The sequence below is a fragment of the Balaenoptera acutorostrata genome, chromosome X (genome assembly GCF_949987535.1).
Source record: "Balaenoptera acutorostrata chromosome X, mBalAcu1.1, whole genome shotgun sequence".
In the NCBI taxonomy this organism is placed as follows: Eukaryota; Metazoa; Chordata; class Mammalia; order Artiodactyla; family Balaenopteridae; genus Balaenoptera; species Balaenoptera acutorostrata.
In genome coordinates, this window is record NC_080085.1 from 105,295,481 (window position 1) to 105,367,569 (window position 72,089).

A 72,089-nucleotide genomic window follows, 5' to 3' on the forward strand; every position below is an offset into this window, starting at 1 on the left:
GTTCGAGCCCTGGTCCGGGAAGATGCCATATGCCACAGAGCAACTAAGCCCATGTGCCACAATGACTGAAGCCCGCACGCCCTAGATCCCGTGCTCCACAACAAGAGGAGCCACCACATTGAGAAGGCTGCACCGCAACAAAGAGTAACCCCTGCTCGCCACAACTAGAGAAAGCCCATGCGCAGCAACAAAGACCCAACGCAGCCAAAAGTAAAATAAATAAATAAATTTATATAAATAAGTAATTTAATTAATTTAAAAAAATCTTCCTTTTGACATTTTACAGTCAATTTATTTTGTGCCAGGTCAATTCTCACATATTTAGCACATCTTAATATGGATACGTAATTTATGTAATTTTTTAAATTTAACATTTACATTTTGTGGCACAAACCAACTTAGATATTACTATGTGATGTATGAAGACCAGGACTTTGTGTCTTTTTGTAACTTTGGACCAATTTAAAAGGAAGAAAAACCCACATTGCTTTGTAAAACATCTTTTACATCAAGAATCGACTAATTGGGGCCAGCTAAAACATAAGCTTATGTTCTATATACCCAAATGTTTGCCAACCAACATTAAAGACATTCTCAGCATTAAAATTCATTTTTCAAGGTTAACTCAATGAAACCACAATACTCAAGTTGTGCAACGTAGGACACCATACAATTATGGCCATTATCAGACTAAACCCGATTGGGCACCTAACATATTCCATATACAGAATCTTTCATCTTGTGAGTTCAACTCATATCTTAGAAACATTAATAAAACTTTACAATGCTGCCAGATGAGGTACAGTTATTATTGGCCTTCTTTTAATCAAGTAAATAAACAAATCTGTAGCTATTTATAAAGGTAAGTATATGCATAAAGGAAGAGATACAAATAAAGACAGAGGACTATCTAATGTCCATTCCCCTATTTTTGTAGGCATCTCTCTAAAAAGGCAGTGTAACCAGTTTCCCTTTTTTGATCGTGGAGATTCCCCAGGGTGCGTGGTTTGGGGTCTTCTCCAGACATCTCTGAGGAGGGGCTTGTCAGTGAATAGTCACTCCTTGAAGCCTTGTTATCCATGGGTGGGATTTTCCTTAAAAGTAGGAGATACTGCTTTCTCAGAAAGATGTTCCTGCAGCAAGCATTGTTTAAGAATGTGTCCAGAAAAGACAACTGCTGGGTAAAAGCTGGTCCATGTTCTCTACCCACTTTTCGGAAGGACCATCTCTGAAGGAGGGAAATACAGAGGAGTCAAACCTAGCAGTGGTGACGTAGTAAACATTATACCATAATAAGGGTTTTGTTATGCTATCAGTAGTAAGGGACCGCTAGGGGATGACTGAGGAGGCCAAAGCTTAAGCAATGATGATCCAGCTACACAATGTGAATTCACCCTTTGTCCATCCTGGAGTTGCTTTATAAAGCAAGGAAGTTAATAACAAATCCTGAACCTATGGTGTTCAGTAAAATGTAAATAAATGACACAGATCTCATGTTTTTAACAAAATCATTTCTCTTCTATGTAAAGTTAGCAACTGAAGATTTACTGACTTGGGTACATCAACCATTAGAGTACTTATCTCCTTATCTCAGAGATTTTATCTACTGTCATAACCTGTGAACCATCTGGAAAGTAGATTTTTAAGGACCAACAGTTAGGGGCAGGCAGTTTCCCCTGGGGGTTTGGGAGTGGCGGACAGATCAGTCACAGATTACTTCTTCCTTTGGTGCTGTCAAGCACTTGCTTATTAAGGAGTTGCTGGGCCTATTTTTAACCTTCTGTTCACTTTATCAATGCCTCTCACAGCCCTTCCACCCCCACCCTGCTTTAAGGTTTGATCTTCCAATGGCATTCAGCTTTTCTTAAGAGCAGGGCCAATTTACGTTTAAATCAGAGGTTCCCAACTCTAACTGCACAACAGAATTGCCTGGGGAGTTTTTAAAAAAACACCTTTGCCCAGGTCTGCACCTAGTCCAACAGAATTAGAATCTCGGTGAGTAGGGCCTCAATTATCAGTTTTTTTAAGAAGCTCTCTGGGTGAGTCTACATAACTCCAGGGTTGAGGCAACAGCTGTAGGTGAAATAAGTACCACTGTGATCTGAATGAGGCTGATAAGCCTTTGTATTCCTTTTAATGCCTGAAATTTCACAATTATTTATTCACTCCTTTTGATAAAAATAGCCGCCTTCTCTAGAAATCCTTTTTTCAAATGCAAATTAGCCAGGGAGACTTAGTTCCTGACCCTTTTAGGTGAATGCTTCTTGGGAACAAAGGATAATACAAAAGTCCTAAGTGCCTGGAGGTAAACAGAACTATGTGTAGGCACTGCAATGTGGGTAGGGGAGGAAAGTTACCATCAAGGGAGGAAAGATTTCTGAGAGTACATTTTGCTGACCTCACAGTATTGCCTGGGGCCAACCCTGCTTTGAGAGGACTGCATATTGAGCATCAAGTCAAATTTGACAGCTTATCTCAGCTGCCAAAATCATGTTAAAAGAAAATTTAAATTTTTTAAAGAAGCAAAACAAAGAGCAGACATTGGAAATGTAGGTTTGGAGCTATCCATAAATGCCCAACTTTTGAATTATCACTCACCATATGGATGTTTCTATTGCCAAATGATCTGCTTTTCCTGATTCTATTAAATGTTCTTTATTCCCACAGATAGCATTATCTCTCTTGCCAATTCATTTGGTCATTCAACAAAAATGTATTGAGCAAACTACTCTGGGCAAGGCATGGTGCTAGATGTCATAAGGGAATACAGAACTAATACGAAATTCCATTTGCAGTTGATTTTACAGTTTTTCAAAGCACTTTCACACACAATCTTATTTTATCCTCATAACCACACTGTGAAATAGGTCAAGTGTCATCCCCATTTTACAGATGAGAAACATGCTCAGGGCAGGAGGTTAAAATGACTTGCCAAAGTCACAAAGCACAGACTTAAACCAAACCCAGCTTTTCTCTAACTCCAAATACAGTACTTCCCATAGTTTATAATTTAGTAAGGAGACATGCCATAAAAACGTTTCAAGTAATAGACAAGTTAGGAAAAAACGTTCAGAGCCCCACTCACCAGGAGGAAAAAATGAGGAATAATGAAACAACTCCTTTATGGAGATGAGCCAAATCACAGTGCTCAAAAGGAGCCCAAGCTTGGATTTAGTTCAGGCCATCATCAAGCACACAGCACACAGCACCAAGCAATGCACCTTCAAAGAGAGAGTGGCAATTTGGTTATAGAAAATCAGTCCTTTCCCTGGCTGGACCCTCAGCCAGTGGCTGATCCTCACCAAAGGTTGAATCCAGCTCCTCCTAGCCAAATCCAAGCAAACACTGAACAAACCTTGCCCGAGGACCCATCATGATCCAGTCACTGAGTATACAAAGACAATCCTTGCCCTCAAACAGTTCTCAACTGGCCTAGTGGGCGAGGCATACAACTACAGGACAGAGCAGATAAAGGCTGGTAATAGGAACACACAGGAGAGACACCTGCACAGCCTAAGAAGGTAGGGTGTGGTGGGGTGGAGAAAGGGTAGGGGTGGGGAGTTAAGAATAGCTTCCAGAGAAAGTAAATTTAAATCCCAGAGGGTAAGTGGGAATTAGCCAGGAAAGGGGAGTGGGAAGGAGCGGGGGGTGGGGCACAGAAAAGAAAAATGGGGAGCACAGTTAAATCCTGAAGGTGAGAGAGAATAAGGCATATTCAGGAAATTGCAAGGAGACTAGTTCTCGGGAGTAGTTTCAGTCTTAACCAGAAACCCTGGAGTGCTCAGGACAGAAATCAAGGCAGCATCCCAGTCTCAAATCTGGTACAGCAATTCCTAGGCCTCTTAGCACTGGGCCTTACTTCTATACCCTACTTGCTGTTGGAGCTGTGGCTACTGATAATTCTTGCTTTGAGCCACACTGTTTCAGGAATTGGACAAGTTGGGCTCATCATTACATATAGGAGCTCAGAATCACAAAGGGCAGGAGGAGGGGGTGATGAGGCATGGGAAATAAGATAATGAGAAAGAAATGAGATGATACAGATGCACGTATGACTGCAATATTGGACAATGCTACAGGAATTCAGACGAACTAGAGCAGGGTTTGGGAAATGATGGTCAGTGGACCAAACTCAGCCAGCTGCCTATCTTTATAAAAAACGTTTTATTGGAACACTGCCATACTCATTCATCTACATATTTTCTGTGGCTGCTTTTGTGCTAAAACAACAGAGTTCAGAAGCTGCAACAGACCATATGGCCCGCAGAGTGTAAAATATTTCCTACCTAGTCGTTTACAGAAAAAAGAATTGCTGGGTTTCCCTGGTGGCGCAGTGGTTGAGAGTCTGCCTGCCGGTGTGGCGGACGCGGGTTCGAGCCCTGGTCTGGGAGGATCCCGCATGCCGCGGAGCGGCTGGGCCCGTGAGCCACAACGACTGAGCCTGCGCGTCTGGAGCCTGTGCTCGGCAACGGGAGAGGCCGCGATAGTGAGAGGCCCGCGCACCGCGATGAAGAGTGGCCCCCGCTTGCCGCATATGGAGAGGGCCCTCGCGTGGAGGCGGGGACCCGGCGCAGCCGTAAATGAATAGATAAATAAATAAAAATTAAAAAAAAAATTGCTGACCCTTGCTCTCAAATACGCTAAGTGCTAAAAAAAGATACATGGAGAATGTTTAGTGGTGGCACAAAGGACGAAGTGATTCAAAACATGCTAAGGATTTTCTGTTCCTAGTCTGCATCACCTTTGACACAGACTTCAAAGAATGGCAAGAGAATATTCTTCGACAGAATGACTAAATGTGGTATATTCACACAAGAAAATACTACACAGCATTGAAAAATAAATTGCAGTTACATGCATAAATCACAGAAATAATGTTACATGAGAAAAGCAAATCACAGAATACATACATACAATTTGGTAATTTTTTGGTAAAGCTCAAAAATAAGAAAACTCATGGATATATAATGTGATAAAACTTAAAATATAGAAGGGAAATAATAAACACAAAATCCATGATAGGGGACTGCTTTAGGGGAAGCAAAGGGGGAGAATTTAGGTAGATTCAAAAGCATTGGTAGTGTTCTAGTTCTTAAGCTGATGATGGGTTCTTGAATTTTTGTTTTATTATTATGCTCCATAAATTACATGTCACACATATTCTTATGTATATATTAAAATTATATAATAAAAAGTTTTAAAAAGTATAAAGACAGCAAGTCGTGATCAGTTGAATGCTAGAGCATAGCAGTTTGGAGAATGAATACCTGGAAGAGATGGCAAACGACAACTAGGGCTGATTTTTGGAACATTTAAGCATTTCTCCTGGATTCCCTGAAATTACTCAGGAGCTAGAGGAATCGCCATCCAAACTGGTGGAAGAATAGACTTCCCATGGTCCAGAAGATGGGGGCTTGGAATTGTTATTTGTATATTAATTATACAAATATGAACTTAATTTGTAGTATCAGGATGGTGAGATCTGGAAATCTACAGGTTACCTGAAAAAGGGAACAATGTATACAAAGACATGGAAGTATGAGGAAAATCATGGCCCATTTAAGCAAATGCAAGCATGACCATGCTGTGTGACTGATGTGCAATAGGCCTACAGGGCGGATGGCGGGAGACGAAGACAGGCAGGGTTCAGATCATGATAAACTTTGTACGTCATGCTCCAGAGTTTGGATTCGCTCCATTAGGTCATGGGTAACCCACTGAAGGGCTTCAAGCAGTGAAGGGAGTAATACGATCAGCTGTACATTTAGAGATGTCCAGGTCTCAACAACCTTTGACTACAAAATGAGGTGACAGCTCCCCCCAATCCCCAAAGGTAATCTCAGTTAACAGTTTGCTAATTAAAGATCTTTTTCTATATATTTAGCTATATACAGAGTTTTTGCTTTTTTAAAAAAATAGTTCACACTGTGTGAATTGTTCTGTGACTTTTATTTCGCTTAATATTATATCATGGACATATTTCCGTGTCAGTATTCATAGATCTAACTCACCATTTTTACGGGCAGCATAGTACATTTAGCCCTCTGTATCCACCAGTTCTGCATCAGTGGATCCGGAGGGTGGAATGTACTATACCATTTCAGGTAAGGGACTTGAACATCGGGGATTTTGTTATTCCTGCAGGGGGTGGGGGGGAGGTGAGGGCAAGGGGGAGGGGGGAGGGGGGAAGGTGGCGGGAGGGGGAGGGGGGAGGGAGAGGAAGGGGGAGGGTGGTGGGGCGAGGGGGTCCTGGAACCAATCCACGGTGGATACCAAGGGACAACTAACTGTATATGGATGTACATATTCCTGTCATTTTTTAAAAATTCTAATTATCACACTGTCTTGTCCCTTTTTCCCCTTTCCTTACTTTTGCTGGACTGACTGAATTTCCTTTTTTCCTTCTTTTTTAACTATTAGTGGCTGGGAAGTTCTATGAACTATTTATATTCTATTAATGGTTACCTTTTGGTTTTGTTTACTTATACAAATGACACACAAACACATTTTTGTAAAAAAAAATACAAAAACAATATAGAAGAACATAGGATAAAGAGAAGAAGTGTCCCTTCACTGTTAAGTTTGGTGCACAGCCTTCCTCAGCATTTATGTACATATATATTTATATTTATACAAATAAGCTTTACTGTCTTTTTAAAAAATGGTATCATTACTGTACATATAGTTCTACAATTTGCTTTTTAAACCTAATATACATTGGAGATCTTTTCATGATAGTACATGGAGATCTATCTAATTCTTTTTAAAGCCTGTACTATTTGGTAATAAAAACATACCACATTTCATGTAACCATTCCCCTATTTTGGGACGTTTGGTTACTTCCAATTTTTTGCTACTACAAACATGCAGCAATGAACATCCTGTAACATATATCTTTGTGCATGTGTAAAAGTATTTCCGAGAAACCATATGATCATCTCAATAGATGCAGAGAAAGTTTTGACAAAATTCAACACCCATTTATGATAAAAACCCTCCAGAAAGTAGGCATAGCGGGAACTTTCCTCAACATAATAAAGGCCATATATGACAAACCTACAGCCAACATCGTCCTCAATGGTGAAAAACTAAAACCATTTCCACTAAGATCAGGAACAAGACAAGGTTGCCCACTCTCACCGCTATTATTCAACATAGTTTTGGAAGTTTTAGCCACAGCAATCAGAAGAAAAAGAAATAAAAGGAATCCAAATCAGAAAAGAAGTAAAGCTGTCACTGTTTGCAGATGACATGATACTATACATAGAGAATCCTAAAGATGCTACCAGAAAACTACTAGAGCTAATCAATGAATCTGGTAAAGTACCAGGATACAAATTAATGCACAGAAAACTCTTGCATTCCTATACACTAATGATGAAAAATCTGAAAGTGAAATTAAGAAAACACTCCCAATTACCACTGCAACAAAAAGAATAAAATATCTAGGAATAAACCTGCCTAAGGAGACAAAAGACCTGTATGCAGAAAATTATAAGACACTGATGAAAGAAATTAAAGATGATACAAATAGATGGAGAGATATACCATGTTCTTGGATTGGAAGAATCAACATTGTGAAAATGACTCTACTACCCAAAGCAATCTACAGATTCAATGCAATCCCTATCAAACTACCACTGGCATTTTTCACAGAACTAGAACAAAAATTTCACAATTTGTATGGAAACACAAAAGACTCCGAATAGCCAAAGCAATCTTGAGAACGAAAAATGGAGCTGGAGGAATCAGGCTCCCTGACTTCAGACTATATTACAAAGCTACAGTAATCAAGACAGTTTGGTACTGGCACAAAAACAGAAACATAGATAAATGGAACAGGATAGAAAGCCCAGAGATAAACCCCCTCACATATGGTCACCTTATCTTTGATAAAGGAGGCAAGCATATACAGTGGAGAAAAGACAGCCTCTTCAATAAGTGGTGCTGGGAAAACTGGACAGGTACATGTAAAAGTATGAAATTAGAACACTCCCTAACACCATACACAAAAATAAACTCAAAATGGATTAAAGACCTAAATGTAAGGCCAGACACTATCAAACTCTGAGAAGAAAACATAGGCAGAACACTCTATGACATAAATCACAGCAAGATCCTTTTTGACCCACCTCCTAGAGAAATGGAAATAAAAACAAAAATAAACAAATGGGACCTAATGAAACTTAAAAGCTTTTGCATAGCAAAGGAAACCATAAACAAGACGAAAAGACAACCCTCAGAATGGGAGAAAATATTTGCAAATGAAGCAACTGACAAAGGATTAATCTCCAAAATTTACAAGCACCTCATGCAGCTCAATATTAAAAAAAACAAACAACCCAATCCAAAAATGGGCAGAAGACCTAAATAGACATTTCTCCAAAGAAGATATACAGATTGCCAACAGACATATGAAAGAATGCTCAACATCATTAATCATTAGAGAAATGCAAGTCAAAAGTACAATGAGATATCATCTCACACCGGTCAGAATGGCCATCATCAAAAAATCTAGAAACAATAAATGCTGGAGAGGGTGTGGAGAAAAGGGAACACTCTTGCACTGTTGGTGGGAGTGTTAATTGATACAGCCACTATGGAGAACAGTATGGAGGTTCCTTAAAAAACTAAAAATAGAACTACCATACAACCCAGCAATCCCACTACTGGGCATATACCCTGAGAAAACCATAATTCAAAGAGTCATGTACCAAAATGTTCACTGCAGCTCTATTTACAATAGCCAGGACATGAAAGCAACCTAAGTGTCCATCAACAGATGAATGGATAAAGAAGATGTGGCACATATATACAATGGAATATTACTCAGCCATAAAAGGAAACGAAATTGAGTTATTTGTAGTGAGGTGGATGGACCTAGAGTCTGTTATACAGAGTGAAGTAAGTCAGAAAGAGAAAAACAAATACAGTATGCTAACACATATATATGGAATCTAAAAAAAAAAAAAAAAGATTCTGACGAACCTAGGGGCAGGACAGGAAAAAAGACGCAGACATAGAGAATGGACTTGAGGATATGGGGAGGGGGAAGGGTAAGCTGGGACGAAGTGAGAGAGTGGCATGGACATATATACACTACCAAATGTAAAATAGATAGCTAGTGGGAAGCAGCCGCATAGCACAGGGAGATCAGCTCGGTGCTTTGTGACCACCTAGAGGGGTGGGATACGGAGGGTGGGAGGGAGGGAGACGCAAGAAGGAAGAGATATGGGGATATGTGTATATGTATAACTGATTCACTTTGTTATAAAGCAGAAACTAACACACCATTGTAAAGCAATTATACTCCAATAAAGATGTTAAAAAAAAAGAAGGTATATTTAAATTTCGATAGACTGCCATATTACCCTTAAGGAATGTTGCACATACACACCCACCTTCAGAATGACCACTGATTGCCCACACCATTAGCAACACAAAATATTATCAAACTTTAAAAAGTTTTTGTCAAAATACTACATGGGTTCATTCTCACTATAAAACAACCACAACACAGCAAAAGTAGAAGTGCCCACTTGACCACCATCCCCTGATCCCTCTCAGGAAACTGATTTCCACCTTGCTATTAATTTTTTATAATGGTTTCATTCTGCTTGATCTTCTTAGTAATAGCTTAATAATTTCCTCAAGCTTCTTAGACATATTCTTTCTTTCTTTCTTTCTTTCTTTCTTTCTTTCTTTCTTTCTTTCTTTCTTTCTTTCTTTCTTTTTGGCTGCGTTGGGTATTCATTGCTGTGCGCAGGCTTTCTCTAGTTGCGGTGAGTGGGGGCTACTCTTCATTGCAGTGCGCGGGCTTCCCATTGTGGTGGCTTCTCTTGTTGTGGAGCACGGGTTCTAGGCGCGTGGGCTCAGTAGTTGTGGCTTGTGGGCTCTAGAGCACAGGCTCAGTAGTTGTGGCACACGGGCTTAGTTGCTCCGTGGCATGTGGGATCTTCCCAGACTAGGGCTCGAACCCATGTCCACTGCATTGGCAGGCAGATTCTTTTTTTTTTTTTTAACATCTTTATTGGAGTATTTTTGACCATTCTAATTATTCTTTTTTTTTAAAATTAATTATTTTTGGCTGCATTGGGTCTTCAGGCTTCCTCTAGTTGCGGCGAGCAGGGGCTACTCTTCGTTGCGGTGCGCAGGCTTCTTGCTGTGGTGGCTCCTCTTGTTGAGGAGCACAGGCTCTAGGTGTGTGGGCTCAGTAGTTGTGGCACGTGGGCTCACGGGCTCTAGAGTGCAGGTTCAGTAGTTGTGGCGCACAGGCTTAGTTGCTCTGCGGCATGTGGGATCTTCCTGGACCAGGGCTCAAACCCACGTCCCCTGCATTGGTAGGTGGATTCTTAACCACTGCGCCACCAGGGAAGTCCCCGTTCTAGTTATTCTTTTCTAGTTATTCTTAACACACAATCCCAAAATTTAGTGGCTTAACACAAAAATGTAATAATAATAATTATTATATCTCATGCTTATTTGGGTCAAGAATTTAGACAAAGCACATCAAGCTCATTTTGGCTTCATGATGTCTGGGGCCTCAGCTGGGATGACTTGAATGGCTGAGAACTAGAATATTTGGGGGCGGGCTGGACACCTTCTTCTCCAGACAGCCTCTCCGCGTGGCAAGCTTGGGTCTTCTCACAGAAGGACGGACTCAGGGTAGGCAGACACATTACATGGTGCTTCAAGAGTCCAAGAGTAAGTGTTCCAAGAGGCCTAAGTGGAAGCTGCAAGGCTTCTTATGTCCTAGCCTTATACATTCCAGAATATCACTTCTGCTGCATTCTTTTGGTTAAGGAAGTCACTAAGACAAGCCCAGATTCAAGGAGAGAAGAATTAGACTCCAGAGAGAGAGAGGTGCTGAAGAATCAAGAGAGAAAAGGGATAATTGATAAGGCAAGGTTTCTGAGAAAATGGAAAAGAATGGAATTCCAAGGGCAGGTGGAGAAATGGGTCTCAGAAGGAGGGGTAGTTCTTCTATTGTTAGAAGAATGAGAAAAGTTAAATGGAACGGGATGAAGGTAGACAGTTGCAAGTTGTATGTTTGGTACCAGGCAGATGAAGGCAATCCCATCTTCCTTTCCATTTTATGTATAAAGTAGGATGTGATGGTTAGGGGAGGGGTGGCAAAAATTTGAGAAAAGTGGAGAAGGTTTGAAATAGTTCAGAATAACTTAATAAGAGATAAGATTGGGGTTGCTGGCCAGACTTTCAGGCATATTTGAAGTAAAATATTTCTCTAAGAAATCATCAGATCATGTGAATAAGTAAGGATATACAGAAGTTCATAACACTACTCAACAAGGTTGAATATATATATATATATATATATATATATATATATATACATATATATATATAAGATATATGAGATTACCCTGTCCAAACATAGAATGTGTTTTCTTTGCAAATACGCATGGAACATTTGCCAAAATGACTCATTTATTAGCCTGCAAAAATGCAGAAATCATAGGAGTAACAGTCTCTGATCACAGTGCAATAACATTACAAATTAGCAACAGAAAGAGCCCCCAAAATCAACACCCTTAGATAACAGCTTTCTTGAGATAGAATTTATATGCCATAAAATTCACCCCTTTAAAGCATACAATTCAATGATTTTAGTATATTCACAGAGTTGTGCAACCATTGCCACATTCTAATTTTAGAACCTTGTCATCACCCCATAAAGAAATCCTGTCCCTTTCCTCAGCTGCCACTTAGGTGGCTAAGGCCGCGTTGGGGTGAGGCTCTCACATCATCGGGTGACTAGAACCACGCCGGGCAGCCCCTGCCTAGCACTTGCCCGCACCATGGCCTCCGTCTTAGAGCTCGCCTGCATCTACTCCGTCCTCATCCTGCACGACGATGAGGTGACGGTCACGGAGGATAAAATCAATGCCCTCATTAAAGCAGCTGGTGTAAATGTTGAACCTTTCTGACCAGGCTTGTTTGCAAAGGCTTTGGCCAGTGTCAACATTGGGAGCCTCATCTGCAATGTGGGGGCTGGTGGACCTGCACCAGCAGGAGGTCCTGCCTCCTCCACCACTGCTGCCCCAGCTGAGGAAAGTAGAAGCAAAGAAAGAAGAATGTGAAGAATCTGATGATGACATGGGCTTTGGTCTTTTTGACTAAACCTCTTTAGTAACACGTTCAATAAAGAGCGGAGCTCTTTGCTGACAAAAAAAAAAAAAAAAAAGAAATCCTGTGTTCATTAGCTGACACATCCTATTCCCACCTTTCCCCATACCCTGGCAACCACTAATCTACTTCCTGTCTCTATGTATTTGCCTATTCTGGACGTTTCATATAAATGGAACTATACAATATGTGGTCTTTTGTGATTGACTTCTTTTACTTAGCCTAATATTCTCAAGGCTCATCCATGTAGTAGCATGCATCAGAACTTCATTCCTTTTTATGGCTGAATCATATTCCATTGTATGGGTAAGCCATATTTGTTTATTTCACCAGTTGAAGGATATTTGTGTTGTTTCTACTTTTTAGCTATTATGAATAATGCTGCTATGAACATTCATGTACAAGTTTTTGTGTGGGTGTATGTCTTCATTTCTTGGGTAGATACCTAGGAGTGGAATTGCTGGACCATTTGATAACTCCATATTTAACATTATATGGAACTGTCAAACTGTTTTCCAAAGAGGTTGTACTGTTTTATCTTCCCACAGCAGTGTGTGAGGGTTCCAGTGTCTCCACATCCTTGCCAACACATGATATTATTTGTCTTTTTAATCATAGCCATCCTGATAGGGTATTTTTAAAACATTTAACAAACTCTTTTAGGATAGTTTTACATTTACAGAAAATATATAAGAATATTACAGAGAGCTCCTATATATCCTGTACCCATTTTTTCCTATTGTTAGTATTACTATGGTACATTTATCACAACTAATGAACCAATATCGATACACTATTAATAACTAATGTCCATATTTTCTTCAGATTTCCTTAGTTTTAACCTAAATGCCCCTTTTTTCTCCTCCAGGATCCCATCCAGGACACCACATCATCTTTAGTCATATCTCTTTAGGCTCCTCTTGGCTGTGACCATTTCTTAGACCTTCCTTGTTTTTGACTACCCTGACAGTTCTAAGGAGTCCGGTCAGATATGTTGCAGAATATCCTTCAATTTGAGTTTGTCTGATGCATTTTCCATAGTTATACCAAGTCATACCAAGGGTACATGCTATCAACATGATTTATCATTGATGAGGTGAACCTTGATTGCCTGGCTGAGGCAGTGTTTGGCTTGTTTCTCTACTGCAACACTACTCTCTGTCTCTCTTTCCAAACTCCACTGTTTATAAGGAAGTCATTATGCACATCCTACACTTAAGGAGTGGGCAGTTATGCTCCACTGGCTTGAGAGAGTATCTACATAAATTATTTGGAATTCTTCTGTACAAGAGATTTGTGTACTCTCCTTTAATTTATTTATTCAATCATTTATTAATATCAGTATGGATTTGTTGATATTTATTTTATACTTCGAATTATAATCCAATGATAATTTTGTTGCTCAAATTGTTTCAAATTTGGCCATTGGAAGCTCTTTCATTTGGCTCCTATATCCCTTTGACATACCTCTATAATTGCAGGGGGTTTTTGTTTTTATGTTTGTTCAGATTTTTATAATTAAAAAAAATTTTATGGTGCTCCCGACTCATCTTATATTTTCCATGCCCCAGTCCTAGAGTCAGCCATTTCTCCATGGAGCCCTGATTCCTTCTATTGGAGAATGGAGGAAAATTTGGTGCTATCTACTAAATTAAATATCCACTTAACCCTCAACTCTGCAATTCTGTTAGGTATGTAGCTTAAAGAAATAATGGCATTTGTTTTGAAAGAGGTATGTGCAAGCAATTTTTTGTGTGTAAGCATTTAAAATGCAGTATTATATGTATTGATAATTCACTTAAATATTTATTGCATGCTTATTATGAGTTCAGCCTATTCTAGGCCTTGGGGATATAGCAGGGAGTCAGACAAAGTCCCTACCTTCTTCTTTTATTTGTTTTTTTTTAAATAAAATTATTTATTTATTTATTATTTATATTTGGCTGCGTTGGGTCTTCATTCCTGTGCGTGGGCTTTCTCTAGGTGCGGCGAGTGGGGGCTACTCTTCATTGTGGTGCGCAGGCTTCTCACTGCGGTGGCTTCTCATGTTGCGGAGCGTGGGCTCTAGGCGTGCAGGCTTCAGTAGTTGTGGCATGCAGGCTCAATAGTTGTGGCTCACAGGCTCTAGAGCGCAGGCTCAGTAGTTGTGTCCAACAGGCTTAGTTGCTCCGTGGCATGTGGGATCTTCCCGGACCAGGGATCGAACCCGTGTCCCCTCCATTGGCAGGCGGATTCTTAACCACTGCACCACCAGGGAAGCCCCTACCTTCTTGAAGCTTACTATCCACTGGGGGAAACAGACAATCAACAACAAAAAAAATAAATAATTTTAACGTCAGGCAGTCCTGTCACTCAGGGTACTGGCAGAAAAGAGAGGTGCATTCAAACAGAAGGATTGATAAGCATTTAATGAAGGAGTATTTACAAAGTTGTAAACAATGTTAAGTGAAAGGACAAGAAATGATTCAGCAGCCACAGGTGGGAGGGGGATGAGAAGACATTACCATAGCTTGGCCCTGAGTCAAGCTGGAGAGAAGTATGGCAATAGGAGAGAGTCACCGGACAGGAGTGTCACAGCTGCTGGAAAATCACAGCAGGGAGGGAGCTGGGGAATAAATGCTACAACTCCAGTCTCTCCCACCCTCCTGTCTCTTGAGGGTATCTCTCACAGGCAAAACCAAAGGGGAAACCAGAAGGCAAGGAAGCTATTATTTCAGATCATAAAGATCTGCTGCGGGGCACAGAGCAGGGTGGAAAGGGGGAGAGTGGATCCGGAGAGGCAAAGTGAGAATATTCAGCGCAGTAGTGATAAGTGCTATGGGGAAAAGTAAAGGAGAGTAAAAGAGAGAGTGTAAAATGGGGCACTATTTTAGATAGTGTTAGGATGATGTGGCATTTGAATAATGGCATGAGTGAAGTGAAGGAGGGAGTCATGTGGATATCTAAGAGAAGCACATTCTAGGCAGAGGGCAAAAGCGCCAAGGCCTTGAAGTGTTATTCACACAATGAAATATTATACAACAATCAAGATGAATGAACAACAGCAACATGCAAATATACATGGGTGAATCTTAGAAAAGTAAATATGGAGGGGGAAAAATTAGGTTCCCAAAGAGTACATACAGCATATAGCTGTATAAAGTTAAAATACATTATAATAAAAATTATACTTTTAAGAAAGATATATATATATCCATATATGTATGTAGGCACACATATCTATATATGTATGTGTATATATATATCTATATATGTGTGTGTGCATATATATGTACGACATAAAATTGTATTAAATGGAGCACCACAAAATGATGAACACACGATTCAGGATAATGATTCTTTGCCAGGGGGTTGGGGGAGACAGAGGAATGAGATTAGGGCTATATGGTTAGATTTAGTTATTAGGTTCATGGATACTTATTACATTATTTAAAAAACTAACTAAAAATGAACCATACTTGTATTAATAAAGAGAATGTGCCATGAATCAAAGTTTATGATCAATTTAATTCTATTCATCCAAGAACCAATGGAAAAAAATAAGACTCTGAGAAGCAAGGGACCATGCTTGGCATGCTTGTGGAATAGCAGGAAAGCCAATGTGGCTGGAGCAGAGAAAGGGAGAGTAGTAGTAGATGAGGTGGAGGGGTGGATGGGGGCCAGATTGTGTAGAGCCTTCAGGGCAGGATGAGGACCTTGGATCTTATTATAACTGAGATGGGAAGCCACTGGGGGTTTTGCGCAAGGGAGTTACATGATCTGACTTACGTTTTAAAAGGTTCATCCTACCTGCTGTGTAAAAAATAGACTGTAAGGCAGCAGACGTAAGAGTGAAAGTAAGAAGCAGAATAAGTAAGAGACGAGTTTGGTAGTCAAGGTGACAGATGATAGTGAATTTGACTAGAGTCATAGTGTTGGAGGTATGTGAGAAGCGATCAGATTTTGGATATATTTTGAAAGTAAAGGTGATAGTATTTGATGATGGACTAAATGAAGGATGTAAGAGAAAGAGAGGGCTTCAGGGATTTTTGATCCAAGAAAATAGGTGGATTGGACTCCCATTTATTGAGATGAGGAAGATTGCATGTTGGGGAAGGGGCTGAAATCAAGAATTCTATTTTGGACATGTTTCATTTCCAGTGTCTATTATTCAAGTGGAGATGTCAACTATGGATAGTTTGAAGTGTAGAGGAGATATCCAGACTGGAGATTTCAAATTGGAAGTCCATGGTATATAGATGGTATGGAAAGCTATGAAACTGGCTAAGGAGAATCAGGAGAGGGTGGTGTTAAAGAAGTCAAGGGGGCTTCCCTGGTGGCGCAGTGGTTGAGAATCTGCCTGCTAATGCAGGGGACACGGGTTCGAGCCCTGGCCTGGGAAGATCCCACATGCCGCAGAGCGGCTGGGCCCGTGAGCCACAACTGCTGAGCCTGCGCGTCTGGAGCCTGTGCTCCGCAACGAGAGAGGCCCGCGCAACGCGATGAAGAGTGGCCCCCGCTTGCCACAACTGGAGAAAGCCCTCGCACAGAAACGAAGACCCAACACAGCCAAAATCAATCAATCAATCAATCAATCAAACATACGCATCTGATTCAAGATCCTCATTAAAAAAAAAAAAAAAAAAAAAAAAAAAAAAAGAAGTCAAGGTACCAAAGTGTTTCAAGAAGGAGATCATGGTCAACTCAAATACTACTGAGAGTTTGAGTAAAATGAGAACTGAGTATGATTTTTGGTTTTGGCAAGGCGGAGGTCATTATTAACCGAACTGAGTAAAGGGATGGTGGGGGGGGGGAGTGGTAGATGGCATTTTAAAATACTTATTTATTTATTTATTTTGGCTGCGCCGGGACTTAGCTGTGGCACGTTGGCTTTTCGTTGTGGCATGCAGGATCTTTACATGCATGCGGGGATCTAGTTCCCAGACCAGGGATCAAACCCGGGCCCCCTGCATTGGGAGCGTGGAGTCTTACCCACTGGACCACCAGGGAAGTCCCTAGATGGCATTTTTAAAAGGAGAATCTATGGCAATACCTTATTGAGAAGGTAACATTTGAGCAAAGGTCTGAAGGAGGTGAGGGAATTGGTCATGTGGAGATCTGGGGTAGAGCTTTCCAGGTAGAAGGACCAACCAGTGCAAAGATCCTAAGATGCAGTGTGTTGGAAAATAGCAAGGCGGTCAGTGTGACTGGAGAAGAGTAAGAAAAGGGAAGAAAGAGTAGTAGAAAATGAAATTGAAGAGGTAACAGGAACCTAGACAATTAAAGACCTTGTAAGCTATTGTACAGATATCGGTTTTACTCTAGTTGAGATGGAGAGCTGTTGGAGAGGTTTGAGCAGAGAAAAGACTTTACTTTGAATTTCACTTTTAATAGGGAAATCTGGCTTGTGTTGAAAATAGATTGTGGTGTGAGGCAGAGGTAAAAGGCCAGTTTGGGGGCTATTGAAACAATCCAGGCAGTAGATAATGATGGCTTGAACCAGGAAGGTAGCTGTGAAGGTCATGAGAAGTGGTTGAATTTTTGATATATTTTGAAGAATCAATAGGTCTTACCAATGACTTGGGGGTGGAGTGTGAGAGGAAGAGAGGAGTGAAGGAAATGCCTAAGATTTCAGGTCTGAGCACATGAAAGGATGGAGTTGTCAATAACTGACGACTGTGGGTAAAATAGGTTTGGGGACAGATGAGTGTATGAGGGGACAGAATGGAGAGAGTCTAGAAGTACAGTTTTAGACATGTGTTTGAGATGCTGGTAGAAGTGGGTAGATGGGGTGGTGGGAGTCTGTGAAAGGTGTTGGGGGTTGAAGGAGAGAAATAGTCATCTAGGGGAGACTGAATGGCTTATGCTGAGCTGTCCAATACTTAGCCACTAGCCACATGTGACTACTGAGTACTTGAAATGTGGTTAATATGGCTAAGGAACTGGTTTTTCAAAGTCTATCTAATTTAATTATTTAAATGTAAACATAAGTAGCCACATGTGCTAATGGCTACCGTTTTGGTGAGCACAGATTATAGAATATTTCCATCATTGCAGAGAGTTCTATTGGACAGCACTAGTCTAAGAATATATACTATAATTGCCAGGCAGCATTAAGGGCCCACTTGAGATTAGTGATCATGAATTTAAAATGAAGCTGGTTAGCATGGTTGTGTGTTTTTTGTTTTTTTGTTTTTTTTTAAATTTAATTATTTTTGGTTGCATTGGGTCTTCGTTGCTGCACGGTGTGCGGGCTTCTCACTGCGGTGGCTTCTAGTTGTGGCACGTGGGCTCAGTAGTTGTGGCGCACAGGCTTAGTTGCTCCGTGGCATGTGGGATCTTCCCGGACCAGGGCTTGAACCCGTGTCCCCTGCATTGGCAGGCGGATTCTTAACCACTGTGCCACCAGGGAAGCCCTGTGTGTGTTTTTTTAAAAAATTTTTAATTGAAGTATAGTTGATTTAGAATGTTGTGTTACTTTCTGGTGTATAGCAAAGTGACTTTATATATATATATATATATGTATATATATATATATTCCAGATTCTGATACTTCATAGCTTGGTAATCTTGGGCAAGCTACTTTACCTCTTTTTTCCTCAGTTTTCTCATCTATAAAATGGAAATAATAATAGTATCTACTTCATAAAGTCACTCGGAGAATTAAATAAGTTAATACATGAAAACACTCACAACAGTGCCTGACATAGCATAAGTAGTCAGTAGATGCTAGCTATGATTATGGTCATTATACTTCCGTGTTGTTTGAATGTTATACGATGCGGGTGTATTCACGTATTTCTGTTGAAAGAGCTGAGAGGAAGGAGCCAGTAGAGAGGGAGAGGTTGAAGGTATAGGACAGAGGCAATGACAGCTTGAGTAAGGTTACTGAGGACCTGTACATGAAAGGGATCTGGAAGACAGATGGAGGAATTAGACCTAGCTTGGAAGAGGGCTCTCTCTCATTTTAACAGTAGAAGGATGGCTCTGAATATATTCCTAGTTTGGCAGTAGTAGGTAGTAGGAAGTTGGTTTCCCACATGGAGACTTCTATCTTATCTTTAAGAGGTGAGTTATTTGGTAGATTGAAGGGGCTGTTGAGGTGTTGGAGTTTTGAGGAAAATGGGCAAGCTTTGAAAGAATCACTGGGGAGAATGAGAGAGTGACCTGAAAACATGAAAGGATTTCCCCAGGAATATTGAAGGTCCACTTGAGGCTGGTGACTACGAATTCAGGGTGGTACCTGTTTATTTAACTGTGATTTTTCTCTTGAAGTGTTTAACGACTCTAGGGTGGAGAGGAAAGGCTGTGAACCAGGATCTTCAATGAATGAGTAGAGTACAGCAAAGAGGAAGTCGAGGTGTAACCAGATAGTATGAAACTTAGAGGAAGAAGAATCAGGGATTTGTTTTTTTTTACCTGAGGGTGAAGGAGGAATTGTCTAGAAGTTGTAGTGTGGCTGGAAGAGGGCATCACATCACCTCCTGACTCCCTAGTACATGCAGCATCTTGGTGTAAATCACTTTCACTTGAAAGGGCTGTAAGGGAAGCTCCAATCTCATGGGAAAGCCAAGAATATCAGTGGACATTCAGGGATAAGTTGGAGGATGGGTAGGAGAGTTTGTTAATCATGGAATTGTGTTCCAGGGAGGCGTAGCAGAAGCACCTGGAAATTAAGGTAGAAATGAGAGGTCAGGTGGCAGGAGAAGAAGCACAGAGGAATATGGGAATGAGATTAGAAGAGAGGAATAACAACGACAACAATAGTAATTTAATAATAACAAAACTAATAATTTAACAGTGCTTCGCCTGTATTCTCTCATTTAATCCTCATAACAACCTCATAAAGTAGAGCCTTTATTTTTCAGATGAGAAGACAGGCACACGAGTTTAAGTGACTTGCCCAAGGTCACATAATAATAGATTGAACTGGGTGCTTACATATTGGGCGATGACAAAAGAAAATAGGGATGTGAGTGAGGCACAGTGAGTTCGGCTTATCATAAATTTGTTAAGATGGTTACTTCTGACAGTCTTTTGATAAATAGGGGTCTCTCAGCTTTCTCCAAATTTAGCTGTATTTGGGACTAGAGGTGGATGATGCTGTTTGGTTGGTGTTCCTTATATTGCTCTGTATGGAAGGATCCAGGCCGTGGCCAATGCATTTTCTCACCTGTGCTCTGCACAGTGATTGGTGGTGGGGGTAGTGGTGTGATTCTTAGGTATGTCTTGACCTTGTGGGGGATATAAAGTCAGGCTGCAGGTGGCTCTGAAGTATAAGGCTGCGGGGTGGTTTGTGGGAAAAGTGACCTTAATGGAAGACTTCACAGGCTGTAGATTCTGAGAGATGAGAGACCCAGTAGGGGTCTGGCAGTGGCCCAATTCTTTCTTGCAGTGAAAGCACCTCCTCCAGTGTTCAAAGCTATGGCCCACCTCCTAAAGAAACCATTTTTTACTGGACACTCTGAAGGGTTTTGGTGCCATGCTTATTGCTCAAGGAAGCTTATGAAGAAGAAAAGGAGGCCTTACTGTAAACTTCCTTGGGCAGCATTTTAGACTCTTATGTCAAGATGATCCTATAAAATTGTTTCAAAATTCTAAGACAGCAAATACAATCATTAAATGTTTAATGCTTATTATAGCTAGGTTACTTATTTTAGTAAACTGTATGCTAGACTTGGGTTTTCTGTGTCCTGTGCTGCATGTACATTGATGTCTCTTGTAAAATAAATGGCACAGAACATCTATGCATGAATTCTAGTATAGACAGCATATATATCTAAAACATAAAGGTCCTTTATAACTATTGCATGAATAAATGAAGTTCATTATTTCAATTTTGGAAGAGGTTTATTTTGAGGTATTTCTTCTTTTATGACATATTGTTTGTTGTAGCAGTGATTTATTTGAAGATGAGTTCTGTCAGGAGTAAACCCCCAATTATAACCTTGGAAAAATGATCCTGTTTACAACACAAAACCAGAAACACATTACAGTGAAAAGTGGGCCCTGCTTATGTATCTGTGTAGATGGGTTATGAATAAAGGTATTCATGTACACATACAGAACTAAATATCTCCCTAGTTAATACTAATGACCTAACTTGGCATTTGTCATAATTCAGATTCAGTTTCTGTGATTATCAGAGTGTATAAAAGTGGATTAAAATATGTATGCACATGTAGCTATATATCTATTCCATGCATGTGGGATTTGTCATAATTTAGAGTATGTATAAATTTTATTTTTATTTTTTAAAACCTTATTATTATTATTTTTGGCCGCCCCATGTGGCATGCGGGGTCTTAGTTCCCCCACCGGGGATCGTGCTGGCACCCCCTGCAGTGGAAGCGAGGAGTCTTAACCACTGGACCAACAGGGAAGTCCTTATGTATAATTTTTATAGAATTAAAAGTTAGCTGTTATTTCTAGCACTGCAAATACTCAGCATAATACTTTTTAATAAGTCTAAAATTAGTAGGTTCAAGAAATTAGGACGTTCAAGAAACTAGGAAGTCCATCTAGGTATTATTAATTTTGGAGTTCATCAAGTTAAATTTTATTTACTAGTGGAATACGTTGCTATTACTAAGGTGTTATGTTTAGATTGAATACAAAATATTTATTTTCTCCTACCTCCAACCGCTTAATTATAACTGTCTATAGTTGTTATAATATATTTACTGTTACATGGCAGGCTTCCAGGGCGATGTGAGTTGCCAGTAGAGGAAAGTTCTCCTGTTTTGTAAGAAGCCTAACAGTGTAGCACTAACCACAGCTTGGGGTCTGGGCTTCAGTTTTGTATGTTCATAAACAATATTTAAATGTCACAGAGTTGATTGATGCTGGGAATGCGGATTCACGCTAAGGACGTTCTCAAGATATTGATGTAAAAACCAGAATGCCAATTTATTAATTTACAAAGACAATTGTTCATGCGGATATGATTTGAAAATAGCCCTTTCCGGGCAGATCTTCATGGGAAGCTAAATTATAACCAGAAGATTGTTGCTACCATAGAATCAAGGCAAGGTGAGTTAGCAGTACAATTCAAACACATAATACCATTTGCTGTCATTGCCAAGTGCCCATCTCCCCAATATAGAGTATTTGCTCCCTGGAGAGACTGGTGTATTTGTTTTACAGATCAGTGCACACCCATCCCACCGCCTGGGTAGTGCCTGTTTAGGTTTTGCATTTTTCTATGCTTTCTTTGCTGATCAAAACCCTTGATTTGCTCTTTTTTTAAATCACGTAAGTAAAACGTGTTTCTTTAGCTGTTAACTCTTCAATCGGATTAGTCTAGTATCGATCGGCTACAGGCCATTCTATCATTCAAGGAAGGTACCTCTTTATATTTATAGCTCAACTTATAGCCATGGGGGTGAGGCAGGGGACAGCAACCTAGTGAATAATTCTTTGGGGGCACCTCACTGTGGCCAGTGAATATGGTTGCCAGATTAAAATACAGGACGCCCAATTCAATTCAGATAGCACGTACTTTTTTTTTTTTTTTAGTATAAGTATGTCCCAAATATTGGATGAGGTATAGTTATACTAAAAAAAGTATTCATTGTTTTTCTGAAATCCAAATGTCCTGCACAGGGCGTCCTATATTTTTATTTGCTAAATCTGGCAAGCCCACGAGGACATAAACATCATGTCAAGAGGCTTGCTTGGCTTCAAGCTGGTCGGTAAGCACCAATCCATTCGGTTGTCTCAGGGAACAAAAACCATTCCCACTAAAAAATAACTGTAGGTAGCAATGAAACACGGAAGAATTTTGACCCTTTGAGGAACCCGTAGTGACGCAACGGCCTTAAATACTGCCTTGATTGATTGCCCCGCCCCCTCCATCTTCTCTTCCTGCTCTTAGAATGATTGCTCTATCTCTTCTTCCTTCTCAAGTCCCGCCCTTTCAGCTACCCGCTCTGGATAGGGATCGGTAAACCAAAAAGGGCCGGCAAAAGAGCCGACGTGTTTTGAGGAGCGGAAGTAGTCAAATTTCTCTGAGAACCGTAAAGTGCGGCTGGCTGTCTCCCTTTCCGGATAACGACAACAGCTCCGACTGTCAGTGCCGGCCTTCCTCGTGTAAGGGGATCTGCCGGACCCTTGCTAACTCAATTTTTTCCCCCATTCCAGGCCCTTCCCTGTCGTCGCCCCTTTCACCTTGGATCATGTTCAAGAAGTAAGGACATGCTGTGGCCTCCGTCGGCTGCTCACAAAGGTGGTGGGGGTGGGGGTGGGGAAGAGGGCGAGAGCAAAGATTCTCTTTCTCTCTCCCCCGCCCCTGCCATCCTTACTCCCTAAGGTCTTCTATAGTACTATTCTCTCAACTCGCAACTTGCAACACTTCTTTAAGCTTTTCGTCCCTAATCCTCAGTTGGGTTTGGGTCCTCCCAACCTCATTTTCTTTCTCCTTACCTCTCTCTCTGTTTTGCCCCCTTTCCTAGTCCTATCTCCGTTCCTAGGGTTCTACCAATCACATCCTTGCACTGTGATTTAGGGACATATCCTGTTTAGCAGAGAGGAGAGCCCTTCACTCACTGCCTTGTGGTTACTAGTTATGAACTTAATAAGGGAAGGCTTGACTTCCTGGGTCATGGGAGTGAAGGAGTCTGGGTGACAGGAAGCTAGCGGACTGTGATACCTATTGCCTAGCTGCCAGATGAACCTTGTTTTGAAAATAGCGTGATTGCCCCATAGGCTATTCAGTGTGAGGAAGACAAAAATTCTTTGGAACCTACCTAGTGGGTTTGCCTTCCAGATTTGGTAGACGCAAAAAGCAAAGGGGGATCATGGGCAAAGGAAGGTGGGTTTTGTGCATGAAATTTGGAGCAAAAATAAATAGGGATGTTAAATACCGTCGTCATCATCACTTAAAAAAAATCTCAGCAGATTACATAGCCTAGGAGGGGCCGATTTTCAATGTTATATTTGGGTTGGTCTTTTGTATCTCAACGCTTGAGGGTATATTCATTTTGTTTTGTTTTGCTTTTGTTTTTTTACACAGGTTTTGTTATAGGTGGGAATCTGTTTCTTCCTGGGTAGAGTTGAGTAAGATTTTCCAGGAGAGGCATTTGTGTAGCTAATTACAGATTATAATGTGGAATATGCCTCATATCCTTCCCCCCTCGCCCCCCCCCGCCCAGCTAATTGTGACTTTATGACAGTTTATTTTAATATTGTATTAAGACTTTGGTTTTGTCCTGGACACAATAAAAGGGAAATGGTATTTTAAAAAACAATTTATTTCATAATTATTTTAGACGTCTAAATATTTGCTTGGAAATAGATGACTAATTAAAACAATACCTTTGGCTATTCTGATATGTCTTCTTGGAAATGCCTTTTTTTTTTCCTTGCAAAAATCACTTGGCAGATTTGATGAAAAAGAAAATGTGTCCAACTGCATCCAGTTGAAAACCTCAGTTATAAAGGGTATTAAGAACCAATTGTTAGAACAATTTCCAGGTATTGAACCATGGCTTAATCAAATCATGCCTAAGAAAGATCCTGTCAAAATAGTGCGATGGTAAGTCTTTATTTTTTTCTATGTAAAGCTCAGAGAAGCTGAATATTGTATGATTAGATTGCACTCATAATAAATGTAATTATCTTCACATTAACTATTTATCTACTCTAAATGAGTAACTCTAAAACATCAATATTTGTATTTTCAAGTGTTTTTCTATGTTTGTGAAAAATGTGGCTTTGTGTACTGATTGTTTTATTAAAGAGTTAATTAAATGTTTTTATTCAGAGTTGGATTTATTTCAGTTTGTGCTTTAGAGATTTGTTTTATTAATTATCTAAAAAGGAAATTAAAATAATAAAATGTGAAATAAAATTGTAGCAGGTCATATCTTTCTTTTTTCTCTACTGGACTGGTATGAATTAAAAAAAAATGTTTTGTGTTTTTTTTGGCCTGGATCTTTATTGAAATTTTTTTTAAAAAGCTTACTGTATCTCTGTATATGCATGCTTCATATTATACATTATTTAAAGGATGTTTGGCATATTCATTTTTGAAAGAAAATATCTAACTTGGTACTTTGTGACATTTGTCTTACAGCCATGAACATATAGAGATCCTTACAGTAAATGGAGAGTTACTATTTTTTAGACAAAGAGAAGGGCCTTTTTATCCAACCCTAAGATTACTTCACAAATGTAAGTCTTGTTAGAAAATATGTATTTGGGCATATGGAAAGACACAAAAGGAGTTGAAAGTGACTTCTGGTAGTTAACTTATTAGTACTAGGTTATATGGAATATAAAACTAAAAAGATTTCCCCCCTCCCCATCTTGTGGTAAATCTGAAAAATGCAAATTCTCTCATTATGCATTCCAGAAAGCCCAAGAAAGAGCATTCATTCATTCATTACTTAATTCAAAAAGTATTTTTTAAACTTACTCTATGTCAGGCACTGAGTTAGGTACTGAGAATGTGATAGGAAGCAAAGATAGACATGGTCCCTGTCCCTAGGAAGCTAACAGTCTAGTTGGGAGAATAGGCGACAATTAGATAATTACACAAATATATATTTACAAACTGTAATAAGTGCTGTGAGCATTTTCTTTTACATTTGTATCCAGGTTTGCCTCATAGAGGTAATTCTGTATAAGGGAAAGCATGGAGTCCCAGTTATTGTTAGTTGAGTGCCAAGGTCAGGTGTTAAGAAACAAAGTAATGTTTATTATGTACCCACATTTGCATGTTGTTAGATTGATTACATTACAAAAGAAAACCCAAAGGAAGATGCTATCCCAGTGTACAAGAGTTTTTGAACTGCAAAGTAAAATTTCTGCTTTTCAAGCCAGTATGTGTCTGGCATGTGTGCTTATTTATGGTGAAGCACTGTGTCTGAAATGTCAAATGGTAGAGGAAAAAAATGTGTGTGTATAAATAGAAAGAGATAAAGCAAATATAGCAAAGTGCTAATGAACGATTGTTGAAACTAAGTGGATGGTGTCCAGGTGCTCATTGAACTATTCTTCCAGTTTTTCTATATGTTAAGTAAGCATTTTCACAATAAGCTGGAAGAAAAAGATGTTCCTGTTTAATAATATTTTGCTGGGAACCAACCTTTTAGAACATCTTAAAGTTATTCTTGTGCAAGAAGCAGGATGATATGGTGGTTAAAAGTGTGAACTTGGAGTTAGGCAGGTCTGGGCTCAATTCCCAGTGCATGTCACTTTTGTCAAGTCACTTAAGCTTTGTTTCCTTATCTTAAAAAGTGGACACAATTGTATGTTACATCTCCCAGGGTTGTGAGGATTAAATAAGATAGTAACACACGTGTACTGCACCTAACACAATGCCTGGAACATAGTAAGTGCTCAATATATAATAGCCATTATTATGATGTAGTAATTGTTCAGTAAATGTCCATCCACTACTACTACTTGTCATCATCCCCATGATCAGGATCATCATTATCATTATTATTAAAGGGCAGATATTAATGAGGATGGAGATCTAGAAAACAAATTATGGCTTCTGAGTAGTAAACACATTCATTCATTCAGCTTCCTTTTTTTCAGTAAGATGTTTAATTTGGAGCTGTGTTTAAATTAATTTCTAGTCTTGGTAGGAAAAAGACATGTTCTCTGACTAGTGGGAGGGCTAGTGGTAAGACATTAAAGTGAATACATTTTACCAATTACTGTTTTTATTCCTAGAGACCCCTGAGAGGCCTAAAAAGTTTTTCCCATAGATATTGTTTTAAATCCTTCAGGGATCCTTTAGTTGTTAGGTTATGAATTATTAATAGACACACATACACACACACAAATACATTTTTTAAGATTACAAAAGGAGTATGTGTTCATTCTAGAGATTTGTAAAATACGGAAGTAAAATCACTTGTATTCCCATGACCTAGAGGTAACCATGGTTAGTGTATCAGTGTACTTCCATCCCATTATTTCCTGTATTTTGTGTGTGTCTGTGTGTTATGTGTAAATGCATATTTTTTTCCTTTTTAAATTGGGCTCTCTGTTACATAGTTTTTGCTTTTTAATTAATAGACTTTCTTTTTTAGAGCAGTTTTAGATTTACAGAAAAAATGAACAAAGTACAGAGAGTTCCCATATACTTCCTTCCCACCCTTCTTTTCTTATTAATATCCTGCATTGGCGTGCTTCATTTGTTACAATCGATGAACCAATATTGATATTAACGAAAGTCCATAGTTTACATTAGGGTTCATTCTTTGTGTTGTACATTCTGTGGTTTTTGTCAATTGCATATGTCATGTATCCACTGTTACAGTATCTTACAGAATAGTTTCACTACCCCAAAAATTCCCTGTGCTCTACCTATTCATCCTTCCCACCTCCCCCTCTTTTCCAACCCCTAGCAACCACTGGTCTTTCTGGCAGTTTTTATTCTGCTTTTTTCACTTATCATATATTTTGAATATTTCCCAGGGTATTCTCCAAAAACATGGTCCTATTATGTAGGTATTATAGACATACTTTAAGTCATTTATCTCTTACTTTATTGCTGGACATTTAGGTTGATTCCAGTTTATTTCTAATATAAATATTAGTGCTATAATGAATATCTTTCTACCTAAATATATTGTACATCTCTCATTTTTTTCTTAGGATAAAGTCCTAGAAGTAGAATTACTGAGTCAGAGTTTGAACCTTTTCGAGGCTGTTGATACACGTTGCCAAGTAGTCCTAAAGAAAGCTTGTACCCATTTATAAGTCTTCTAGCAGTATATGGGAATGCCAGTTTTCGTACACTCTTGCTAGCACTGGGAAATACTTTTCTTAAAAATATATACCAATTTGATAAGTGAAGGAGGGTGTTTCAGTTTTATTTTGCATGTGTCACAGAGTACTGTAATTTGGGGAAATATTTGTTCATGTCCTTTGCCTTTTTCTGTTGAGTCATTAGTCTTACTAATTTATGTAATGTATTTCTTTTCTTCTAGATCCTTTTATCCTGCCACACCAGCAGGTTGATAAAGGAGCCATCAAATTTGTACTCAGTGGAGCAAATATCATGTGTCCAGGCTTAACTTCTCCTGGAGCTAAACTTTACCCTGCTGCAGTAGATACGATTGTTGTATCCTTCCCAGGCTCTAACTGTTGAAAAATGTGTTCATTGTATTCTTGTTATTACTGAAAGATCTGTCATCCCAGAGAACATTAGATGTACTTTTTTGGAGGTTACTCTTACTGTTATCTCATGCCTTTCTGGCTACATTTGAAGATGTGGGAAGCAACATTATTTCTTGAGACTAAATTATGTCCCATCTTAGAGGTTAAATGAGAACAAGTAACAAAAGAGTCCCAGCTGCATTTCAGGTCAGTTAGGGACCACTGTTATCAGACTCAGGACACAGTATAAAACTCGTAATTATTAATAGAGAGGTTGTATATGATATGATTGGATCACTTATTTGGACATCATCTTGCTACTTTTATGTTTGAATTACCCCAGATACCCTGGAGTAAAAGCACTCAAAAGGGAAAAGAACTTAAGCACCAGGTGGAGTGTTAGAAGTGAGTAGTGGGAACCATTGGCAATCCCAGTGGTTTTATTTTAAAGTTCCAATGAACTTTTATTCTAAAGTTCATTTTTAAGTTGGTTGTTTGGGCCTCAGAACATGTTTTCTCAAAGAGAAACGATAAAGTCCCAGATAGTCCTTAAGAATCTATTCAATTCATGATGTAGCTGAATAATTCTGCATTATTTCCATTTCTACAGTGCTGTTTCAGCTATATTCCAGATTAGTTTTTTGTCACCTAGTCTGGACAGGAGGACATCTTCTCCTTTGTCATAGATAAAGTGGCCATTTGCCTCAGGTTGAGAAAAGGAACCATACTTGGTGGGAATGGGGAAATCACTGGAGCGGAAAGGCCATTGGAGTGGGTTTAAGAGTGTGTCCTGTGCTCAAAAGGAGGGTGTTCTCTCTTGTGGCAGTTATATCTAAGGGGTAGTATAAGTTGTATCAATATATTTATATCTTAGGAACAGCTTGTGTTGATATAGATACTGGTCACATAATAGGGGATCACATATTTGTGGAACATTGAATGAATGAATGACTTGAAAATCAATGGAGAAAAGTATTCTGTGAGGACAGGTTACCCTTTTATGTTTATGATTTTTCTGTTTTTAAAGTTTATAGTTCTGGGGTTTCCCCTAAATGGAAAATTTTCCTAGTACTTAGCCTTTACTTTTAAAATAATTTTTATTTTGAAATAATTATAGACTTTTGGAAAGTTGCAAAACTAGTACAGAGAGGGGCTGTGTACCCTTGAACCTTTACTTTTTAAAATATGTACTGCAGTGTTTAACATTCTAGACGCTTCAAATGATAACCAAGAACATTCTGGTTGTTCTGGATAGATTGCAACTTACGTTGGGCTCTTAAAGATTGATTGGGGATATAATTATTGTTTTAATGTGTTCTTTATATAAAACCACCATTTAGTGATTAAAGCAGTAGAACAATTGATATTTATTTCCATTTTTAATATTTATATGCAAGAAATTTTGTCTCCTTTTTTGCATGACTTCTTTGTCTTCTCCTTCTTTTGTTGGCATTGGGTTATGGTATTATTAACATTTGACTTAAAAACAGAGAATGATTATTAGATTCATTCATTTAGCATGTATTGAGTATTTGCAATCTGCCCATAAATTTTGCTAGGTCACTGCCCTCAAGGAGTTAATGGACTAGGCGAAGATGCAAGTTGGATTCACAGTGGCTTAAGTAGTAATGTGACACCCCCTCTCCAAGGCATTTTGATAGATAAATAGTTTTCTTAGCTGTGTGTTTTCAGGCAATCATGGCAGAAGGAAAACAGCATGCTCTGTGTGTTGGAGTCATGAAGATGTCTGCAGAAGATATGTAAGTCTCCTGTTAGACCTCCTTAGCTTTTAAGATATAGGTAACCTATGCAGGAAGAATCAGAATTACAGGCAAAATTTGCTCTCATTCATACCACATCTTATAAATATTTAAGCACAGAAGCCTCATTTCTGATTTTTCCTAACACTTAGGAAGCCATTGAAACCTATTTTGTCTCTGGGATTGCATTCTTCCTTTAGCATTCTGAAAAGAACCTGTGTGCCAACACAGCTGTATTATATGTATGTGTGTGGTATTTTAGGAACTTTTTTTATTTAGTATGATGTAGATTAGGTGTGGGGAAAGATATTTTGCTGCTAGTTTTTAAAAACAGTGACATAACTTAGTACCACACAGTATTTATCTTATATTTTAACATGGTGGTATAAAATATTAAGGAAATATTAAAGATATATTACCAAAATATAGTCAATATACTTAAAAATGTTGGAACTCATGACCAAAATATTCCTATTAATTTTGTTTCAGGGTTAATTATAACACTTTGATGTTCTCCTGGTTTGGTGACATCATTACTCTGTTTCTGTGGACCCACTAGTTTGATTGCTAGAATCGCTTTAAGACATGAACTGCAGCAGAGTAATGTAGTTTAATGTAGATGATAATGTTAGTGTAATATAAATAAATTCCCTACATGTGGCTCAATAATTGCAAAATAGCAATGCACCCTGAATTATATTTACCATGAGTAAGCCTATAAAAATACTTAACAATATGTTTATGTACTTTATTCCTTCTGCAGTGAGAAAGTCAACAAAGGAATTGGCATTGAAAATATCCATTATTTAAATGATGGGCTGTGGCATATGAAGACATATAAATGAGCCTCAGAAGGAATGCACTTGGGCTAAAAATGGATATTGTGTTGTATCTGTGTTTGTGTCTATGTGTGACAACATGAAGACAATACCTCTGTGGTTATGCTGAATAAATTCAACAGATGCTAAAATTCTGTTAGCTCCAAAAATTATTTTAATTTTTCTTAAACTCAAGTTAAATTTGGGTTACAAACTTGGACATTAAAAGGTATCTGGTAAGTAACCAAACTCAGACAACTTAATGTCCTTTCTCAGGCTGATGATGTAAGATGAAGGGCAAGACTTGGTAAATGAACTTGCTAGTATATGGTTGACCCCCCCCCAGAGAATCTGACTACTTAATGGGGCTGGAAGCTAGACCGGGATTTTTTTTTAAATTTATTTATTATTTATTTATTATTTATTTTTGGCTGTGTTGGGTCTTCGTTTCTGTGCCAGGGCTTTCTCCAGTTGTGGCAAGTGGGGGTCACTCTTCATCGCGGTGCACGGGCCTCTCACTGTCGCAGCCTCTTGTTGCAGAGCACAGGCTCCAGACGCGCAGGCTCAGTAGTTGTGGCTTACGGGCCTAGTTGCTCCGTGGCATGTGGGATCTTCCCAGACCAGGGCTCGAACCCGTGTCCCCTGCATTGGCAGGCAGATTGTCAACCACTGCGCCACCAGGGAAGCCCTAGACTGGGATTTTTATCCCATTACCCCAGGGCACCTAGAAGTGCCCCTTCTCTTTTGTGTGTGTTTTTTGTTTGTTTGCTGTTGCTGTTTTTAAACTTTTCATTATGGAAAATTCTGAGCGTATAGAAAAGTATGGGTAGCATAGTATAATGGACCTTTTCTGTATCCATCACCCAGCTTCAATTCGTGGCCAATATTATTTCATCTCTATCTCACTCATCCCATCCCACTCTCTGATTATTTTGAATCAAATCTCAGATATATCATTTCATCCACAGTTTCTTTAATATGTGTCTTTAAAAGATGTATTTTTTTAAAAAAAACCCATAATATTATCACACCTAAAAAATTTAGCTATTTCTTTTTTAAAAAAAAAATATTTATTTTTTATTTTTGGCTGCGTTGGGTCTTAGTTGTGGCACACGGGATCTTCGTTGTGGCACGTGGGCTTCTCTCTAGTTGCGGCTTGCGTGCTCAGTAGTTGCGGCATGCGGGCTTAGTTGCTCCACGGCATGTGGGATCTTAGTTCCCGACCAGGGATCGAACCCATGTTCTGCATTGGAAGGCAGATTCTTAACCACTGGACCACCAGGGAAGTCCCAGCTATTTCTTAATAAGGTCAAATACCTGAAGTGTGTTCAATTATGTGACAGATGGACCCAATTGTTTCTCTTTTTATTTTTTTAACCATTGGTTTGCTTGAAATTGGTATCCGACAAGGTCCATATATTGCATTTGGTTGTTATTTGTCTGTTTTAATCTCTAAGTTCCCCCTCCGTTTTCCCTTTAAATTAATTATGTAAGAAATCTAGTTGTTTTGTCATATAGCGTTTCTTCCCACATTCTCGATTTTGTTGATTGTATCACTGTAAAGTAATTTAACTTGTTTTTATACTCCCTCTATAGCCTGTAAACAGATCGGCTTGATCAGATTCCGGTTCAATTTATTTAATGCCCTCTCTTGAATCATACTACACAGATGCCCAGAACTTCCAGATTTGAGTCCCCACTGTATTCCCCAAAGAATGTGTATCTCCTATCATAAGTGGCATATGAAGACCATGGACCTACTTCAGTAAGAACAGTAAGCTGTTTTGAGAATTAAACAGCAGTTATGAATTTATACAGTGATAACAGGTCTTTCTTCCTAATAACATTGCTGTTATATTGGGTTGGCCAAAACGTTTGTTTGGAAAAAAGTTTGTTGTTACAGAAAAACCCGAATGAACTTTTTGGCCAACCCAGTACTGTGTTTCAGCCATCTTCATTTGGTTGTTTACAAATATATGACATGTGATTTTATTTTTCAGATGGATACAGACATTTACAAGATTGTGGTGACCTGTGTTACAGTTAGAAGTTGGTGAGAAAGGTGAGGGTGGATAGTAAAAAGAGAGGCACCATTTGGCTGGCTGTTGCAGCTGGGCCTCCCAAGATATAACATGGGTGAAGGGTATAGATCCAGGGTCTGACTCAGATTGAGAAACTATTTTCCAGTAACAAAACCTATAAGACTTGGAGATTCCCACGTTAGGATGTAAATGTATTAATTTATAGTGATAAGTCTGCTTAGGGTAAACAATTAGTAAACAGGAAGTTTCTTGGTGAAGATGGATAAGAGTAAAGGAAGGTTGATAATTTGGGGGAGTATTTCATCTGGGCCGGGGTAAGGCTTGGAGAATTTTTCCTGCTTCATCATTAATTAGAATGCTTATGTCTGCCAAAATCTTTCTTTCCTAGCCTGTAGAGGTGCCCTGATACTTTTCTTCCTATGTCCTTTTTAAGTTCTATGTAGAATATTTTTCTTTGTTATGACAGTTATATTCTACAACTTACTATATTTTTATACTTTATTATTTGTTCCTGGTGGATAAAAGTGTAAATTATCTCATCAGTAGCACAGTTTTAAATGATCTTTCAGGGTAGGTTTCTTCAACAGATAGTCTCATTTTATGCTGACTTACTAGTTTCAAATTCAGATGTTTCCCCATTTGGGGGAGAGGCAGCCTATTCGAGGTCTATAGCTCCTTATATGCTTAAAAAGAAAATAAGTCGTTTATGTCAAAACCAAACTTTGAACCTTTATTTTTGGTACTAAGATAATGTTAATTGACCAAAATTGCCTATGGAGTGTTAGCAATGAAAAACAAAGCACACACATATATTAGAGAAGTTTTAATTGTGTGGTTTCAGAAATAATTTATCCATGTTTCTAACCACTGTTACGGTGGGTGTGGGGAACACTTTTAAAATATTCAACATCATCTGTGCTTGTTTTCCTACTATGTTCAGGTACATTGACTTTGTTGCCTTGGTAATATGGACTAAATATGTATATTTCCTGCTCCCCCTGGGTCTGAGGCCTCAGGTTATAGAGTTAATCCGGGGTGTCACTCCATAGGTTGGAGCCCAGTCTGTTTCTAAACATTAGGTCATGCAAGGAAGCCAATTCAAAGAGGTTGAACTATCAGCCTCTTTATTCACTATGCTTAAAGGCAACTTAGTTTTCCCATATTCCTGAGAGTAGGAATACAGGGAGAGCCTGTTTTTCTCACAGGCAATGTGTCTTCAGTTCATTTTTAGTTAGGGTGTCAAGCTTGACACATTTTGTGTCAAGCCAACCTACAGTCTAGTCATTTTTGTGCATCTGACACACTTTTCCTCAGCCAAGGTCAGTTCAGCTCAATGGACATTTATTGAATATCCACTAGGTTCTAGGCATGTGGCACAAAGATGAATAATAGACAAGTGGCCCTTGCCCTTAAGGAGCTTCCAGTCTAGTGAGTAAATTTACGTTAAAAAAAATCTGGGTAATGGTGACAGCCCAATAGCAATTTATAAAGCCAGTAGGAAGTTACTAATACATTTCCAATTTCAGTCATCAAAATTTGCAAATTATACATGAACCAGATATAAAAATATTCCTTAGATTATATCCAATGTGAGGTTAAAAAAAAATCCAGATGTCTTGGAGTTGCAACAATTCAGCATTCCAACTCAGGTTGTTGTCCCATTGTGTGGTAATAGAAAGGCCTGATAAACCCTCTTCTAGCAGACTATTATAGTGGTTTGGTGGTGTTCTGTTGGCAGCTGCATTTTTCCTTTTTTTAATGTTCTAGACCCAAAACAAGCAGCTGGATTTATCCAAAGGACAGCTATGAACATTTCTAATTTGAGGGATTTGATAGTCCCCAAACATAAAGTCATATGGCATTTGTCAAATAATGATTATATCCAGCCAAGTTCCCCCTGCACGTACAAATCCACTACCGAGGATACAATATTTCTAAGCATAGTACTTCAGAAGATACAAGAATGGCAAATGACTAAATTTATAGACGTATTTCACTATAGTAAATATTTCACTCTTTTGTTCATGAGAATATTAATAATGTAACAATTATATATTAATAGGAATATGAAATGAATGTATGCCCAAACAAAATGTGGTAAATATTTAACTTTGTTTATCTAGGTTCCCTAATTTTGAGAATATGTCTCTCAAGGCTCTTCAGGAAACTCAAAATGTTCAGATTTCTAAAGGAGTATCTACTAAAACTGATTTATAAGGAGAGAAAAAACAGGAAATGTATGTATGCATCCTGTATCAATATAACCATCACTTCTGAGGTCTCAAGCAATCAGAAACTTACTCAAATTATTCAATAACCTGTAAGAATTAGGCCATTAAAATATTTTGAAAGCCCTTCAGAACACTTATGTTTAGTGTGTCATTAACTGTATTAAGGCAATAAAAATTACACTAAATATAATTATATTCTTTTTTTAAAGATTTTTTTGATATGGACCATTTTTAAAGTCTTTATTGAATTTGTTACAATATTGCTTCTGTTTTATGTTTTGGTTTTTTGGCTTCGAGGCATGTAGGATCTTAGCTCCCCGACCAGGGATCGAATCTGTACCTGCTGCATTGGAAGGCGAAGTCTTAACCACTGGACCACCAGGGAAGTCCATGTATTCTATGTTTTTACATGTTGTATTTATGCTTTATTATACTTTTTTAAATAGCAGGTAAAATAATGATTAGATATAATGAACTCTAACACTAATTTATTTAATATTGTATTAAAACTAGTTAAGTACTTGTAAAGGACTACAACTCCATCAGAACAGGAGTGAATGAATGGGATTGAGAACCAGTTTTAAAATCTATGTTGAGACTATTAGGCTAGTTGATTGGTTGGTTGGTTGGTTGGTTGGTTTAGGAGGCTGGCCTCTTGGAGAATATAATTTATATATGGAAAGAGATATGGGAGATGATTCACTGGAATTTCTCCTAATAATATCATGTTCATTAGAACAGGTCATGGGGAGGAAAAATAGATAAAAACATCCAAACTAATTAGTACTATTAATATTTGCCTCTTGGAGTGAAAAATTAAAGAACACCAAATTTTATCCCTGAACATTTTGAGAAATAAAAGATCAATTAGTGAAATAATTTCTACTTAAAACCCTAGTTGTTACAGAGAATGACATGCTTTACTATTGTCCAATTTTAATTAAATGGATTATCTTATAGATTTTCTTTTTTTTTGGCTGTGTCGGATCTTAGCTGCAGCATGCAGGATCTTCGTTGAGGCATGCGGGATCTTTCGTTGTGGCACACGGGCTTCTCTCTAGTTGTGGCGTGCGGGTTTTTTCTCTCTCTAGTTGTGGCATGCAGGCTCCAGGGCACATGGGCTCTGTAGTGTGTAGTGCGTGAGCTCATTAGTTGTGGCGCGCAGGATTAGTTGCCCCACGGCATGTGGAATCTTAGTTCCGCGACCAGGGATCGAACCCGTGTCCTCTGCATTAGAAGGTGAATTCTTTACCACTGGACCACTAGGGAAGTCCCTATCTTATACATTTTTAAAATCCCATTTTAAAAGTAAAACAAATCATGATTTTCACATCATAATTTTTATCACTCTTGTTCCATTCCCCAATTTTAAAATACTTCAATTTTAGCCAATATGTGAATATAGAGGACTTCTAAGGCATAATCATTTACTTCACTACCTTCAGGTTCATTGTAAATGTTCTCAAAAGTCTATCGTAGGGGGGAAAAGCCCTAAATTTAAAATATACAAAGTTTTACTTTTAAATTTTTATTACAATACTTGATTGTCAATGATAACTATTAACTTTCTTTTAATCTCCTATGGTGAAATATGTAATTTCTTCTGATTTTCACAAGCATGTGAGCAAAAGACTGTGTTTTAAGAAACAAATCATTTAAGCACTTAGAGAAGGTGCCATTTCTCCAAACATATGCCTTGAAAACAAATCAAATTCAGTTACTTTTTTGTCTCAGGGAAGGCCATACTGTGGAGACTTTTGAGGTTGGGCAATCCATTTTTATTCTTACCAACTTCTAGTAAAAAAAGGAACACTTTCTGTCTTTGTCCCCAAATGCTGGGATTGTCCTTCTATGCTGATGTATGATGACACCCTGAGGCTTGGAAACTTGCAAACCAATAAGATGATTTTGTGATGAAATTGCATGTTAGATTGATACTATTAATAGTCCTTGAATGAGCTTAAATTTGAGACAACTTTTACAAGCAGCATGCACTTAACTTCTCATTTTGTTTCCCTACCTGTGAGGTGTGAAATATCTGTTTCTTCATACCGATGTTTTTAAATTTATTTTTGGCCGCGTTGGGTCTTCGTTGCTGCGCACGGGCTTTCTCTAGTTGCGGCGAGTGGGGGCTACTCTTTGTTGTGGTATGTGGGCTTCTCATTGCAGTGGCTTCTCTTGTTGTGGAGCACGGGCTCTAGGTGCGCAGGCTTCAGTAGTTGCAGACGCGGGCTCAGTAGTTGTGGCATGTGGGCCCTAGAGTGCAGGGGCTTCAGTAGTTGGGGCGTGTGGGCTCAGTAGTTGTGGCACGTGGGCTCTAGGGTGCACGGGCTCAGTAGTTGTGGCTTGCGGGCTCTAGAGCACAGGCTCAGTAGTTGTGGCGCACGGGCTTAGCTGCTCTGTGGCATGTGGGATCTTTCCCAGACCAGGGATTGAACCTGTGTCCCCTGCATTGGCAGGCGGATTCTTAACCACTGCGCCACCAGGGAAGTCCCTTCATACCGATGTTTTAACAAATTTTTAGTTTTTCATGATCTGAAAGATTTGGTATGTACTTGTTAGTCTGGACACTGTTCTCATCAGTTCTAATGCTGCCCCATTCAGAATTCATTTTTTAAAGCCAAAATTCACTGTTCACTTAAACATCTGGATTAAATTGGGCAGGGTGAGGAGGATGGGAGGAGAGTCCTTTTTGCCCTGTAGGCTCTGGACAGCTTTCTTAGAGAGCTGACTTATCCAGGATTAGGAAAAAGAATGCTTTTGCGTGACTGAGATCTTTCTAAAGTTTGCTTGTGTAAGCATTTTGGATTTAAGAAAGTTCAACCTGGGAATTCCCTGGCGGTCCAGTGGTTAGGACTCCGTGCTTCCATTGCAGGGGGCACGGGTTCGATCCCTGCTCGGAGAACTAAGATCCCGCAAAAAGTTCAACCTGAAATGTATCTGAATATAGAGTAGAAACAGCTTCATTTGGTGGGATAACAGCAGTCTCTAACCCATCAAATTAATCTCTATCTCCTAAATCGCTTTCAAAAACGCATATGACTGGAAGATATTTTTCACTGGCAATGCTTTATTCTGTTTAAAAAATAGAAGGGGCTAAAATATAGTAAAAACTTGGAAACTTACACTGTACTTATTTTGTGCTTTACAAGATATAAATTTTATATTTTGTAAAATGTTTTGAAAGGAGTCCACAAAGTAATTCTGCTTTCTTGCTCCCAAATGCAGAGGTCTGAGAGAAGGCACATGGCCTCGTGAGCTTCTGGGTGTTGTCAAATCCAATTCTCTCTCAAGTACCGAATGCCCAGATGCATTTACTGGGGATGCAAGAGTGTCACTTAAGCAGTGGTTTTTGTCAATATAAAGAGAAGCATCTTGATTAAAGTGTGAGGAGATAGAAACCATACTGATTTGGGCAATTTTGGCTCCAATAATGTCTAATTTACTGTGAAAGGGGAATATGTTCTAAGTTAATGTTCTTAAAAGCAACTTCCAAATTTCTCCTTAAAAAATATTTACTTTATTAAAAAGCTGCTTGAGGAAGAGCTGTTTTATTGCATGGCACAGATTCAATGTACAGATGTTATCTTAGAACTGTTAATTAAGGAGTTCCCTTGTGACTTTGAATATTCAATACCAGCTGTTATTCACATCAATATTTTAATATTTTACCAGAAAGATACGTAATAAAAGGATTGATACATATTTAACTGTGTAAAGTGCTAGTTAAACTTGTTCAAATGGGTCAGAGGGAAAGGGAAATAACATTCCTTGAGCACCTACTATACGCACAAACTCTACTTATATATCTTGCTTAATCTTTATGACTATTCCATGAGGTAGATTTTAATTCTCATTTGATAAGTGAGGAAGCTAAGGCTCCAGAAAGGTTATATAACTTTCCTGAAGATACATTGCTAATAAATGGCAGAGTTGGGATTTGAACCTAAGTGTCCCTGATTGCAATGCCTGTTGTTTTTGTTTTTTTTTTTTACATTATCATATATTTTTTATTTTAAAAAATCTAATATTTTAGTATTAAAATAAAATTTAAACACAGCATCCTTTTCTCACCATTAAAAGTAGGATAATTCTAGACAATTTTTCTGAAATCTATAAATGTGCTTATACAAATGCATTAAAAGCTAAGTATCTCAACATCTGTAAGGCCTTTAGCAAATAAGTACCAACCTTCAGGAAGATGAGAGGCCACCTGAAAATGCACCAAAATTTCAAAATTAAGCTTTTAATTTATTGATAATAAAGCTAAGTATCACTGATATGCAAGTAAACAGTTTTTAGAACAAGCTGGAATTTTTCTAAAATTTAACCACGGTTGAATAAAATAGCAAGAACTTCAGGGCAAGATGGTATGTAAATATGAAAAAATACATAAAACACTTGGAATTAATTCAGAACTTTTGTAAAAATACTTGAGTGGTAAAGTGTTAAAACAGTCAAGAGAAATATTCTTTGACAAAGAGATTACATGCCAGAAGAGACTTTTTCTACCTTCCATTCATACTTCACGTATAAAGAATTTACACTCAGAATTTGCCTAAACCTCCCTCCCTCCCTCCCGCAAAGCCTGTTTTGCAGAAAATCTCCCCTCACGTTTCATAAAATGTTAATCTCGGCCCACAGTTGCATCACCATCTTTGTTTATGGGCTATTGGAGAGAAGTGTAAGTTGGCCAAGCCTCTATTCCACAGTGGGAAAATATGGGTAGGATTAGAATGCAGTAAGACTGGGTTGCTTGCAGTGTGCTTCTAAGGAATGTTCTGTTTCCCTCTTCATCAGCAGGGTATTCTGGGAGAATCTTTTGAAATTGAACTTAGTCCTGAGGTCGGAACTTTTTCTGTCACCTTCAAGCTAGGTGATTTGTGACCATTTAAAGGTTATGCCATTTAGAAGCCTTTCCTGGATTTTTAAAGAAAAGGATACAAGGGGGAGGGTTGGTTAAGTGGGGGAGATGAGGGTATAGAGTGTAAGTGCAAAGGCAGAACTAGCAGCTGCTTTGTGACTATCAATACATCCAAAAGATAGGTCAGGAAAAGGATTAGTGAATATTAAAATTGACAGGAGCAATTTGGTTCAATTATAATCTAAGGAAAAAGGCTGAGGGGTCTAATTGATATTTTACTCCAGATCTAATGAGTTAATTTTGAGAAGGAGGATCCAATGACTTAATTTTGAGAAGGAAGACCCAGTGATGGAACTCATGCAAGGAGATGGCCTGGGGCCTGCTAAAAGTCAGGTTGCAATTTCCGTAGCCTTCAAGACAACCAGAAAAATAACAGGCCTTTTAGAAGAAACTTCAAGTTTTCTCCCATTCACATGACAGCCCCGGGGTGGGGTGTTGTCTCACACTTCTGGAATTGGTTAGATCTGTGCTGTAACTGTAAAATACACACTGGATTTTGAAGACTTAATAAAAAAAAGAATGTAAACTATCTCATTTTTTCTGTTGATTACATGTTGAAATGACAATATTTTGGATATATTGGGTTAAATAAAATATAATACTAAAAGTAATTTCACCTCTGTCTTTTTTAATGTGGCTACTAGAAAATTTTAAACTACACATGCGGCTCACATTGTATTTCTATTGGATGGCATTGGGATGGAGAACAGGCAGTATTGCCTGAAGCTTCCTTCTGGAGGTGAATACCTTAGAGTGGTAAATATGGAAAAGAAGATTCTCAGTGCCAGTATTTAAAGTCTTCCATTGGGGGGAGGGATAAGTTGGGAGATTGGGATGGACATATACACACTACTATATATAAAATAGATAACTAATAAGGACTTACTGTATAGCACAGGAAACTCTACTCAATACTCTGTAATGGCCTATATGGGAAAAGAATCTAAAAAAGAGTGGATATATGTATATGTATAAGTGATTCGCTTCGCTGTACATCTGAAACTAACACAACATTGTAATCAACTATACTCCAGTAAAAATTAATTAAAAAAATAAAGTCTTCATCAAGTTAGGACCACTTTCCCCCTTTTCACCTCAGATGGTATGGGGCTGGTGTTTTGACTGTTAGAACATCCCCATTTATTCAGCACTTTGAGTACCTTTGTGGATGTCTCTTATCAGTCACTCATTAGAAGCATTTCTTACTTTTTTCCAAACAAACACAAGCCTGTCACATAATTAATGGCATCCGTCCTCACTCCCATCCATCCATCCATTCATAGAAAATCTGAGTCTTATTTTTAGGCCCTGCTCTTCCTGCCAGGGCTTTCACTAAATTGCCAAAGCAATGGCAAAACCAATGTGGCCATTCTTGCATGGTCAGTGAAAACTACCAAAGAAATGGGAATTATATGGGTTAAGAGAAATAGCACTTATCAAATTGAGGACTTTTAAGGCAAAGAGGACCACCATATTCTAATAGTAAACAAACAATGGCTTGTTTTATTGCTCGTGCAAAGCTTACATGAAATGATTATTTGACTCCCTGTATGAATCATGTGTTTGGGCTCTTTTTGCTTTCCACAAAATACCAGGTCTAGTGTTAAACTCATAGATACTCAGTATATACAAGGAGTAGTATAGTGTATAGATTCCACACTAATAAAAGTGGACTTTTCTTTCTATTATGCTAGAGACCCCAGACATACACCATCATTTCATACTTTCTAAATAAGTCATTTCCCCCATTACCCTTTGAATACTTTATAGTATTTTATCTTTGATGATATTGGAATTGAGTGATTGTTTTTTCATTAGACTTTGGGGGACCCCTTGGTGGGAAGGTTGGCAAAACCTTCCCTGAATTTCTTTGAATGCCAAAAGAAAGCTAAACTTTTACAAACAGGCTCTTCACATAAACACTCAGACATGCACTGAATACATCAATCCAAGTCATCTAGCACTAAAAGGAACACAATATTTTAACCGAGTGGAAAATTAGTGGTACACCATTACTAAACTCTGTGCTTTCAGTAACTTTTCTAATATAGGTGTTCCCTGAATCTGGGCATTATAAATCAGATTTGATACACAAGCAGTTTTTTAGCTACATTAAAAAAAAAAAGCCAAGGGGTCTAATCTATACTTTGCTCCAAATCCAATGTTTTGAGAAAGAAGGTCTAGTGACTGAACTTGTGCAAGGAGATGGCCTGGGGCCTGCTGAAAGTCAGGTTGCAGTTTCCACTGCATTCAAGAAAACCAGAAAGATAAATATAACTTTGAGAAGAAACTTGAAGTTTTCTCTCATTCACATCTCAGCCAGTGGGCCTCACACTTCCAGAACTGGTTAGACCTGTGTTGTCCAATATAGTAGGTATTACCCAGCCATATGTAAAATATATTCACAATCATGATCAATTCCCATCAGACCTCCATTCTTCCCAACTCTCTTCCCAATAACAGAGTGGAGTTAGGGTTATAGTTTTTGGCTGTTGAATGCATGATGATCAAATCTGTAACCATGACTTCTGTAGCACAGTTTTCTGTGTTACTGATTCCAATTTTATCTACAAGACTAGGTGCAAATAAGTTCAAGGAGACAGCATATTATTTAAGACAACTAACATTTTATAAAGGAATACTATGTATAAAAATACAATCAAGAGCATCAATTTGGTTTAAAAAGCAATTGTTACTTTAGTACCCACTAGGAAATCAAACAATGGAATGCATTTTCTGATATATTTATTACAACTATACCTTGATACACTAATGTAATTGAAGGCGATAAATACAGTAGAAAAAGTTTTAAGATACTGGTGTTGGGGGCAATGTGACACTTGTAAACTGGGTGTCACACTCAGTGAGATACTGTTTATCATTGCACTCACACTGAATATGATTTGGTTTGTAGTAATTACATCTGAGACCACATATTTGGGTGCTTGATAAAAGGGTTTTATTATTTTTCAAAATTAATAACCTTTCATTTTAATCAAGAGCCTCAGTGAGGAAAATCTATAAATTAAAACAAAGGGTTTTACACACTACTCTGATGATCAATAATTTGAAGCCCGAGGCCCTCTTGAGGAAATTCTCTTTCTGGCTTGCAAAAGCTGTGGGAGACCATTAACATCATGAGGCCAGTTACAAGAAAAATTAACCTCTAAAATGTCATGGTTTCACACCCTATGGGGGCTTATGGATCTGTCTTAATATGGCATGTGCAGGCCCGATTTTAGGACAAGTCAGCTCCAAGTATTTCACACGTTTATAAACACAGAAGCTGTTGTATCCACCATCCATAAAGCTTTTGGGTAGCCACTGAAATCAGGCAAATGGCATAGTAATCCAAGGTGAATGGTGAGGTTAAGGCCTCCACACCAAAAACCGTTGGATATGGTGCAATCATGAACATGGGAAAAATCTCAAAATTTGAACAGGTAAACAAAAGCCAGGACAGACTCAATTCAAGTAAGTGAAACTGCCAGGCTTCCGAAAGGAGTTCTTCAAAGAAGACTTCCACAGAACTCGTTTGCTCTGCAGGAGTAAATAAATCTCGACTGATATATTTTTATCCAAGCCACAGCTGAGAGCTTGATTAACTGGGAAACAATACAGTTAAATGACATTACATTCTTTATAGTCACCACTCCAACTTCAATATCTGCATAGAGAAGTACAGAGGGTTACAGTGAAATTGTGTATGCTGAGGGATGCCACTAAATTAGCTCCCAGGAAAATTATTAACCTTTATAAGTAATTTTCACTTTTTCTCTCAGGGATAGATTTCAACTTTCACTTTAACAGTGGTTGGGAACATTCCCTTTATTGCTTGGTTGTGTATTTTGAGAAAGCAAATCCATTGGCACTTGCGAAGGCTTAGAACATAAACCAACATTAGAAGGAACAGAAACACATAGCTAAAAGTTTTACTTTAATCACAAATTCACAACTAGAGATTTCATTTGCATATCTTAGAATGCTAAAAAGACATGTTAAATTTTTTAACCAATCAGCAAAAACATGTGCCACACAGATTTTTAATGTTCATAATTTAGAATTTATCACATAAATATATTATTTATAAATATATCCTTTATTTGTAAAATTATTATTCTTAAAACATTTCTTTCCAACACAGTTGAAATTTTCATATGTGTTTTAAGGAAAAAACCCCACTCTATTTTAAAATGTATTACTAAACTTCAATGTGCGAATAAACCAGTGCCACCAAACTGAAAAAGGAAAAAAAAAGAAAAGAAACATACTGCTGTGTTGGATATGCAGTTGTTACTACAAATAACACCACCACATGTCCTATACGGTGATCATATACATGCTCTTGTTTCACTTCTCAGTCATTATCAGAACCATTTGGAGGTAGGAATACCAATGCATCATTGAAAATATGCCCAAATGCCCTAAGGCGGTATACCCCGTACATCATTACGTGCATCTGATTAGGCGTCAGTCCATTAAAAGTAACAGCCATATCTGAACAACATCCTTCTACTACCTGGTTGGGGTGATTAGTCATTGCCTCTTTAATAAAAAGCCCAACAGACTTGGTGTTAAATACATCTTTTCCTTCCGCATCTTCTGCATTTTCTGCAAATACTCCAGCATATTTCAGGCAGACTGCTAGCTGCTTATCTTCAGATATCTTCCAAATCATCCCTCCCTGTTCAGGACACTTTTCAGGAATACTGAGAAGGCTGTTAAGTCTTTTCATTGATTCTACACTTAAGACAATTCCTCCTTCCATACTCACATACTCGAGGTCTCCAGATTTTATAGTGTGGCCTAGATAGAAAGGTTGTGATGGATCCTTTTTTAACAAAAAGTACTTTAAGTTTTCAATAATAGCAAACGTAGTGGGGCGTGCAAGGAAGAACCAGTTGTATTGGTCTCTATATTTATCAAAGGCGTATTTGTAAGCTTTTCTCATCATTAACCACATGTCATTTGTTTCCATGTTAATTGACTCAAACACTTTAACATTTTCAGAACTGAAGAACTCTGCTTTGTCACAGTGTTTGGTCCAAGTTTCCTTCACTGCAGCCCAGAGACTCACATCTTTGGGTTTGACAAGGATGATACAGTATACTCGAAAGCTCTTACTGAGCTCCATGCGTTCATCCTCTGAAATTTTCAAGATATCTTCTTTATTAGGAGCTTGTAGGTGATGATGCTCATGGTGGTGCATTCTATTTCCATGACCAATCCTAATGTGTCCTAGCATAGTGATCAAGGCACAGAAAATGCTTCCAAGCATTACACCCTTCAAAAATGAACTGCTTTCAGAAAGCATTTTTCCTATAAAGAAGAAAAAGATACTTAGGATACTTAATAGAAAAGGATTAGTCTAGTGATTTGATTTGATATTCCCCCTATACTTACATTTTGCTCTTAATGTTAAAAAAAAAAAAGGCTCCCAAGCTTGAAATCGAGTCAGTGCAAGTAGCACAAGAGAGTCTTAAGAATTTTTTGCTTCCAACGATACCTGATTACTGTTTGGTACAAAGTGGAACTTTGCAGCAACACCTCGTCGCCGTAGAATTTTCTGGGAGGCTATTTTTGCACTTCATCTATAGGGATTTAATTAACCAAGTACTAAACCAAAGCACTAACCCCAGAAACTGATATTACAGAGGTTGTCTGTCCATCATTCGCTTTAAAGGAATTTCATTTCACAAGCTTGCATTGTATTAAATACCTCTGCGGATATAAATGGACTTTTACAACAAAACCTTAAATTGAAGAGATAAAACCACCTACAACTGGTAAATCACCAATGGTATCTGTGCTGGCCTCTGTTTTCAACCTAGTGCTTTATTTAACTGATGGCTGCTGTCCTTAGGTGTTTTGAGTACATCTTGGAATTGATACCATATATGTTAATATTTACCCTTTTGTTCCTAAGACTAAATGGTTTCCAATACAGTATCTCAACTAACTGATGTATAATAATAAAAGCCCATAATGAAAATAGCTAAATTATTTGGATGAGAACTGAGTCAATATAGGCATATCTGGGGACTATTAATGAACATTTTTATTTCCTCCAAAGGCATTTTCTTATTCTTTGGGGAAGTAAAAAGGGAAAAGTCTACACTTTTATTTCAATTAGAAATTAAAAGAAAACCCAACATTAAATACAACTGTTGAGATTTTCCCAATCTCCCTTCTATCTCCACAAGGAATGTTCTACTGAGCTACTTAGATTTTCCCTTTGTTTCTTAAAGTTGAAAGTGGCCTTAGAAGCTATCTACTGTCACTTTTCTCACTTTACAGATAGGGAAACAGAGGGTCCACAGAAGTTAGGTAACTGACCCAAAGTCACAGTCAGCAATAGAACTGAACTAGATATCAGATATCCTGGCATCAGTTTAATGGTTTTTCTATTACAGAATAAAGATCTCAACAGTGCTTCCACCCATATTATTGAGAATTTAATAAAAAGTTACTGAATAAACTTGTTTACCTACAAATGGAAAAACATGTAGGATCTGTTAACCATAATTGATATTTTGCATCCAGCATCACCGTACTGCTACAAGGAAACCATCCCTTGGTTTTCTTCTAGAGGAAATGGACTTTGACCTCCATTACCTTAGAAGGACGTGTGGAACAACTTGACAGATGTAATTCCTAAGGAGGGTGGGGAGTTGGGTGGGAAAGAGGCAGGACAGCTTTCCTGTGTCACTCACAGAACTTGGTCAACAAACACAGCTCTAATAAGGAAAAGAAAATTCACAGGAAACAAGCTCTGCTTGTTTTAGAATTGTCAGATGCACTCCAAAATGAATTATTTTATATAGGATTTTGGCATTTCATATTACACAATTTTCAATATGTCTGGCCATTATATAATAATTCACTAGTGTCTCTTAGATTGATAATGATATATGTATGTCAGAATTCTTCCTGATGGGGATACTACTTATGAATCATTTGCACAAATTTTTCTAAGGAGTAGCATCTAGAGATGCACATGATAGGATATTTGGTGCAGAGGCAAGGGAAACTTAAAACCGCACACGAGCACAAACGAGGCAGAAACGACCAGAGTGGTTTTTGAGATGAATCCTTTTAGATGAAGGCGGTTGGGGTGGAGTATGGAAAAGAGAGGAGAACAAAAGTGAGGGAGAGAACATGGTCATCTCAACACCCCAATGAGGGGCCGAGGGAGCGCCTCTAGGAAGCCGGCGCTCTATCTACCCCCCCCCCCCCCACTGTTCCTCACACTGCACCTGCCCGGACACACCGCGTGGAGCATGCTGGGAGTGGGCCAGGGCCCAAGCCTTCCCCGGAGAGGGGCGGGGTCGGGCCGCTCCGGGGGCTGCTCCGCGGGCAGCTCCAGGTGCGGGCCGATGCCCCAGCACTCACCCGCGTCTAGAGCGGCTCAAGGGCGGGAAAGCGCAGCCGCGCACGGCTTTCCTCTCACGTTCGCGCGCCGCTCGGTTACGTTCCTGGTCGGGCTGCTCTAGATGCAGGCGGTTTCTTCTCGTTGGTTTCACTAAAGGTGGTGAGGGCCCGGAAGTAGACGCCACAACGGCGCGGGCAGCGGGGCGGGGCAAAGGAGCCCTAGGCCAGGCGGAGCCGCCCACCCGCGCCGACGTCGGAAGGGCCTGCGCGCACGCCGCGCGCCCTTTCTCGCCGCCCCGTGCCGAGTTCAGAGAAGCGCGTCCTGCTGGCGTGACCCGCACGCTCACCCGTACCCAATGGGAAGCCCACAGAGGCGTGCGTGCGTACGACCCGCTGATAAGTCCCACCGCTTCATTTTCCGGTTGTGGAAACTGCGAGAGTGAGGTAGAGTGTTCCACCTGACTGAGGTCGTGTCAGGTCTCTCGGTGGTTTCTCTGACAAGCACCTGAGGCACTGCACCCTCCCATTGACAAGAGGGCGCTCCACCCAGTACTGGGCTGGGATTAAATGCAGGCCAATAGTCGTTGAATTATGAGGGCAACGATCGCTAAGGTTATTGGAACGGCATCTGAAGCCCCACTGTCCGGTTTCCAATCCTGTCTTCACCGCGTCCTTTGGTATGCTGGGAAAGTTACTTCACCTCGCTATGCCTCAGTTCCCTCCTTTGTAAAGTACAGAAAGTATCACGGTAGTGCTATCATGAAAGATTAAATGAGATAGTGCCTTTGACTCCATTAGCAGAAGACCAAGCATACAGTAAGCATCCGTTAACTGTTAGCTGTTATATTACTCACCCCTGTATCACTAGCACTTAACCTAGTGCCGCACGCAGGGGACAGTACATATTTGTGGAATTAATGAATGTTAGAGCAACAGATGAGGAACCAGGACCAGAAAGGATAAGGAACTTTATAAAGGCCACACTAATTAATGGCAGAGGTGGGACTAGAATTCAGCTCTAATTATAAGTGTAGAGCTCTCTTTCCGCTAAACATGTGATCTGTCCTTTAAAATTAATTTTTGTGGCAGAAAGGGTTTTTTGCTAAAAAGCACAAAGTCTTACAAATTTTTAAAATGTACTGTCACCAGTTTCCATCTAAATAACTTTGAGTGGTGATTTACTCAGGCCTGAGTTCCTAAAGACATGTACATTTGAGTATTGGCAATGACCCAGTTTAAGTAGACTGAAGGTTTCGAGAAGCACTGAAACAATGAACAAATAGATTTTAGGCAATTACTGTCCTGGCAGCACTACCCTAAATTCTGGAGATATAGTGGTGAACAAAATTAGCCCCCTGCCTTCAAGGAGCTCTCAGTCTAGCAGGGAAGAAAGACATTAAACAATTCATTACAAATACATGGTGGTATGTTCTCCAAAGGAATACAAAAATGAATTCTAGAACTGGAAAAGAACTTATGACTGCAGAGTATCTCCACTATATTTTCTTAAATAACATATATTGTCTATTGTCACATATTATATATAAATATATGTGTATATATGTATATATATATATATAGTTAAGTGAAACAAGTTGCAGAATAATGTGTATAGTATGATTATACTTTGGTGAAAACAAACAGAATTTTACATATGTGCACATATGTTTGATCTGTTTGTATGAGCAAAGGGAGTTGTGGAAGGCTGCTCAGCAGGCTGTTAATATTGATCACATCAGGAGGTCGAGGTGTGGATGATTAGCTTTGTGTTTATACATCCTCCTATTGCATTGTTTCAGTGGTTATAACAAGCATTTGTTATTTTTGAATTTGAAGACAGGCAAATAAAAAGATCTTTAAAATTAGAGGGACAAAAAGAATAAGAGGAAAAGATACCAATAAAAATACCTTTTAAAGAGTGCAGACAGCCAGTCTCTCCTTGCGAAAAGGGACCAAGGAAAGACAGAAATGGCAGTCAGAATTCCGAGACAGTGGCAAGGAGTCAGTTTAACATGCTGCTTCCTTCTAGTACAGGAAGGAATACCAAACTGGAAGTACTGATACAAGATGCTCTGAAACAGAATAAACCATGGAATTTTCAACAGCAAAAGTGCTGTCAATGAGAGATTGTCTAAGAACCCAGTTCTCTACTTAAAGCAGGGCTTAAACATACTTTGCATTTGAAGTGAGGTTAGTGAGATGGTTGATTTGTAGTTAGGTGATTCATTTTTAAAACGCCATTCCACGTCGTAGCCCTAATTTTAAAAATACATGCAATTAGTTTCTGCTAAAATTAAAAATATTTATAAATATTCTTTGGCCCAGCTAACCCATTTCTTGTCATCTCTCCCCCAGAAATTAAAGCACCAGAATGTAAGGCTAAATGTATAAGGTCAAATGCATTGTTGTTGATAATAGTGGGAAATATCCATCAATAAGAGAATGGTTGAATTAATTATGGTGCATCCATATAGTGTAATATTAAGCATAAAATAAACAGCTTACCTCACCTGTACTAAACACTTCAGTAAACACACTAACCTCCTCCTTGTGTGTGGGGGGGTGAGGGTTGCTTTTGAATTTGGTTGCCTTCATGTACCCAGCAGGTAAGGCAAGATTGCATTAAAAACTGACAACACTGCATTTTTGGTAAAGTCCTCCTGCCACGTGCATGCATTATTCAGCATGAGAAGTCATTAATTTTTAGTAATTGGCGATCACTTGCATTTGAACATTCAAATTTTCGAAATCTGTCCAAAGGCCTTTGGGAAATTAACATGACTTTCTACAACAGTTCAGTGGAATAATAAATATTGAAGAAAATCTAAGGTGGATTGTTTTCTGCATAACATCTTTTTGAAGGGTTAAAAATGTCTTCTGTGTTTACCAAAATTAATAGCTATAATATATGTACCTCTTCTGCCCAGAATTTCACAACTGTTCATCTTTAATAAACAAATTCCCTTGTCTGAGCAAATTCATTATTGTTTCCATTTGAGTATAGTTTGGTCCCTAAATGAATCTCATTTGTGTTTTCAGGCATATTCATGCTTGCAATCTCATTTTAAAATGTTCTTCCATTTGATGACCATCTGGAAGCTTTCCTTTTTTAAAATTAACAAACCCATTTGCCTGCCAACAAATATGTATTAAGTGTTTACAGTAGGTCAGGCTCTGTGTTAGGTATTGTTTTTTTCAAAAGCCTTTTTTTATTATGGAGAACTTCAAACATATACCAAAATAGAAAAGTATAATGAAATCACGTGTACTTTTTAAGGAAGCTTCAACATCCTCAATTCAAAGCCAATCTTATTACATCTATACTCTTTCCACTTCCCTCCCTTCCATATTATTGTGAAGCACTTCTGGGACATGTCATTTCATCCATAAACATTTCAAAATGTATAAGAGATAAGGGCTTCTTAAAAAACCCCACAATACCACTAGAAAACTAAAAAATGAGTAATTCCTTAATATACTTATGGAATTACTTGACAGTGTTCAAATTACCAATAATATCACAAGTGTCATGGTATTTTAATAATCTGAAGCAGAATCTAAATAGTCTACACATAGTGATCGAGTTTTGTGTCTTTTAAGTCTCTTTAGTCTATATGTTTCTCTTTTTCTCTTTCTCTCTCCCCCTTGACATTTCTTTGTTAAAGAAGTCTGGTTGTTTGTCTTGTACATTTACCCACAGTCTGGTGCAGATAGCCTCATTCTGGTTCCTTTAATGTGTTTCTCTGCCGTTTGTGTTCCTTATAAATGGGTAGTTGGATCTAAAGTAGGGTTGCCAGATTTAGCAAATAGAAATATAGAGTTCCCAGTTAAAATTGAATTTCAGATAAACAATGAATACTTTTTTAGTATAACTGTGTCCCAAATTTAGCTTATGGGACATACTAAATATTGCATGGGACATGCTTACACTAAAAATATTATTTGTTGTTTATCTGAAATTCAGTTTTAACTGGGCATCCTGAAATTCATCTGGCAACCATAACCCTAATCTAAAAGCTTTGTTTGATTCAGGTTCAATTTTTTTGGGGGGAGGGAGGGGGTGCAAAACTACTTCATAGGTGGTGGCGTGTGCTTCCTTCAGGAACATTATGTCTGGTTGTCTTTTTTTTTAATGTTTTATTTATTTTGTTTTGTTTATTTTTGGCTGCATTGGGTCTTCATTGCTGCGCAAGGGCTTCTAGTTGCGGCGAGCAGGGGCTGCTCTTTGTTGTGGTGCATGGGCTCTAGGTGTGCAGGCTTCAGTAGTTGTGGCACGTGGGCTCAGTAGTTGTGGCTCATGGGCTCTAGAGCACAGGCTCAGTAGTTGTGGCGCACAGGCTTAGTTGCTCCGCGGCATGTGGGATCTTCTGGACCAGGGCTCGAACCCATGTCCCCTGCATTGGCAGGTGGAGTCTTAACCACTGCGCCACCAGGGAAGTGTCTGGTTGTCTTTGTGATGATAGCTGCCATTGATGCCTAGATCCATAATTCATTAGGGTTGCAATATGGTGATCTTCTAATTTTCCAAGGCATATTTTTAAGAGGAAATTTGGTGTAGTGATTAAGAAGTCAGGCTCTGGCATAGGAAAGACTTGGCTTAAGCTCTGGCTCAGCTACTTTCCTAGTTGTGTGACCTAGGGCAAGTTAGGTCACTTCTCTCAGCCTTAGCTTCCTCATCTGTAAAACAAGGTTAATAATAGTACCTATCTCATAAGATTTTTTTTTGAGGATCAAATGAGTTAAGGTATGTGGAGGATTTAGAACGGTGTCCAGCACACAATAGATGCTCCTAAGAGCCAGCTATTATATCTAATGAGACTCTTGAAGAATTATGGCCTTTCAAATTCAGGATTTCCCAATATTAAAAACTTTAAATCCTCCACTCAGCAGTTATATTTTCACATAATTAATAAAAATAACAATAAGGATGTATTGAACGAACAGCCTCTCCTATTTGTCCAGTGCTTTGCAGTTAACAAAGGCCTTCTTCACATGATTCCATTCTCATTTGATCCTCATAGCAGCCTGTTAATCAGAAGGACTGGTCCTATCTGTTTTTAAATGTGAAGAATCTTGGGCTTAGGGAGGTGACTTGCTCAACTTGTAACACAGCTAGAAAGTCACACAGTAGAGTAGGGACTGAGTCCTAGTACAAGGCTCTTTTGAGGGAAAACACTGAGTGAGGAAAATTGTGTGGTCCTCCCTCTGTGCAACACTTTCATTTCTTGGTTCCAGGGACAACACTATCTTGTTTTCTTTTTCAACTTTTCAGCTTCTTGTTTCTTTCCCAGACTAATCCCTCCTCGTCCCCATCCTCAATCTCTTTCTTCTCTTCAAACTGTAGTTGTTCCCCAGGGTTCTATCCTTGGGCCATTTTTATTGTTATATTCTTCCCCTTTAATACCTATTCAATAGCTTCATCTATTCAAATAGCTTCAACGATTCCCTCTGGGAAGATGATTTCCACATCTGTATTTCTGGCCTCTACCTCTTGAATTTTGGACCCAAAATTTCAGTTGCCTGCTTGATATCTCCATATGGCTGTTTCAGACAGAATCTTACATTCAATGGGTCTGCTTATGTGGATCCTGGTTTTAACCAATCAACTATATAAATCAAACAAACAAGGGGCCGATTGAGGAAGTTTGAATAATTACTGATGACATTAAGTATTTGATGACATTAAAGGCTTAATGTTACCTTTTTAGGTGAGATAATTATATGTGGCTATGTTAGGAATATCTTTCAGAAATACATACTGAAGTGTTTATGGATAATATCATGTGATGTCCGGGACTTACTTCAAAATAATCCCGTTGGGGAGAGAAGGAATAGGTAAGGGTATTGATTGGCTGTGAGTTGATAATTGTTGAGCTAGGTAGTGGGTATATGGGACTTCAATATCCTATTCTCTCTTTTCCTCTATGTTTTGAAATTTGCATAAAAATTTTAAAAGCTTAAATAGGCCCCAAACTGAATTGATTAACCTTGTCTACATCCATCTCCTGACAATCATTTCCTCTTATCTTCCCAGTCACTTATTATGAAAACCAAAGCTCTTGGTTTCTTCCTTCTCCCTGACCTCTACACCCAATCAATTGCTAAGTCAGGCTGAGCCTCACTTCACAGTGAATCCTGCTTCTATCCTCTCTTTCCCATTCAAACTGCCACCACTCTCTTAAGTCCCTAATTACTTCTTGCCTGCACTAGTTTAATAGCATTCATAAATTTCTCTCCATTTCCAGTCCCTCCTCACTTGGTATATGTGAAGCATCTAGCATAGTGCTTGGTACTTAGTCCCGTCTCCATTTCTCCTCAATAGTGAATTCCTCTTCCTTCCTGCTGCCTGCTTAACCCTCTGATGACATCTCCCTTCCCTGAGACTGCTCCTCACTCCCTTTCAGAATTGCTTTCTTCCCCATCCCTCCTGGATCCTGCACCCTCACTGCTGCCTCCAATCCACCCAGCTGCTATGCTTTGTGGAGGAAGCATGTGTCTGAATAAAGAATGATTTCTCAGTTCCAAAGTTAGAGCGGGGTTTTTCATAGCTGTAGGTGAGTGGAGTCTTTACGTACAGACGAAACAGGCATACCAAGTGTGAGTAAAAGAGAAGCAAGTTTTAAAGCTGCCTCCTGTCCCCTCAACTCATTGGAGAAGAAGAGGCAAGATCTCTAGTCCAGAGGGATCAGCTTCTAGATCCAGGCAGGCTAGGGTAAATGCCAATGGCAAAGAAGGAGCTGGGTGGATATTTTTCCAGCAAGCTGGGGACTTCTTGAGGAAATACCTCTTGCCTAGTCTGGCTAAGGGAGGAAGAGCAAGAACTGCCTCCGGTGGGTCTCATAGAGGCAGCATCAGCAGTATGGATTGGGCGAAGGTCCTGTTGCTCAGGGCTGTCCCAGAGAAATAGAACCCTTACTTTTGGTGGCCTGCCTAGGTGTAGTTCTGTCTGTTTTGGAGAGCAGCCAGGCATTCAGGAGCTGGGCTGACCGAGCACAAAAAACCCCCCTATCCTTTAAAAAAAATTCTGTAAATCAATCACATTCTTGCATTTTAAGCATAACACTTGCAACTAAAACCAAACTGCTGTATTATAATCAAGATGCATCTGCCTGTTTTATATTTAAGGCCCACAGGCTTCAACTAATTTAGGGGACCATCTGGTGAGAAAGAGAGAAAGTCTTATTACAAAGTGGCATTTGTTTGCAGTCTCAGGCCTCAGAAGGGATTGTTCTGTGGATCCCAACCAATTTCCAGTGCTCCTGACTTAGGTAGAAAGGCATGGCTCTGGAGTCAAATAGATCAGATTCAGTTCCTCCTGCAACATTAACAAACTGGTGTCTTGAGCCATAGGACTTCTGAGGTTTGAATTTCCTCAGTTTCCTTATATGTAAAATGGGAATTAGATTATACCTGAAGTTGCTGGGAAGATAAAGGAGATAAAGTCTCCCAGAGGGAGCCTAGAAACATTGCTTCCTTTCCCTTGATCCATAACTTAATCTTCCATCTTATTCCCTCTGAGCCTGGCTCTTCTTGCCTACTTTGTGTAATATCCACTTTCACATGGATAGACGTGGGCATGCTTTTACACTGAGCTTTGAACAAAAGTTCTGAAAAATAAGCTTTATTCCAATGCTGTTATTTGTTCACTTCTACAGAAGTTAAAGAATTGAAATGGAATTGCCCTGGGATGCAGTGGTCAGAGGGCAATTTTGCCTCTTCTGTGGTATGCTAAACAAATCTATTCTCAAAGTCCTCCTGTCCTACATTTAAGTAGTTGAAAGGATTAGACCAGTTAGCTGGGACAAGTGCCAGTTGCAGCTCAGGGACGGGAGGAGAGGGAGTTAGAAAGCAGGTTGGTTAGAGATGGAAAATCTGGGAATGGGGATGCTCTTTGATTTTAACTAGATAACTGCTACTTAGGTGACAGCTTTATTTCAAGTGAGAATATGAATTTGGCTGTATTCCTAGTTAGAATCTAATGCTCAAAATTTCCTCTAAATCGAGAAACAAAATTAAAAAGTGATGATTGAGATAGGCAAATGTAATTGCTGAAGCTGAGTAGTAGCTACCTGGAACTTCATTGCACCATTTTCTATACTTTTGTGTGTGTTTGAAAACATCCATAATTAAAAGTTTTTTGTTTATGTGACAGTTATGGGACAATGGAGGTCACTCAAAAACTGGGGAGTTTGATGTCATGTCAGTAAAGCTAGTAGAGGATATTTGAACCAAAAGAACTCCTTAGAGGAAATGTGGTGATTTCTATAATTCTTATCTAGCTAAGTGGATTTATTTGAAGGATTAAACAGCATGCAGATAAGACATTTGATGGATATAATATGAATTGACCTCCAAAAGTTTTTGACAAGACCTTACGACCACTGTTTTGGGTTTGTTTGGTTTTTTTTAAGGTTTTTGTTTGTTTGTTTTGGGGCCATGCCACGCTTGCAGGATCTTAGTTCCCCAACCAGGGATTGAACCCGGGCCCACAGTAGTGAAAGCACAGAGTCCTAACCACTGGACCACCAGGGAATTCCCACGACCACTGTTTTTAAGGGAGTTGAGTCACTATAGAACCGTGACCCTCCTTCCTCTGAGTAGATATCACCTTAGAAATAAGAAACAGACATAGAGTTAAAGGAGGTTAAGGACATTATTTTGACATTTTGAAAATATGATTTCTTAGGGATTGGTGGGGGGGCTAGTTTAAAAAAATTTTTTATAAAAGATCCAAAGGAAGGAATGCACAGTGAAATCTCCAAGTGGAGAATTACATGAAACTTCCTGACAATAAAAAGCTTAGGTGATGGGAATAAACTATAAGGAAATCTCATGAATATGGGCGTGGGTATATTCACTGGTAGCTATGAAGATTGGTTTTAGTTGTTGCTCTGAGTTGTTGCTAAACTACTTAGGGATATTATGAAAACCTTGCTTGGCAAGGCTCTAGGCATGAAGGCTCATTATAGAATGACTTAACAATAATTCACATATGTAAATGTACACATATGCATTTGATGCTAGAGTAGTGGCTGGGATTGATTGTGGATCACAGGAGAACAGATTTTTCTCTTCCTAGAATTGGCATGTTGGAAGGTAGGTACTCTATTATGGACACCTGCATTCCATCCTCAGGGGCTGGGAGAGAGTGTAAAACTAAAATCTAGTAGGGAAGAAAAAATAATCTGCCCTCAGAGGCTTTCCCTTCCCTTCAGGAGAGGATTGATAGTCTTGCTGACAGTGGAAAAAATAGGTCAAAATCCTCCTTGTTGAGAGGTGTTACCCTTCTACTTGAAGGAACAAAAATGAGAGTAGCAAGTTCTCACGTGGTGTTTGTAGAACAACACATTTCCGGATGAGAGCTGAAGAGGCAAGCTATACTCCTGACAGGACCAGCAATGTAATTTGTAGGGCTCAGTGCAAAATGAAAATGTGGGACCCCTTGTTCATGAATTACTCAGAATTTCAAAATAGTGACAGCATATTAAACCAAACATGGGCTCTTCTAAGCATGGGACCCTGTGTGATAGCACAGGTTGTATGCCCACAAAGCTGACCTTACTCCTGGGCAGCAGGAATAGTGATAACAAAAATTCAGAAGACATAATAGAAAGGTATAAAGCAGAAAATCAAGATCATCTAAAACTCCCACCACGTAGAAACAACCCTTGTTATTTTGGTGTATATATCTAAGAGATGTTTCTGTATACATATACATATATAGACACATATTCATACAGTTTTTTATACTATGGAAATTGTATGTTAAAAAGGAGATAAGGGGGCTTCCCTGGTGGCGCAGTGGTTAAGAATCCGCCTGCCAATGCAGGAGACATGGGTTTGAGCCCTGGTCCAGGAAGATCCCATATGCCGCGGAACAACTAAGCCTGTGCGCCACAACTACTGAGCCTGCGCTCTAGAGCCCACGAGCCACAACTACTGAGCCCACATGCCACAACTACTGAAGCCTGTGCTCCTAGAGCCTGTGCTCCATAACAAGAGAAGCCACCACAATGAGAAACCCGTGCACCACAATGAAGAGTAGCCCCCGCTCGCCGCAACCAGAGAAAGCCCGTGCGCAGCAACGAAGACCCAACACAGCCAAAAATAAATAAATTAATAAATTTATTTAAAAAAAAGGAGATAAGGCCCAAAATGGAGTCACTTGTGCTAAGTCCATGTCACCAAATGGAGACTTAATATGTACGAAACCTAATTACAGTTTCAGCCTCTCCTAGGAATGTAATCTTAACCAGTCAGTCTGGAATTTCCTGGTTAGCACTAAAGAGGTAATCTCCTTGATGGACCCCTGCTGTCCCCCAGAGGAAGGTAACCTTGCTTGAAACAACCAGCTCTTTGCTAGAATAACTTCCTTGTTCTGCCTCCTTCTACCTGTAAAAGTCTTCCATTTTGTACAGCTCCTCAGAGCTTTTTCCTATTTGGTAGATGGTATGCTGCCCAATTCATGAATTGTTTAATAAAGCCAATAAGATGTTTAAAATTTACTCAGTTGAACTTTGTTATTTAACAGATTCGGTGGCAGCAGTGGGACTGAAGGAGACTTCTGATGGCTTCAGGGACAATGAGAAACACAGGAGTGATACCTTGTGAACCCCTTGAGTTCTCTTTCTCGCCATTTCCAGGGGCCGTGGGTAAGTTCCTCTTGGTTCTGAGCTCCACTCTCTTTGCCTTGAGCTTCCAATCTAATTGGCTTTCTGCAGTTCCACGTTGGGACCTTCTGGTAGTTAGACCACAATCCCCTATTTGACTGGAAGACCCCAGCCCTTAGTTCAGTCCCCAGATTCAACGTTGGGAACTTCTGACGATTCTGTCAATAGTTCCCCATTTGTTTAGAATCCCAGTCTGTAGTCCCCACTTGTTGGGTCTGCTGGTTCAGTCCTTTCCCGAGTCCCAGGTTCCACATTGGGAATTGCTGGTGGTGTGTACAGGGCCTTCTCTTGTCCAGGCCACAGTAACATCTCTTGGTTGCTGCTGGTGTGTTAAGGTGCACATGTTTGTTTGTCTTGTTTTGTGTAGATAAGGGCTATTGCTAATGGGATTCTTGGAAGCCAAAAGTCGCAAAATTGGTGGGCATGGGTCGAACACTTAAAAACTGATGGAGCACTCACCACCTAACTCTAAGATTCCTGTGTTAGGATAAGTTGATCACCAACCTCAAGAAAATTTCCATGCAATGAGGTATGCTGTAAAACACCACACAATCCCCAATGCAGCAGCACAACCCTCTTAGGTATTACAGTAGTCCCCCCATATCTGCAGTTTCACCTTCCATAGTTTCTGTTACACCTAGTCAACTGTGGTCTGAAAATATTAAATGGAAAATTCTAGAATTAAACAATTCATAAATTTTAAATTGCACACCATTCTGAGTAGCTTGATGAAACCTTGAGCCCTCCAGCTTCATCCTGCCCAGGATCCCCAACCAGTGACATTGTCTGCTCCTGACATCCAGCCATCTACATCATCATGGCTCGATGATCTAGGATCACCCAAAGCAGATGATCCTTCTGACATATCATAAGAAAGTCAATAGTAGCCTAACGCTACATCACAATGCCTATGTCATTCACCTCACTTCATGTCATCACATAGGCATTTATCATTTCACATCATCACAAGAAGGATGAGTATAGTACAATAAAATATTTTGTGACAGAGACCACATTCACATAATTTTTAAATTTTATTTATTTATTTATTTTTGGCTGTGTTGGGTCTTCATTTCTGTGCGAGGGCCTTCTCTAGTTGCGGCGAGTGGGGGCCACTCTTCATCGCGGTGCGCGGGCCTCTCACTATCGCGGCCTCTCTTGTTGCGGAGCACAAGCTACAGACGCGCAGGCTCAGTAGTTGTGGCTCACGGGCCTAGTTGCTCCGTGGCATGTGGGATCTTCCCAGACCAGGGCTCGAACCCGTGTCCCCTGCATTGGCAGGCAGATTCTCAACCACTGCGCCACCAGGGAAGCCCTCACATAATTTTTATTACAGTATATTGTTATAATTGTTCTATTTTGTTATTAGTTATTATTGTAACTCTCTTACTGTGCCTAATTTATAAATTAAACTTTACAATATGTATGTATGTACGTATAGGAAAAAATATATATAGGGTTTGGTACTATCCTTAGTTTCAGGCATCCACTAGGGGTCTTTCTTGGAATGTATCCCCTGTGATTAAGGAGGGACTACTGTAGTTTGGCTCCGAGAGACCAAAAAGGCTTAGCTAAAAGAAATGGGATCCTTAAATTCCAAAGAGTTGAATGCACCACCTTTTGGCACACCTGCTTATTTTATGTCTAAGAACTATGGTCCCAGAAGCTATAAATATCTACAAAACTGGCAGAATCTTACTAAAAAAATCCTAGAATTACAATGGCCATTATGGGGAATGTTCCAAGTAGACAAGATCGTTCAGTTAAGAGGTTCACTAAAAAGCAAAGGTTCCCAAATCAAACAAACAGAATGGGATACCTATTTTAATTGGTATGTAGAAGCTTCCAAAAGGCTTCTAGATTCCAAAATAGCTTCAGTGAAAATTTTGTTGTAAAAGGCTAATGGAAAATCAAAGACACAAAAGGTATCTAAAACAACACCAAGGCCTCCCGAATTACACCCTACTAGGGGTCCATCATCAAAATGCTGTCCTAGAGATTGATATCTATTGTAATCAACTGGGATACTGGAAAAGAGATCGTCCTCAAAGGTCCTATGCAAATTCTTCAACATCAGCTTGAATGCCCCCGTATCTACCTTCTAAGGAGGGGCCCTATATGGGCCCCTCCAGAGTTGATGAGACTCTGAGGGATTTTTCTAGTAAACTGCTACTTTATTCCCTTAAGCAGCCAAGGGGAAACTAAAGTTAAAATCAATCAAAAACTTTACCAAATTCTGGTAGATACCAGAGCTTACACTCTCTACTTTAAACCCCACTCAGAGCCTGCAGATGGGATCCTGGGAAAACTGGCAGAAGCTGGCTAAGGGTAATAATTCTTGCTAGAGTTGGCTCTCCCAGATCTCTGTCTGTTGTATCCTGTAGAGAAAGGAAAATAAAATACCGTTTGCACCCTCTTTGGGGGCGCCTCTTTAGTCCAAGGAATTGTTCAGTACTGCCAGAAATATTTACTGTTTTTCCCAGATGAAACCTGACAAGATATTTGAAAGGATTTTTTTTTTTAAGTAGCTCTGTGGTCAGAAGTTGGCCAAATTGAAGCTGATATTCAAAGCCTATTGGGAACTTTTTTAAAGACCTTCTCCCCAAAGCTAAAATGAAAACTATACAACCAGAGGGAAAGAAAAACCTTCTGAAGCCTTTGTGGAAGGATTTACTAAAACATTCCAAAGACAAATATTTCTAAATCCAGAACATAGAAATATTTTGGTTTTCATCTTAGTTGGGAATCTTCTCCCTGATACAGAAAAGCAAATTGAAGATAATGTGGTTGGATGAGTGGAACAACCTATGATGCCATTTAAGTTGCAACCCAATTTCTTGAGAAATTAAAAGCAACTGTCCTTATCTTACAGATCTTTGCAAAACCAGAAATGTGGCTCCAGAAAAAATGCAAAGTCCACCTATCCTTTTTACCTATCCCAAAACCTCCCCTACTTATCTCAGAAAGCTTGTAAGTATTGTAAAAATTCTGGTCTTTAAAGAACAAAAGTCCTTCTTGGAGGAACTTGCATTCTTTCCCTGAGCCTTTGAGAAGTAAATGTTTTACCTAGTCTTTCTCTGGGAACTCTTATCTAGACCATCGCCAATTCCTGAGAATGAAAGAAAAAAGTAGGGGGAAGGCTTTTAAAAAATACAAACTGCTATAAAAGCTCTCTTGCCCCAAATCTGGTCCACAGCTTCTATAAGGTTACTTGTTAAAGACAAATACAAATCTTCAGTGTCTTCTCCACAAATATTATTAGAAGAAGCTTTAGCCATAGCCATTGGAGCAGGTATACTTATTTCAACTGTTCTTTTATAAGCTAGTGAGTTTTATATTATCATATCTGTCTCATGGTTAAAATTTTAGGGCAAGAACTATAAAGTCTCAACTATAAAGTTTGCATCTGTATGTTTATGTGTGTCTCTCTATATATGTTGTAGATGTGTGGTATTTTTTTTTTTACCTCCAGATGGTATTGCCAAAATTAATTTGTAAAAGAGTTCTGTTTAATTGGCTTAAAGAAAATGAATGCCTATATGAATTAAGTATTTATAAAATTCTCAAAAAATATAATAGAAACTAATCCAAATGCTTTTCAGGTTCGTGTGATCTAGGAAAATATTTGGTATTAAAGCTAATTTAAATCTGTTGGTTTAATTAAAATAGACATGTCTTTAGAGTTATCAACATTGAATATAATGCAGACATACAACTTTTATTCTACCTAGGTTTATTAGTCAAATAAGTTCATGTTATCTCTGTTATAAAACTTCTCAGTAAGAAACATAACTTGGTATGATGAAGTAATCTAAGCATAATTGTTGAAAACAAGTGAATTAAATAGATGTAAGTGAGGTAAGAGTTTTTAGGTGAACTTTTTAGCAATAATTATATTTTACAGTATATATACTTAAGCAGTTTCCCCAAATCTTTTTGGTAACCTGAAACCTTAAAGTTTTGCTAAGTTAAATTAAATGATAGTCATTAAATATCTAGATAATTTCCAAATAAGATGAAATACTGAAACACTAATTACTGAATGTAGGTTTATCCACTTTTGGTTTTGTTTTACAGAGCAGCTAAAGATATTTGGGTTTATTAGTAAACATGTTTTGTGCCACACTGAAAAAAAAATCACTATGAAAAAGCATATGTTTCTAGAGAATATAAAATGTTTATAAATTTGCCACAAAATGCTAATGTATAAAATAGTTCACAATTGTTTACTTATTTATTTTCACTAGAAATTAAAGTTTTTAAGGGTTGAAAGTTATATGTAATTAAAACTACTAGAAATAATAAGGGAAAGTTTCCGTATGCAAGGAAAGTAGGATGTATGTTTTCAGTAAACGAAGGTATGAGGAATGGAAATGCATTTTTGTTGAGGGAAAGGAAAGTAGTTTTGTCCTAAGGCTGGTTATTTCAGAATGGAAAAGAGGGAAAACATAGGACAAAATCTGAAAGTAAAAAAAGAAAGTTGTAAAAAGTTTATGGGAAAAGAATCTTGGGAAATAATTTTATGCATGGTCAAGATGGCTAAGATTAAAATGAATTTATTTGAGTGAAAAATGAGTTTTAATATCAAAAGTAGCTGGTGCAATATTAGAATTTGGTTTTCTCTCTGTTAAAAGGACAAAGATTTTGTGCACTATTGATCTGCTCTTGTAAGAGATTTCAAATGGTTTTTCTTTATCTTTTAAGTAACTTGCCTAGAAGACAAAGATTTTGTGTCTTATCAAAATAATTTCCTATTTCACATTGTCTTTATCAAGTCTCTGATTACTTAAGAAAATTGAGTCTTCTCTATTAAAAGAGCTAAGATATTTTGTTTGTTTGTTTACAAGTATTTAACTTTCTGTATTTGCCTGTGAAGTCTAACTGTCACTATGGCTAAATAGATAATTAAGTATTGTTTCAGTGACCTATGATCCTATTTGACCAAATGTTTTTAAAGCCTTTTGATATTTTTGAAAACTGCTCCCCCACCACCAAAAAAAAAATCAAATTCTAAATGAAGTCTTTTTGACCTGGAAGTAACTTGGAGATTTTTCCAGAAGCCCCTGGAAAATCACAAAAGAATTACTCTCCTTAGAAAAAGAGAGATGTTAAACTTATTAGGCATATTTGATATGCTAAATTACATGGGAAGCATTGTCAAATAAGTAGTACTAAGCCTTCTTTATGTTGTATTTGTATAGATATATGTGTTCCAGAAATTGTATGAAATTCCTGGGAATTTGAAGTGTCCTGGTATGTTATCAGTAATAATTCCAGTTATTATCTTAAAATGTTGTATGTCACAGAAATAACCAAATTTCCTCATCAATTCCATTGTAATTAATTCTAATCAGATCTTTAACAATGAGCATTTTTTAAGTCTTTTTACAGACAGTTACTGTTTTACTCTGATACTTTTGTAAAAATGTTCCTGCAAAGTACTTCCATCTTCAAGGAGATTCACGGAAAGAACTTTGACAAGTACAGGTTTCTGATAACTTTAAGATCATAAAGCTGAACTCAGTGAGAATTTCCAGAGCTAATGGAAAAATTGGATTCAAGCAGAACAAGTATTAATTACATGGGTCTGAATGAACTGAGGAGGATGATTATAATTTTTAATGACTTTTTGGTTGAAACATTGCTGGTTCCTTAATGTTTTGTTTTTCCATACTTAAGGAAACCTTTTCTCTTAAGCTAGCTATGACATGCAGCAATTTGGTAAAGTATACCTTTGTAAGCAAAGATGAAACATGTACTTTTTCTCCCTACCCAATCCCTCCATAATTTAGAAACTCTTGAGTATTCTTTTCATGGCAATATAGTTAGTTATTTGAATAAGTTCAATAAGGATCTGTTTGTTCTCCTTGTAACAGAACACAATTAGAAACATTGGCTATATTACAATACCAAGGCTTTGACAGGAAAGTCATATTTGAGAGAGACATGCATAGACTCAGATATGACCAGACAGCTTTAAGGTACTAAGGTTGACTTCATGGAGCCAATAAAGCCTCTCAGAAACATCGACCTGGTACTTTGCTTACTGGATTCCCGGCAGCCTTACCAGGTAAGTAAGGAAGGTCACTTCCTGGCAGGCTCAGAAAGCTCAGGATATTTTGGGGATCTGAAGAAGAGAGGAATTTACACAACTATAGGCAAAATCTTGGCTAGGCTTCCTGTCCTCAGAGGCTTTTAAGAGTTCAAGCTGAGATTTCTTATGAAAAGTTCCAGCAAAGCTGTCTTAGAAAGAACTTATATGGTCAATCACTATTCTTGCTGCACTTATGTAAATAACAAAGCCAGTTTTAATGCAAACAAATTAGTTTTACTGTGATTATCTTGGTAAAAATAATGGGGGTGATTGTAGAGAGAAAAATTATGTTTGCACTTTTGTAGATACTAGATTTTAGTCCTGTTAACTGTCTTTGAAGTTTTGTTATATACCTGTAAACTGGACTGGATCCTCAATTCTTTTAGTTTCCTCAAATATCTGGCTATAACTCTCCAAACTAACGTTTCCAATTTTCTCCCACCTTTCTGATTTGGAATCACTAAGAATAAAGGCTGCTGTTAAATTTTCTTGGAAGGGACTATACCAGGTCTTCCTCATTTATCCAGATGGCAGCCAAACTTCAGGGACTTGAACCTTGGGTACACATCTCACAGCTAAAGAAGGCTGCACCTGACAACTGGTCCTGTGTAGACACTGGAGACTCCCAATCAGAGGAAGAGAAGTAGCTAACATTGATGGAGACTGCCAAGATGCCAGATCAAGACTTCATACTTTAGCTAAACATGAAACTCTCTCTCCTTCTCTTTCTTTCCTTTACTCTTCCAGGCCATTGCTAATAGAGTTAACCTTTCAGACGGCTGGATTTGTCATCAAAAATGCCTGTCTGTGATGCCAGAGACCCCCTGGTCCTCCCTGTGACCAATTTCTCTTCTATTCCCAATTGACATCCCCCCCACCACCGCCACCAGAAGTCACTTAGAGTCTGACTTTCATGGCCAGAACATCCTGTGCCTTCTTTGACTTTTCTTCAATTATAACTGTACTTGCCCAATTAGACACAAATACCTGTGTAAATCATAGTACATATGCACCCCCACGCTCTTATGATTATCTAAATCAGATCTTCCCCCAATCATGAAAAGCTGTCACCAGCAGCACTCATCTTTGCAAGGAATTTAGAACAACTTTTCATTTCAGGCTCGGAGGTTTACTTTCCAATTGTGCTGAAAACCTAACTGACCCCTGGCTTGAATGGACAAATGCAACAATCCATTAACAATACCACCTTGGTGGGAATGGTTTGTGCCCTGACAGGATTTATCTTTGTCTGTGGTGTTTGTCATTCTCCTTGAGCCTATGAATGCCTAGATGGCTGGTGCATAACTGAGCAATCAATGCCCCTTAGGTTATCTAACTGTGCCCCTAGCTGTCCACAATCAAACTGAGACACCTCATTGGTCAACTCCCCTGAATTTACATCGTCCAGTTAGAAAAGACCTCCCAGGAGGTGTTCATGATTCAGGATTCACTTCCTTTGGCAGGTCCCTACTTCCCTGGTTAGGAGTGAATACAAGTAAGGCTATGATCAGGAACCTCTCCTTAACTCTCGAAAATACTACAGAATCTACTGCAAAAGCCATAGCTGCCCAACAAAAATCCTTACACTCTCTGATCAAGATTGCTCTTGATAAAAAGATAACCCTTGATTATCTTTTAGCTGAGCAAGGAGTTGTTTGTGCTGTGGCCAGCACCATTTGCTGCACCTGGATTAGCACTGCTGCAGTTGAAACTCAGCTGTATAAGATCACTGAATATGCCACTGGCTTAAGAAAGTAACTCCTTCAACGAGTTGTTTCTTTGATGTAGTTGATTTTGATTGGTTTGGGTCTTGGGGACCATGACTCCAAAGTGCACTCCAGACTTTGGGAATTATCCTGCTTACCACAGCCATAGTAGTCTCCCTGGTGTGCTGTGTTCTCTCAAAAGCTTTAAATGCATGGTTGCAGCTGCTCACCACCAAGCAAATATTCTAGGACTGGAATGTCAGGAAAGAACAAAGAGAACGACCACCTAAAAAATTGTGAACCTGAAGTCATGACCTTTGAATGCCACAGAGGTTCAGCAAAAAAAGTCATGACCTGTGAATACTACACAGAAGATCAGCAAAAACTGTGGGAACTTCAGAGTGGTAGCTGGAAGTGCCACTAATGCCTTAAATTTTGATCACATCTCCCAGTTAAGCTGAGAGTCTGATCAGAAGGGGGGAATTGTTAAAAAAGAGACAATAGGCCCCAAATGGAGTCACTTGTGCTAAGCCCACATCACCAAACTGAGACTTAATACCTAACCTAATTGCAGTTTCAGCCTCTCCCAGGAATGTAATTCCAGTCAGTCTGGAATTGTCTGGTCAGCCGTAGTGAGGTAATCCACCTGATAGACCCCTGCTGTCCCCCAAAGGAAGGTGACCTTGCTTGAAACAATCCACTCGTTTTTAGTAATTTCCTTGTCCCTCCGCCTTCTGCTTGTAAAAGTCTTCTATTTTGTACTGCTCTTCAGAGCTCCTTTCTATTTGCTAGATGGGATGCTGCCCAATTCATGAATTGTTGAATAAAGCCAATAAGATCTTTAAGCTTACTCAGTTGAGGGACTTCCCTGGTGGTCCAGTGGTAAAGAATCCACCTTGCAATGCAGAGGACGTGGGCTCGATCCCTGGTCAGGGAACTAAGATCCCACGTGCCGAGGGGCAACTAAGCCCGCACGCCACAACAACTGAGCTCGCGTGCCTCAACTAGAGCCCACGTGCTGCAAACTACAGAGCCCACGTGCCCTGGAGCCTGTGCACCACAACTAGAGAAGAGAACACCCGCATGCCACAACTAGAGAGAAGCCCACGCACCACAACGAAGAGCCTGTGCGCTGCAACAAAGGATCCTGCATGCCTCAACAAAGATCCTGCGTGCCGCAACTAAGACCTGACACAGCCATAAATAAATAAATAATAAATAAATCTTTAAAAAACAACTTAGTTGAATTTTGTTACTTAACAGGTATATTGTACATTCTCTTTTGTCACCTTTTAAAAAACTTACTACATTTTACAGGGTTTTCCATGTTGGTAAATATAAATCATTTCAATCCTATTGTATAGAGATTCCATGTTCTATTTAACCAAACCCTATTGTTGGGTGTCTGAGGAATCTCGAGTTTTTCATTATTACACATGGTGCACATTGAATATCCATACAAGTTGAGTGGGGATTGAGTAGCTCAATCAGTATAAAGCACTTCACAGAGTACTTGGCAAATAGTAAGCTCTTTATAAATGTTAGTGTTATTTTTATATTGTCAAATTGCCCCATATAAAGTTGAACTAATTTACATTCCTGATAGCAGGGTGAGACGGCTTAGTTTCCCTAAATCCTTGCCAGTTCTTTCAACTTTTCCCTTTTGTATTTCTTCCTCTGTGAATGGCCTGTTCATGTTCTTTGATGGTTCTCCTGTTAGATTCCTCATGCGTTAACATTTTTAATGGGTTTCTGTACTGGGGCTATTAAGCCTTTGTAATATGAATAACAGGTACTTTTTCTTCTAGTTTTTTTGTTTGATGTTGTTTGCTTTAACCACACAGATGTTTTAAAGTTTAATACAGTTAAATCTGTTCATCTTTTCCTTTAGGATTTTGGTCTTTGCTGTCTTCTTCTTCTTTATTTTTTTGGGCCACGCTGTGAAGCTCGTGGGATCTTAGTTCCCCGACCAGGGATTGAACCTGTGCCCCCTGCAGTGGAAGCGCAGAGTCCAAACCATTGGACCTCCAGGGAATTCCCTTGCTGTCTTCCTTTAGAAAGTCTTTTGCCACAGCATAGGTTTGAAGTTCAATGGGGGTGAAACCTCTCCTACCTTAGGTTAGGTCCACCAGCTTTCCTCTGAGGATTCATTCTTCTGGGGTGTGGTGTTCCAAATTCTACCATGGAATTCACAACATTAGAATACTTTCAAACGTACATGGGAATACTTTTATTAACTTTGAATGATACAAGGTATATTAAGAATGAGTGTTTTCCACCTTCTTCCCACCCAGAAAACACTTCTGCCTTTCCATATTTTCTGCCTTGCTTTGCTTGCTTCTCTTTTTTTTGGCTGCACTGCGCGGCTTGTGGGATCTTAGTTCCCTGACCAGGGATTGAACCTGGGCCCTCGGCCATGAAAGCGTGGAGTCCTAACCACTGGACCACCAGGGAATTCCCTACCTTGCTTTGTTTTCTAGGGAGAGTTCTGTTTTTATCAGAGCTATTCTTTTGGGGATCAAACCAAAGAGAAACTGAATTGCATATACATTTATTTGGAGTTAGTGGGATATACTTATGTGGTTTGCTATCACTTCTGCATATAGTTAAGTTATTGCTGGCTGTACGAGTGTAAGAATGACTTGTGGAAACATTTCTGAAGTGGTAAATCTAAAGCTTATTTAAGATTTGTTATTACTTAAAAAACTCGACACATCGTAAAATCTTACAGCTTACGTATAAAAGAAATGAGAGAGGTTTTCCCAAATTTTATAACAATCCAGAAAATTTACATGACATTAACCAGTGGTGGTGAGTTGTGAAGCTGAAAAAGACTTTTCAAGCTCTCAGAAGAAAACCGAGTTGTTTTTCTATTCTCTCTATAGAAATTGTACTACAAAAGGTGTATTGGATGAAGAGGTGATCAAAAGTCATGCAACCAAAAAATATAGGAAAAAAGTATATATTTAAAGTGATGAAAGGGAAAAACCTACAACCAAGATTACTCTACCTGGCAAGGATCTCATTCAGATTCGATGGAGAAATCAAAAGCTTTACAGACAAGCAAAAGATAAGAGAATTCAGCACCACCAAACCAGCTCTACAATAAATGCTAAAGGAACTTCTCTAAGTGGGAAACAGAAGAGAAGAAAAGGACCTACAAAAACAAACCCAAAACAATTAAGAAAATGGTAATAGGAAAATACCTATCAATAATTACCTTAACGTGAACGGATTAAATGCTCCAACCAAAACACACAGGCTTGCTGAATGGATACAAAGCAAGACCCATATATATGCTGTCTACAAGAGACCCACTTCAGACCTAGGGACACATACAGACTGAAAGTGAGGGGATGGAAAAAGATATTCCATGCAAATGGAAATCAAAGCTGGAGTAGCAATACTCATATCAGATAAAATAGACTTTAAAATAAAGAATGTTACAAGAGACAAGGAAGGACACTACATAATGTTCAAGGGATCAATCCAAGAAGAAGATATAACAATTATAAATATATATGCACCCAACATAGGAGCACCTCAATACATAAGGCAACTGCTAACAGCTATAAAAGAGGAAATCGACAGCAACACAATAATAGTGGGGGACATTAATACCTCATTTACACCAATGGACGGATCATCCAAACAGAAAATTAATATGGAAATGCAAGCTTTAAATGACACAGTAGACCAGATAGATTTAATTGATATTTATAGGACATTCCATCCAAAAACAGCAGATTACACTTTCTTCTCAAGTGCGCACGGAACATTCTCCAGGATAGATCACATCTTGGGTCACAAATCAAGCCTCAGTAAATTTAAGAAAATTGAAATCATATCAAGCATCTTTTCTGACCACAACGCTATGAGATGAGAAATCAATTACAGGGAAAAAAACGTAAAAAACACAAATACATGGAGGCTAAACAATACGTTACTAAATAACCAAGAGATCACTGAAGAAATCAAAGAGGAAATCAAAAAATACCTAGAGACAAATGACAATGAAAACACGACGATCCAAAACCTATGGGATGCAGCAAAAGCAGTTCTAAGAGGGAAGTTTATAGCTATACAAGCCTACCTCAAGAAACAAGAAAAATCTCAAATGAACAATCTAACCTTACACCTAAAGAAACTAGAGAAAGAAGAACAAACAAAACTCAAAGTTAGCAGAAGGAAAGAAATCATAAAGACAAGAGCAGAAATAAACGAAATAGAAGCAAAGAAAACAATAGCAAAGATCAATAAAACGAAAAGCTGGTTCTTTGAGAAGATAAACAAAATGGATAAACCATTAGCCAGAATGATCAAGAAAAAGAGGGAGAGGACTCAAATCAATAAAATCAGAAATGAAAAAGGAGAAGTTACAACAGACACCACAGAAATACAAAGCATCCTAAGAGACTACTACAAGCAACTCTATGCCAATAAAATGGACAACCTGGAAGAAATGGACAAATTCTTAGAAAGGTGTAACCTTCCAAGACTGAACCAGGAAGAAATAGAAAATATGAACAGACCAATCACAAGTAATGAAATTGAAACTGTGATTAAAAATCTTCCAACAAACAAAAGTCCAGGACCAGATGGCTTCACAGGTGAATTCTATCAAAATTTAGAGAAGAGCTAACACCCATCCTTCTCAAACTCTTCCAAAAAATTGCAGAGGAAGGAACACTCCCAAACTCATTCTATGAGGCCACCATCACCCTGATACCAAAACCAGACAAAGATACTACAAAAAAAGAAAATTACAGACCAATATCACTGATGAATATAGATAGATGCAAAATTCCTCAACAAAATACTAGCAAACAGAATCCAACAACACATTAAAAGGATCAGACACCATGACCAAGTGGGATTTATCCCAGGGATGCAAGGATTCTTCAATATATGCAAATCAATCCATGTGATACACCATATTAACAAATTGAAGAATAAAAATATGATCATCTCAATAGATGCAGAAAAAGCTTTTGACAAAATTCAACACCGATTTATGATAAAAACTCTCCGGAAAGTGGGCATCGAGAGAACTTACCTCAACATAATAAAGGCCATGTACGACAAACCCACGGCAAACATCATTCTCAGTGGTGAAAAACTGAAAACATTTCCTCGAAGATCAGGAACAAGACAAGGATGTCCACTCTCACCACTATTATTCAACATAGTTTTGGAAGTCCTAGCCACAGTAATCAGAGAAGAAAAAGAAATAAAAGGAATACAAATTGGAAAAGAAGATGTAAAACTGTCACTGTTTGCAGATGACATGATACTATACATAGAGAATCCTAAAGATGCCACCAGAAAACTACTAGAACTAATCAATGATTTTGGTAAAGTTGCAGGATACAAAATTAATGCACAGAAGAAATCTCTTGCATTCCTATACACTAATGATGAAAAATTTGAAAGAGAAATTAAGGAAACACTCCCATTTACCATTGCAACAAAAAGAATAAAATACCTAGGAATAAACCTACCTAGGGAGACAAAAGAGCTGTATGCAGAAAACTGTAAGACACTGATGAAAGAAATTAAAGATGATACCAACAGATGGAGGGATATACCATGTTCTTGGATTGGAAGAATCAATATTGTGAAAATGACTATACTACCCAAAGCAATCTACAGATTCAATGCAATCCCTATCAAATTACCAGTGGCATTTTTTACAGAACTAGAACAAAAAATCTTAAAATTTGTATGGAGACACAAAAGACCCCGAATAGCCAAAGCAGTCTTGAGGGAAAAAAACGGAGCTAGAGGAAGCAGACCCCCTGACTTCAGACTATACTACAAAGCTATAACAATCAAGACAATATGGTACTGGCACAAAAACAGAAATATAGATCAATGGAACAGGATAGAAAGCCCAGAGATAAACCCACGCACCTATGGTCAACTAATGTATGACAAAGGAGGCAAGGATATACAATGGAGAAAAGACAGTCTCTTCAATAAGTGATGCTGGGAAAACTGGACAGCTACATGTAAAAGAATGAAATCAGAACACTCTCTAACACCATACACAAAAATAAACTCAAAATGGATTAGAGACCTAAATGTAAGACCAGACACTATAAATCTCTTAGAGAAAAACATAGGAAGAACACTCTTTGACATAAATCACAGCAAGATCTTTTTTGATCCACCTCCTAGAGTAATGGAAATAAAAACAAAAGTAAACAAATGGGACCTAATGAAAC

The 72,089-nt window shown here is 38.7% G+C and overlaps 2 protein-coding genes and 1 pseudogene across 3 annotated transcripts; 2 read left to right on the plus strand and 1 right to left on the minus strand.

The window, feature by feature from the left end:
* Positions 1-11,820: 11,820 nt before the first annotated feature.
* LOC103003398 (60S acidic ribosomal protein P1-like) lies at positions 11,821-12,142 on the plus strand (annotated as a pseudogene).
* Positions 12,143-22,992: 10,850 nt separating this feature from the next.
* On the plus strand, positions 22,993-30,979 carry MCTS1 (MCTS1 re-initiation and release factor). Of its 2 annotated transcripts, none has more exons than XM_007178611.3 (6): positions 22,993-23,315; positions 24,510-24,662; positions 25,203-25,300; positions 28,078-28,211; positions 29,939-30,006; positions 30,770-30,979. In XM_007178611.3, exons 1-6 carry the CDS (start codon positions 23,305-23,307, stop codon positions 30,849-30,851), a joined length of 546 nt encoding a protein of 181 aa, XP_007178673.2. In that variant the 5' UTR covers positions 22,993-23,304; the 3' UTR covers positions 30,852-30,979. The 2 variants fall into 2 exon arrangements, with proteins under 2 accessions (XP_007178673.2, XP_007178672.2); XM_007178610.3 differs by lacking the exon at positions 22,993-23,315 and adding an exon at positions 23,404-23,939.
* Positions 30,980-43,937: 12,958 nt separating this feature from the next.
* C1GALT1C1 (C1GALT1 specific chaperone 1) lies at positions 43,938-47,743 on the minus strand. The gene is made up of 2 exons (XM_057539047.1): positions 47,414-47,743; positions 43,938-45,340 (listed from the first exon to the last, which is right to left on the minus strand). The coding sequence occupies exon 2, from the start codon at positions 45,333-45,335 to the stop codon at positions 44,379-44,381; it is 957 nt and encodes a 318-aa protein (XP_057395030.1). The 5' UTR covers positions 45,336-45,340; positions 47,414-47,743; the 3' UTR covers positions 43,938-44,378.
* Positions 47,744-72,089: the final 24,346 nt, after the last annotated feature.

Bases quoted from the DNA above. Each gene is read 5' to 3' on its own strand.
- MCTS1 (XM_007178610.3), top strand. The intron at 25,301-28,077 runs GTAAGTCTTGTT...CTTTTCTTCTAG, and splicing joins CCTAAGATTACTTCACAAAT to ATCCTTTTATCCTGCCACAC. The intron at 30,007-30,769 runs GTAAGTCTCCTG...TTCCTTCTGCAG, and splicing joins AAGATGTCTGCAGAAGATAT to TGAGAAAGTCAACAAAGGAA.
- C1GALT1C1 (XM_057539047.1), bottom strand. From the start codon at position 45,335: ATGCTTTCTGAAAGCAGTTCATTTTTGAAGGGTGTAATGCTTGGAAGC.